A 65000-nucleotide genomic window follows, 5' to 3' on the forward strand; every position below is an offset into this window, starting at 1 on the left:
GAGCGTAGAGGTGGTGAGGGAGGGAAGGAGACGGGTGCAGGAGTTGTGGGCAAGGCGAAGGCAGCAGGGCCTGCTCCTGCGCGGCCGCCTCCCAAAGCTGCTGCAGCACAACCTGCTGACTCCGCTAAGCCTGCAGCACCAACAGCAGCGCCTGCAGGAGCAGGTGCAGCAGCAGGTGCAGCAGCAAGTGCAAAATCAAATACAGTTGGCGCGGAGGTTGTGCGTAGAGTTTTGTCTAAGCGGGTGGCTGATGATGTTGAAAGTGCAGTTTGGAATGGAGGCGAAGTAAGGTTTGCAAAGCGTGTGGGTAAGTCGGAGAGTGCTGCGCTTCCGTCCGCTGTATCTGCTGCTAGTCGTAGACTGTGCTGTTTGGGGGGAGGTTTGATACGCCCAGCAGCAATATGCGAAAGACAATTACTGTTTTGCATTTGCGCACCGTCTAGCTATTCGTGTTTGATGATGCTTGGTTTTTTGTCCATCCATTAGGTTTTTTGCATAGGGAGATGAGTAGTCGGCCCTCTAATTCTTCAATATCACTCCATTCACTTGCCTGTGCTGCTTGCTGGTATTTTGTATTCAGCGATTACTGAAGATGGTCGTCGAGGGAATGTGTCTAGGGGTGTCAGCTCTAGGGATATCGTCTACCCGGGAAAGCGTGCATCGCGAGTCCAACACAGTGAAGCCCAGTATCTTGATTTTCAGGATGAAGGACCCAATATGCAGCAAACGGTGGAATCATCCAAGCAGAGAGCAGAGACCCTCAGGAGGCTCCCCACCCACACTGCAGGCGGCAAGACACTCATGCTCAAGGCAATCCCCAAGCGAAGCCCCTCCTCGCAAAATTTTGTCCAGCGCGTAGGCACACCAGGTGTTTCTTGCTCTATTGGGGAAGAGGCTCGGGACAGAAAAGTTCTGCAGCATGCTGTAGAGCTGGGCAAGCAACACCGACAACCAAAACTTGGGTATCCGCTTTTTCATTCTGAGCCACCCAAACTGCTCTCCGGTGAAGCGCCCACAACGCCCCAGTCGCAAGGAGAAGTATCGAGGCCTCCTGACTACCTGCCTGGTACAACAAGCCTTGGGTCTGGGGGTTTCGAATCTGGAAGGGCGCAACCTAGAAGCGACTCTAGCGTCGCAGTTCAGAAGACAGCCCCGCGCGTTGGAGAAACTACTCTCCCAAGCACCTATTTTTCTACCATGCAAATACCGTCACGCACTTCATCAGTCCTAGGATCTAATCGTGAAGGCGTGCCAAAGCAGCCCTTATCAAGGAAATTATCCTATGTTTCTACATTACAAACTCCGGTTAAAGCAAGAACACAGCGTCAAGCTCCAATGCATAGCCCGCCAATGCCTACGGCGAAGGATATCAAGGTAAGCGTTGCTGATTCCCGCCCATTGCAAAGCAGTGTATTATGGGGAGGACTTTTCGTCCTTAGTAAGGGTCTACTCTGTGTATTAGTGCATTTTGACCTGCGTGCTGCACGCCGCAGGAAGCAATTCGGCTTCAAGCCGTGTGGCGGGGCCACGAAGTGAGGACGTGGGTTCAGGCGGCGTCTGTTGTGCGCTCTATGAAGTGGGATTTCACTTCTGGAACTACCAAAAGTACTGTCACGACCCACGTAAAGGCTGCTGTCCCAGGTCGCCTCAATGCCAAAAAGGCTGGACCACCAACCAACTCTCTAGCAGCAGCTCAAGTACCCACAAAAGCTTTTCGTTGCCATATACGAACGCCTGCAGGTGCCGCAGAGGCCTATTTATTAGGTACGAAGGCAGACGCCTAGTTTGACACTCTTAGCCATTGCTACTCCACCTGGAGTGTGGTTAAGTAGTGCGTACTTTGTGTTTGTTCTGAATGTGAGTGCACAGGGAAGTCGGAAAGTGAACCAATCGGCGTTCATGATACCAAAACTTCCACTGAAGAACCAGCGCCCACTTTGCCATCGGTGAACAGCGGGCGCATCAAGGAGCAACCATCAGCGCAGGGGCAGCCAAGTGACACGTGTGCTTCCAATGAAAGCCATCAAAGAGCTGTTGCCGGGAGTAAGCAGTCCGTCCCCGTTGCTCTGCCTCATGAAGGATTCGGGAGAAAGCAGTTTAGTGGGCAGGAGATAACTGAATCTCCGCAGTGTGGCTTACCACCATCTACAACAAGCAACGCGTGTGGCGCTTCCATCGGTCCACATACAGCTGACGTGGGTGAGAGCCCCTTTTCTGTGAAGACATTTCCGTCCATCGCACGAGGTGCAGATTTAGTAGATGCGAGGCCGCAAAGTCCAATTATCCAGAGATCTCAGGGAGCTCCTGAGGCTGAGCAACATGCGTTGCCCCGTGGTACGCGAGAGCTGGATTTATCTTCGCCTGCTCGCCAAAGTGATCATGTACAAGGCGCAGGCAACGAGAATAGCAAACTTTGTTCAACCGCAATAGCCCAAGCTGAAAACAAGGAAGTACTTGAACATAGAGGCCCAATGTCTGTTCCAGAGCGAACTGGCCTGGTCGGAAAGCCTTCCAAACTCAAGGACAATCTCGAGGGAAAAAGCAACGAGGGCGACTCACGACGGACTCCAAAGTGTTCACAAGGTGCAACAGGAGAGAAACCACTCAATATGGAAGATACTCTAACATATAATGCCTTGCATGAACTAGCAACTGCTGATGGTGTAAAGCCTTCACATGCACTAACCAAGAAAACCCCAGAGATGGAGAAAGGTAGCCCAGCTGACTCTTGCGTTCATCAGTCTCAAGAGTTGGAAGGATCTTCATATAGGAGAACCCAAAGGCATATTACTTACTCTGTAGCTCCCTTTGTACCCCTCGTAGGGCGACCGACGAAGGCAGCTCAACACGGCCCGATTCGAGATTCCGTCCATGCGGAGCCGGCGGTAGAAAGTAATGAGCAGAACACCAGTTTGGATTCTGAAGGGGCCGTCTCCAATTTGGGTAGGCGCGTCTCCTTGGCGTTGCGCAACGCTTATTCCATTTTTGGCAAGGTGGCGCCAAGGGGGAGACAGCAGCCTGTTCAAGGGCAAGGGGAAAACGGGGTGTCACATGCTGCTGTGGGATGGTTGAGGGGGCGCAGCTCTGATGAGGCAGCAGAATTACAAGCCGAAACCCCAGTGGAAAAGGAAAAGGTCATCATAAAGAGCATACATGGTCTGTCTGTGGATGAAAGCGGCAGTCCAAGCATATCTTGGCCACAACTTAGTCTATCATCCACCCCACCAGTGGTTCAGAGAACCCCTCCGGTGTGTCCAGTTGAAGACATTGAGTCAGATCGCCAGATCTTGGAAGCTGAGACGAAGCGTTGGGGGAGGCGTTTGACAGCTGTAAATAATCATGAACCGCGCGCACTTGGTACAGGGCCAACGCTTAATCCCTTTCGTCAGATGCACCGAACGGAAGAATTCGTGGAAACACAACTGCAGCCGATGCCGAGGAAGAAGTAATTCTTGACGCGCCGCTGTGAGCGAAGGCAGAGAAGGGGGTCATGTGTTAAGGACATTCTCTGCCTCTTCGTGCGATTTGTTTTGATTGTTGTTTGGTTCACTTTGGCGCACGTGGTGGCTAGTCCAAGAGCACTGGCAGCCCAGCAATCGGTGGCCTTTTGCCTTAGCTTGATGTCGTGGAGTCCGCCATCGTTAATTTTAGCTTCGGGTATGAATTTTGGAAACATGTAGCGCTCCCACAGCAGATTCTTTCCTTTGGTATGCAATTGTCTCTAGCCGTAGCTCGGTTCCGTGTGATGCAGTGCATAATACCGTGAAACGGTGTTGCTCACTGACTATGTGGCCCCTTGGGCGCACGTAAGCCCGATTGTGTACACAATTCCACTATTTCTGCTAACTTCATTCTTCTAGGCTTTGGCAAGATAGCTGCACAGGGCTTACGCGAGTCTGAAAAACCAGCATAGCGTACGCTGCACTGCTTGTCATGTGTATTATGGACCAGCCCAACTGCACATGCCACTCCAGAATCCCAACACAAGGGCGGCCGCAACACCTGCAAACGCATAAATTAAGAATTCCACGACACAAAATATGCCGCTTCACCGTGGCTCTGCGTGTATGGACACTGCAAGTAGGTAGGGGGCATACCCCCCATGGCCTCCGAAGAAGTGAATTTGTGTTAGCGTCTACATAACGCACTGATTTAGAATTTGGTCGAGTGTCTGGATACCTACTATGATGTTCGGCTTCCCCAAGGTACATGGTGCCACTCAGGTTGGCTATCTGCTTGACTATCTGGCCTGAGCCTGTGAAGTTGCGAGCATCGCCGGACCTTCTGCCAGTTGAACGGTACGAAGAAACAAGCCTTCGTAAAACCAAGCAGGGAGAAAGGCAACTGGAATGTCCTCCCAATAATAACTATCGGCATTGCCTTGGGACGAAACCTCCCAAGGGCAGCTTGTTTACAAGCTTCGAACGGGAATGAGACCTCTGAGGAACTGGTGTTCGGCAGGAGACGGGTTTTCCGCAGGGATGTGCATTCCCTGGGATCCGCCGCTTCTCCCGGTATCTCTATTCTTCTCAGTGGTTCCATTCACACAGTCTCATCCTCTGTACTTGCACGCTAAAAAAACGCGCCCATTTCGCTCTGCTGCATCTCTACATATCTGCCGCATCACAGCGGCCCCCCGTGAGCTTCACGTGAGATTCAAGATGAATGAGAAGTACCAGAAACTGCAATAGATAAACTACATCCGTTGCTCACGCTGGATGTTTGTTTGTCATCCGTTGTGGCACTGTATGCCAACCGTTTACTATTCGAGCTGCATCCGCAAGGGAAGTAGTCAGACCCTAGCAGTAAACACCGGTGTTGTATCCCCCCAATACAGCACCCCCAGCAGAATGACCCCGCTTAAAGTCTAACCAGAGTCCCAGGCTAATCAGTGAACGGTTGAGGAACGAGCCATCCAGAAAGATATCGTTCAGGGGCGACCAAGCAAGTCCTGCCTCCTCTCCCTCTCAAGCGGCAAATCTAGCCTCTCAATAATCCTAATATCCTGTAGAATCATTCCCTAGATAATGCTAATACTGGAATCTGGCAAAAAGCGGCGCCAAGCAGCCATGGCAAATCTCCACAGCAGCCGCCAGCACGCCACTGAAGCATAAAGAAAAATTGTAGTTAGCTTATTCTAAGCGGCACAGTGCAAAATATCCGGTAGCGTCTAAATTACATGGGAATCACACCACTCTCACCATAGAGCACACTTACCCATACTCTCTACAGAGCGATGCTACCGATGCTGTCAACGAGATGGGAATGCAATGGACTACCGTGCGACTCGCTGCGTACAATAACCGTTATGACGGCTTCATAATGATACTGTTTAAAACTAGAAAGCTAGGGAATAGACGATTAATTCAGATTTGGCGCTGCTTTCCGCGCAGAATAATAGCGCTTGTGTGGGACGTCCGTTCCCTGAAATCACTGGATGAGAGCGGTTGACCTGGCTGCTGCCCTTGGCTTGTTTCTTGGGCTGCGAAAGATGTTATTGTATATTTTTTGCTGCTTTTTATCTTCTGCATAACGTGGAGCTTTTTTTGAGTCTGCAGAGACGATTGATCTAGAGCTACTGGCGTTTCGCCGCATTCCAGTGGCGAGTACGCCTTGCGGTGTCACTGGCTGCTTGCCACTTCGACCCTCCCTTCGGGGCCGTAGCGTTATTCGAGGATTTATGTATTACCCGTTGGTTTTGACACAAATTCACAGTTCGGTCGTGGAAGCGCACCTGCAGGCGCAGCATCGTCCCTCCCCATCAGCTGGACGTTGCAGGAGGGAGCAACGGGAGTTCTTTTGCTTTTTTTAAGGCGCTGGGTACAGCCCACGGATTTGGTATGACTTCCAGGCCTGCAAGGATGGCGGCTGCGAAGTTATTACGACGCGCGGCAGCTGCAGCCGCCGCTGTGGTGTTGCTGGGAACATTCCAGGGCCCATCGGACCCCAGCAACCTAGTTGGCTTCTCTGGGATGAATTTCAGCTACATTTTGGCAGTTGAAGCGGGGAACTCCAGAGGCTCCGACGGTCAAAAGGAGCGGAGTGGTTTGGGAAAGGGGAATGGTAAGGGATCGAAAGGTGGTAATGAGCCTGAACGGCGGAACTCGGACCCCATGCTGCAAATGAATGGAGACGACGACCACGCAGAAAAGGAGGGATCCAGTGCTAAGAAGCGTCCAGCAAAACGTGGTGGTGTGAAAGGGCAGAGCAACCTGAGGGGCTCTGCGTCCAACGCAAGCGGTGACAAATCTCTAACATCCGAAAATCCAGTCTTAGAGAGCATCTTCAGCGCCTTCACCGAGTTCGGAAAGGTACGCTGCATGGAAGAGGTGTATCCGTTAATAGCAGCGCATTCTCTAAAGGCCCTCTTCGTAGAAACCAAACGACGAAGTGCTAAGGCCATAGAGCTTTTTTTCCCACGAAGGAGTTGACTTATTGCTGTGCTGTGCAGCACTAAGCAGTTGTGATAATAGTGCCTCGCATTTGAAGCAGCCTTTTTGTGAGATGTATTACCATGTGCCTATTACTTTATGCTAATGTGAAGTACCCGAACGCCATTGCTTGTGCATTTGCAGGATCCAGATCATCCTCTTGCTGATCAGGTAAAGGAGGTGAGGGCTCTTAATGAACTAATCGACCGAATCTTTGTTCCCCGCCTGCAGACTCCGTAAGTCAACCTATTCATAATTTTTGGTAGGACAGTGTCTAGATGGATATATGCATTTCCACTCTCCTGCTGCCTTCGTATATTATTGTCCTTTCGGCTGCTCAAAGCTGTTAATTCGACAGGGATCTAGGTTACGTTTGGAATGCGTTCGCGCAAAATAGGGCGAAAAATATTCTGTGTGCTATCTCTTGGCTGAGTACAGGCCGAAGTATACTGGAGCTTTGGAGTGTGTGAATATGTCGATTTATCGCGACGTGCTGAGCGGGCCAAAGAAGGTGAAGGACAATCCTACCCTGCTGCAGCTGGCATACAGTGTTATTCGCCGTTCTCCTATGGGGCTGGAGGTTCCGGCCCTGTTCGTGGAGCTGCGCGTTGAGACAGATAAGCGGGTGTGGGAAGAAAGACGAAGGAAGGAAATACGTCTTTACGAACTGAGAGGAGAACCTATACCTGAAAGACTGCAACTTTCTGCGGATGAGGTGGTGGCGCTCGATGCTGAGGAGCCTCAAGATCGAGAAGAGGACCTGTCAGAAACCGAGTTGGCCGCACGCACCATCATGATAGATGGATGGATGAAGGAGCAGATGCGGTTGCGTTTGTATTACCAGAAACGCGTTGGCACACTAGACGGGGATCCGCAGGATCTTGTAGAAGCCTTTGACGCCGGCCCCGAAATCACAGTGAGCGTAGAAGAAGTCGTCGGCCTGGGCTACGGAGCGGTTCTGGATCCTGAGCCTGATGACATTCAAAACTCACTGGTGCGACGTGCTAATGCCCGCGCCGCAGAATTCTAATTAGATGATGTTCATCTGTCGCACCGTACATAACCATAGGCAACTCCTGCGGCAGCCCCTAGCCGTTTTGGAGTGCAAAACTGGCGAATCGCGTCGACTTCCTGTTGCTTCCGTCATTGGCTGCAGCGCCAGGACGGAAATATAATCAAAATGAGGCAGTGCGGAGCGGTTCGTGGCAATCCATCAGTAATTAACGCCTGCAGCATTGCGCCGCAGGGGGAAGGCTGTAAAGGCTAATGAAGCTATGACGCGCAGGGGCGGTTGGCTTGCCCAGGGCAGCCCATTCCGTAGACTCGCCCACTGCGAGTGAGCGATGCACTTGCGGGCTGGTGTTAGGAGGCTACATCTGGTTTGGTCGAGCGAGGAGAGCAGTGCAGCCCAGAGCTGCTAGGGAATTTGTTGGATGTGGCATTTCATGGAGTTTGAGCAGCGCCGACATCGCCCAGCGTCTTTGAATGGGCTGAGTTGATGGTGACTGCTTAATAACAACGAAGCACCGTTTCCCCCTGCCTATCAGTTCTCCCCGACAAATAATTGAGGATTGTTCAGCTGCTCTGTTAAGATTTGCGTTAGCTTCCCAGTACCTGCGGTTCTGTGATAGCGTGAGAAAGGGGGCTAACATGCTCAGCTTCACCAGCCCTTAACTAAAGGGCAAATCTAGCTTCATAAGGAGCGGCACGGGCAGCCCTATAAGAAGCAGCATGAGCAGCTTCCCTCCACGGGCATCGCCTTGCGGATTCTGTGCCAATGTCACTTTTCCCGCAAGGAACTTTCACAATATTGAAGTTCTTGTTGCGTGACTAGCTGTAACACACGACCGTAAACATTCCGGCAACCCATCACAAGCACCCTACAACCAATGTAGCATGGCATCACCCCTGTCTGAACTGCTCATACCGACGACAGTCTACCTGTCAGGAGCTGGATCTCCAACACATTCCCGCATCTATTATTTCCTGTGCCATCCCACCTTCGTTGACCGATAGTTTCACGTGCCAACGGGCGAACAGATAACTTGCAGAACGTTGCATTTAACTCTAACGAAGGAAATCTAAAGTGTACAGGTCAATGTTGTCTTGGGCTTACGACCTCTTAGGGAACCGCTACGATGCACAACCAGCTGCTGAACGCTCAAAGGCTGCGGGTACACGTGCCAGCAGCACGAGCAGAATTATTGCCTCGAGCCTCCGTGAAAACGTAGAGACAATGCATGCTGTCTCCTAGACAAACAGTGTAACTCCAGCTGCTCAAGCAACCGCACACGTTCTAAGGCATCTACATATCGGCGTCTTTCTGAAACTGCGGCTGCAAATTATCCGCGGCACTACCCACATCTGCTGCAGTTAGTATTGCTGCTACTCAGCTCATTAACATTGGCCGCTCAACCAAGATCTTCCACTCTGCCGCTGGAAGTCGTCCCCTTAGCAAAGTGCTGTTGATTCCTCCGTCTTCTACCAGCAGCTGCTGCGGCCGCCGCAGTGCGGCACTGCTGCCTTCGCTGGGCTGTGTTAAGGAAGCCCCGGTTCTCTTTGCCTTCGGGTGCTGGACTGCGGGAAGCTGCAGAAGCTCTAGGTTGCACGTCTTCCCACTCGGGTTCTGCTTGTGCGTGTTGCTGTGTTTGTCTTCTTCGGCAAAAATAGCAACAGAGCGACGCACAGACGTGCCGAATGCCAAACCACGTCAGCGATAGGCGAAACCTCAGTCTATCCATGAACGAAGCCTCCCCGGCGTGCATCGTTTGATACTTGTTCAACAGAGCGGTGAGCCGCTTTAGCTCCTCCATGTTTACTGTCCCGGCCTTATCCTTGCCCCCCAACAAAGAAGCTACAGCCTCCGCCACAGCATCTTGACTGTAGTCGTTCGGGTTATTTTTACCATCCATACCGGCGGCTCGCATAGCTGCTTGCACCGCGGCAATATCTTGCACCATAGTCTGATTGTACTGCGGACAATCCATACTGGGCTGCTGCTTCGAACCCACGCCACTAAACCAGTCCTTGAGAGTTGCCTTCACAGAACCTAGTAAACCACTGCTATTCCCCGTACCGGCCTCCGCAGCAGCAGCTTCAGCTGCCTCCGACCGCGGGTCATGTTCCAAATTGCGGAACATCCCCTGGAGCAACTTCTTTTCCTTTACTGCGTGGGCAGCCTTCAAGTGCCGTAGCTGGGCCTGCAGCGACAAGGCCAAAGGACTCCCCGGAGATACGCTCAAATACCTATCTACAGTGGCCAATGCGCCGTCGAAGTCCCCCAATTCCTGCTGCGCCTGCGCAACCGAACAAAACAACATGCACAGCACACTGCTTTTACTGTATGCATACTGCTCCGCCTTCCTCATTCATGCACGCGGCTCGCGTCTCCCCCCCCCTTGCCAATTACCCACCACCTCCCCAGCTGACTGTATTATAGCAACCAGCCAGCACAGCAACAACAAAACGAACCGCCAACTATGACCGCTAGCTGCTCTGCAGGTATATTTGGATGCACCCCTAGTACCTGAGCTTTTCTATAGAGCGCCTTCAAAGCTTTCGGGTCACGCTGAAGCGCTTTGTCGCAGTACAGGATGCATGCGGCCCAGCGGCTCTCCTTGAGGGTGGAGAGCGACAAGTTCAACAAATACGACTGATGCATCTGAAGGCATACGAGCAGGCACAGCAGAAATAAGCAGTCACAACAGCCGTACTCTGCTTACTGTAAAGAGGTGCGAACACTTAGCTTAAAGAAACCGGCCGTCATGACAAGCGCAGCTGTGGAACCTAAATTTTGAACCAGCTGCGTCGCAATGTTATAAGCATTCGCTAGGCTTAAGACGTACAGCGAGAAACTCCTTCCTCTTGTCTTCATCGAATTCGTCTTCCCTCGCTAAGATATATTCAAGCGTACGGAGTCCACGGCTCCAAGCATCAGTTGCACCTCTCCAATCGCCGGCCCGAAAAGCTCGCAGCCCTTCCTCCCGTACGCTGTCGGCTGAGGTGGGGACTTCATCGCTAGACAGTGCAGCGTCGGCGGTGTTCTTACGAAGATCACGTGCCTCATGCGCCAGCGAAGAAGATGAGCACTCCATCTTGCTGCTGGCGCTGCCGGTGATCTTGTTCTCGCACGTATATGGAGGAGGCTCCATGGGTGTAGAAGAAGCGCGATATTAGGTGAAAAGGAGAAACTTGTACCCTTCAGAGAAAATGAACTGAGATGGTCTACTGAGTATGCTTTCGCGACGGTGACTCAGTAGTGACTGCGCGTCTTTGAAGCAGAGAGCAGCGCCACTCCTAGGAGCATGCACGCCGCACCAGCAAAAAATCGGCAGCTCAGGTGCTCTCCGAGAAGCAGACAAGACAAAACAACAGAGAAAAGGAAGTTGGATGCAAAGACTGCGACGCTGCTGCTGCCAGCCGACGGTGCAACTAATAGGGACTTGACATGGAAATTGAGCATGAAGCCATTACATGCGAGCATGCAGCCGAAAAGGCAGGCGCGCAAAAGAAGGACGGCGCTAAAGAAGCAGGCAACTACGCTTAAGAATACTTCCCCCCCTAACTCGTCAACACCAATGAACTTGCAACGAGGGCCAGAAGTAGCGAGCAGCACTGCCGCTCTGCCAATTTGAACTACCAAGGCTCCAAAGCCATCAGGTTTCAGATTAAACTGCGTGAAGCCAGAGTCTGCATCGCCTTGCACCAGAAGCACGTCTCCGTCGACGGGGAGACTGGGACAGAGCCAACGCAACAAGGAAGCCGAGAACTGCTGAAGCGGATCGCTGGGACTGAAGCTGCAAGCCAGTTTTCCTAAGACAGACGCTGCAGCAGCGAGAAATCCTGTGAAAGTCACAAGTTGAAGGAAACGCAGTGGACGGAAAGCTGAGTTTGAGGCGGCAGGGTTGGCAACCGCAGCAGCACTGGCAGCGTTACAAGGAGATGAACCGGACTGTCGACGGTCAGAAGAGGTAGTACGTGAGCGTGAGACGACAGATTGCGCGGGTTTAGAAGAAGCGAAAGCCGCAGCCTGGCCTTCAGTTGCCCAAAGACTGTGGTCGGCAATGTTTGGCGCTACCATCGCTCCGCCGTGGGTGACGAAGAGGCCATGCTGCTACTTTACAAACAGTCAACAGAAAAAAGCGGTTAATACTGAAGGAAAGTAAAAATTTCTAAACCTCCCCATACATCACCTGAGATGGCGATGGGGTGCTGCAGACAGCCGCTGAGACAGTAAGTGTCGGCTGGGGCTTGGGCAAAAGCCTGTGGAGTTTGCATGCTTCGCGTGGAAATAAACACCTTCCAGTAAGAAAGAGTTTTCTAATTTTCACTCGCTCAGTTGTACACAGAATAAGTTAGACGGAACCCGCGCGGCTGGCATTATCCAGGAGCAGCGAGTTGCTGCTCGTTGCGGGAGATTGCTTCGCAGCTACTGAAGGCGTGGTGGTTTGTGTATATACGGCGTTTTTTTTTGAACTTGCAAGTGTTACATGCGGTTTCCCGTATGTATCTATTTTTTTGAAGGCGTCAAGCGTCCATCTGCAGTGTGTTTACTCAGGTTCTGCCTGCAAAGGATGACGGACTGCTCTTCGCCTAGGTGTGATGTGGCATCGCCTGTAGCATTGTCTTGTAGTTGGTGGTAGTGCTTTTGGTTGAGTCGATGCCGGATACTGAGGATCAAATGAGTGTTCAACTAGTGCCTGCAGGATTAGTGCATGGCGCAAAGTGTCTAGCATGGTCTTGAAGTAGGAACATGACTCTCCAGGCGTGCAGGATGGCCGACACGTTCCGAGTAAATGTTTAATACCGTCTGGTGCATGCAACAGTGAGAGAGTCGTTGTGATTGAACGGGGGTCTTCCTAGCGGCATGAGTTGCAGCGAGGTGAGGTTAAACCAATACAATACTTGAAGACTTGTTTAGTCATCAATCGACAGCTTGCACGCAAGTAGCAATGGACGTGCCAACGTGATAAAGCGCAGGCTAAATCGGCCCTTCCTCTCGCCTGAGCTAGGCATTTCATGTGTCTGGCTGTGCCGCAAGGGATGAGTGCACAAGGGAAGGGAAAGGAGCTGGCAAGCGATGCCACTGACCTCGCCGCTGAAAGGAAGAAGGGAAATGAATACGTGGGAAAGTGCGACTGGCATGCTCAAATACTGCCTCGATTCGCAGCTTCTGGCGCCTACGCCCGTCCCATTGCTGCAAGCTCGGTCGCTGAAGTAAGCAGCCGTCGTACGAAGACAGGCGTGATGTGCTGTTCCCCAGAATCTGACCCTGCTTTGTAATGCGCCCATCCCAGCCGAATCAGAAGTGTAGTTTGAGTCGCCGCCGGCGTTCAATATCGATAAAGGGTGCCACAGGGATCTGGCTACTCCCAAACGAGGGGTCCAGCAACAAAATAGAAAGAACATTGTGGACGGCGGCGGCGCCGTGACGGCCATGGGTGCAAGCAATAGCTCAGATCACGAAGAGAAAGTAATTGGGGCTGGTAAAGTATTAAAAGGATATTTTAAATGATTTAAAATGGGCTGGAGAGTGCGTACATGCAAGGGCATGGTCACTAATGTGCACGCGACTGAGTAACTGCAGCCAAATGGGTTTATGCAATTTAAGCTGCGCTGCGCGTGACCACGCTTGTATAAGCACAGACTCTACTCGGGGACGATCTGCAGAAGTGCCTGTTTCCTCCTTTCGACCTATCCACTGGGCCGCATGTTGCGTAGGGCAAGGGTTCGCTGGCCTCTATTGCATCGCTATTCGAAGGCTTTTGTTTTTAGTTCTTATATTTCCTCTACTTTGTGAGTGCCAGATTCCCTTTGTGCCGGCTGTTCCCCTTTTAGGGACGGATCTCGCATTAACACCCCCCAAATCTATAGGCTCTATAACTACGTCGTTTCCAGACATTTTTTCTTTATCTTGAATTATGGTGGTAGCCGTAGGTTTTTTCTCTTGTTGACTCATAAGGACTCCACCAACTGCTAGACTTCAAGCCAGTCATCTCTTGGTTCTTTCTCCATGGACCAGGCAGTTACCGACTGCCTCTTTTCTGGGGACAGCTTCGGTGTAAGTTATTAATGATATGGAAGTTCCGAGCCGACTGTTGGTATTCTGTTCACCAGGGACTAATACTTGCCGACGTGGTGCAGCGCTATTTCAAAAGGTCCCCTGTTTACGTCTTTTTTATTCGGCCGTAGTTGTTCCATCGCCAATTCAAAAAGCGTGCGCAACTTGGAAGAGTTCTGGATCCGTTGCTCTGGAAAAGTGGCACCCTTTCAGCCAAGCATCCCTTTCTGAAATAGAAATACCAATACCACCTGTTGGTCTTCAGGCGCACGTCCGAGAAAAAATGGAATTTGAGCCCTCATCGTGGCATCTGTACGGTTAGCAGTGGTATGCTTTCTTGTATAGACACTTTCCACTATATAGGCTGCCGATACTGCGCTCGTTGCAATAAGGCCAGGCAACTAGTTGATGGCTGCTTTACTGTCAGAGGCTAAATCCGGATCAATCTCCAAGACTCCAGATATGGGCGGAAATTTTGGAAATCATCCTAGGGGGGAATATCTAGAGACCTTCCCCCCACTCCCCCCCTGCAAAACGTCTTCGTTACTAATCATTACTACACACTAGGCAGAAGAGGTGTGCCAGTAGAGTACTCTCCTCGCACCTGTCCAACTATGCGACGCTGCCAGGTGAGAGGAGGGTCCTCCATCCTACCAAGGAAACGTCATGAGAGTCAACAGGGTCAACATACTTCAGATAAGTCTTCCATGAGAGTAGACTACCTCTACTCCCGCCTCCAGGCGTCCTTGTTACCGCGGTTTAAGTGCTTCGGGCTGTTGCGGTGAAGTGGCGGCCTGGCATAAGATGCAGGTCCCTTGCTGGGCAAGGTAACTCCACACTGTAGTGCACACAACCCCTCCTTGTTGCATGGCATAATATTGTAGAATGCTACTAAACAATCACGCCTGTCCGTCAAGAGCCAACCTGCGCTGTCCACGTACCAACATGACGCCAGAGCATGTTACAATCGATGGTTCAAACGCAACTGCTTCGTCAGGAACTCAAGAGGGGAGTGGTAAGTAGTACAAAAAAACGTTATGATTACGGAATGAAATGGGAACTTTTATTCATAAACTATTTTGACACGAGATGCCCAGCCTAGTCTTGAAGACAGTGATCGCACCTTGTCGTGCTTGTGTGGCTACGTGAGTAGCTTGACGGGGGGCTATAGAGACCTTTAATGATCTCTTTCCTGAGCCATTACAAACAGGAGGTGGAGATGTATGTTTTCAACTAAAAAAGGAAATAAATTACTGCCGATAGGCAAAGGGCAAACAAGCTGGCATCTGTTGCAGCCCTCAGCTTGAGGGAGCCGGCTGCTGCTAGTGGCTGCCCGTGAAGTGCAAGTGTCGGTTGTGTGTGTTTGCGTGCACTCCAAGATGTATACTTCTTTTTTCCCTTTTTCCTGGAGCTGGTCGAATCAAAACACCGTGTGATTGCATAATTACTTCCACAGGTCCCGCTGGCCTGTTGGGATGACGAGCAGGGCCGTAGCGCGGTTTGCTCGCTTTGCGAACTTGCATTTTTTTGGAATTCTGGGGCTGTTCGTTGTGGAAAGCATCTGTTTTTCCTCAGCATTTCTTGTTTCCAACTCTTTGCCGAGTCCAGACAGGGCGTTGCGACAGAATTTGGCCGCTTTGAGCGCAGCTCGCTTTTCCACCAGGGTCGCGGCACCTCACGCTAGAGCAGCTTCTTCTGTGGCTTCTTCGGCGCGCAAGTCGCTGCTTGTGTGTCTCCTGGCCTCTACATTTCAGAAACGAGATACAACAGGAGTCCTCCAAGTCGCTGGAAGCAGCGAGGTAGCTGTAGGACGTTACGTTGCGACGTGTGCGGGAGCAGCGGCTTCCCCGTCTTGCGAGAAGATGCCAGTAGTGCTTTCACCCGGTGATGGAAATGGGGGAGAGGGCCTCCACTGGAAGCCCAGCAATGCAAACGGCACTCTGATCTTCATGCATGGCTTGGGGGACACTGCAGGCGGCTGGACGGAGTTGCTTCAGCTGTTTGAAGCTGCACAAATACACGAGAACACGCGGCTCATCCTGCCCACAGCGACGACGCGACCAGTGACGCTCAATATGGGGGTCCGTATGACGGCATGGAGCGACATACGGGGTCTCTCTGCAGACGCCAAAGAAGACAAAGAGGGCCTGATGGCCAGCAAGGCGCGAATCGACAAAATAATTGAGGCGGAGATCAAAGCAGGCATTGATCCTTCGCGTATTCTCGTTGGGGGGTTCAGTCAGGGCGGAGCTTTGGCCTACTTAGTAGGCCTAACGTCTCCGCACAAGTTAGGGGGCATAGTAGCGCTTTCTTCCTGGTGTCCTCTGGGAAAAGAGATTGAAGTATCCCCCCATTACGTGCAGGCCGTGCCGCGTATTCTGCACTGTCACGGAGCGTTGGACGAAATGGTGCGTCCGGTGTACGGACAGACCAGTGTGGAAAGCGTGCGAAACAGACTTATTGATTTGGGAGCTCGGCCGGAGAAGTGCCAAGAGGACATCACTTTTAAAATGTACCAAGGCCTGGGCCACTCCGCCAACCAGCAAGAACTCAACGATCTAAAGGCCTTCCTTTCGCGTGTCTTCGGCTCACAGTAAAGCGCATGAGGTTTTGTACTTTAGGCTTTGGGTCGCAATGTGCCTACAACGGAAAATGTGCTGTATTCAGTTGTATTCGTATACGATGTACTGCCATATGTACGATTCGATATAGCAAAAGCGCATTTGATATATTTCTCGAAGGGCCTGAAGATTGCGTCAGCTTGGAGTTGTGGCTTTTGCCGTTGGCCACCGTGTGGCCTCTTTGCTTAATCAAAGGCGCAATTAGAAGTGACAAGAATATCCTGTCTTGAGCTGTACCAAGGCCGCAGGTCCTTATCCGTATTGTTGTACTGCACAGTGATCATGGTTTTCAATGTGGTGTTGCGTGCCGGAGACCGGAACTTGGAAGCTCTTGGGGTTGAACGAAAAGGTACAGTTTTTCCCGAGGCTCTCGTTTCAGGCCTTCTGCTGTACAGACAGACAATGGGAAACAGCAGATGAACTGTGTACGCAGCAGGGCGCGTGAGAATTTTCATGGCCTGCTTGTCGTCGTTGACGCTTCAACAACGGAACTTCGGACAGATGTTTGGCTTTCTGTTAATTGTTGTACGGCTTCACTGCGGCACTTGCAGGATGAGGCTTTAATAGGGGGATTGTGCAGCAGAATACTGCCGACCCTCTCAACCTATTACTTCGGGGTCTTAGCATAGGACGGGGGCGGCAGATAGATAGCAGTGCACGGAGTAATTAGTGGGTTTATATATACAAAAGTATATATATATATATATATACTGCACCAATAGCAGAAATGCGCAGAAGCGTTAACGTTTCAGTGTATCGTGGGCCTCCTTGGTGTTCCTCCAGGAAAAGTCGAAATGCAGAAAGGTGTGGGAGACGGCGATTCATATTGGGATGATCTTTGTATGCATTGTCTTATCATACACCCTTTAACTAGTAGTAGTATTAATTATTACTTGAGTTAGTGTCCTTTTTTCCATTTGTAGGTAAGAGGGATTAGCTTGCTGCCTTGTGGGGCTGGGCCTGCCTTGTAAATGAACGCCGCCGACAGTCTTGCGGCATCAGACGCAGGGAATAAATACAACTTCTCGCGTTCTTTTAGCTTTAATGTAAGCAAAAGGATTTTAAATTGAAGTTGTAGTCGGCTCGTTCGAGAGAATAAGCATATTTCAACTCCCGTACTTTGTCTCGATGCTGGGTTTCGCCGGCGGCTGCAGTTAACGGAAAAAGCGGAATGATACAAAGACCAACAATAAACGCTTCCCACATCATTGCCGAAAATTTCAGTAGCACAACTGAAGAGCAGGCGCATACAGTCCGTTCTCGAACTGCGGAAGGCCGCCTAACAACCGAACCCAAACACTATGGTATCTGTGCGCTGCAGTTGCAGCAGCAGCAACTGTGATTCTTCAAGGTACTTGGTGCTCCCTCCTCCTGCTCCTGATGAAAACGACACTCACGAGGCGTTCCGTGCATCCCTTTTTCTGTCTCTAGGCATTGATATATGCACTGTCGACCCTCCTGCTTCAACTAGCACCCAGGGGAAAGGTGCTGCTTCTCTTTCTAATGGCAGCATCAGTGCCAATGCAAAGAAAAACCCTCTCAGGCTTCTAAGAATCTGCAGCTGCCTCTGCGCTGATTGTGTGCGGGTTAACTGCGGCATTTGGCTTGACGCCCTGCGCGTCCAGCACGCCTCTGACAGTGAGTTGTATTTCTTTGAGGCGCACTTGCAACGCCTCCCGAAGGCGGAAGGGAAGAGCACCAATGATGCTGCAGCAGCAGCAGCCACACCAAACAGTGATGCAGCAGCTGCAGCGAGCGACGCTCCAACAGCAGCAGAGACCCGAAAGAGGAAAAAAGATGGGCACTGTTTTCGCCTGGCGAGAGGCAGAACCCAAGGCAGCAGAGGAGAGGCCTGGGGTCTTCTTGCTGGTTGCTCAGGGCCATTCAGCTTCCGCCACTGCTTGACGATTATGCAGCGGCCTCCTGAGCTGTTCCTGCAAAACGCGCAGCAGCAGTGGGAGGCGGAGCAGGCGTCAGCAGCGGGAGCCGCCGCTGCTGCTGCTGCTGCTTATGCGTCTCAGGCGCACCATTTATTCGCTCTGTTTTGCGCCCCTGCAAATGAAGTGAGACAGTACACCCTCGACGAGAAAGATACGGCTGTTCTACGCGCTGCAGCCACCGAGCTGCAGGCATACGTACACCCCAAGGTGCAGGTGGCGTCATTCAAGCAAGAGGGGCGGGGGATCGTTGCTGCAGACGAGCTCAAGCGGGGAGAAGTGCTGCTGCGTGTCCCTGCCGCCGCCCTCATCAATCCGTATACCGCTCTGACACACCCCACATTCTCTCCTCTCGCCCAGCTGCTGCTGGGGTTGCCGCCCGAGATTTTGCTGCAGCAGGAAGCAGCAGCGCAGCAGAGGCCCCAAGAGCAGCAGCAGATACCCGAGCAGCCTACAGAACTGCAGCCTCTTGTTGACTGCGACGTCGTCTTGTGTCTCTTTCTTTTGTTCCTCGCCTTCACTGGTGGGGAAGAGGGGGGTAGAGCCCTGCTGCGCTTCCTGCCTGCTGCTGGAGAAGCGGATGCAGCAGCCACAGCAGAGGCTGTGTGCGGTTCTTCCGCTGGTGGCTCAGCAGCAGCAGCAGCAGCAGAAGCAGCTCGAAAGGAGGAGTTGTTGCTGATGGACTCTGAAGGGGTTGTCGAGTTCCTCGGAGACGCTGCCATGGAAAGCGCCGTGAGCCGCTCTCTGGCCAAGTGCAAAATGATGCACCAGGAGCTGCTGCCGCTGCTGCAGCAGTCCTTTCCTCCTCCAGCAGGGATGCAGCATGGTGGCGGGGTGCTCTCCGCCTGCAGAGCAGCAGCAGCAGCAGCAGCGGCAACCACAGCAACAGATGCGCCTTTCCACGTTGGTTTGCCCACGGGTGCGGTGGCAGCAGCAGCAGCAGCCAAAGCGAGTCCTTCTTTAGGGGCCCTTTCTCTTTCTTCTTGCAGTGGAGCAGCTCAACTCTCGGCTTTCTTAGCTCAGCTGAACTCTACCGACTTTCTGTGGGCGCATCTCATTCTCGAGTCCCGTTCCTTTTCGCTTCCTTTGCGGCCCCTTCCACCTCTTCAGGAGTTCCAGCCTGGGGCGAGGCCCCTTAAAAAGCCCCTTGGCGATGCCAACAAGGAGGGGCCGGGGGCTCCTGTCGATGGACCCCCGGCGGGAGACCCAGCGGAGGACAGGGAGGGAGAGGATGCGCAAGAAGACGCAGATGAAGAGGAGGAAGAAGAGCATCGGGTGCCGTTTCTGTTGGAACTTCTTGAGACGGCTGGTGCAGCACAGGAGTCTCGGTGCGTGTTGCTGCCTGTGGGGGTTCAGAAGGCGGCGCCCAGCGCGTCAACCCCTACGTATTTTGTGCGGCTTCCTCCTTCTTGTGCATCTTTCGTTCCCCTTGGAGACTTGCTGAACCACCATTTCCACGGACAGGTCTTGTCTCCTGTGCTCGAGGAAGAGTGTGGAAGCCTCTGCCTCTGCCTCCGTTTGGCCTGCGATGTGCCTAAAGGGGCCCAGGTGTACGCACATTACGGGCCTCTTCAGTCCTGGCAATTTTTAGCCTACTTCGGATTCTGCCCCAGTTCATTCCCACGCCTGCAGCCCCCTCGGAGGGAAACAGCAACAGATAAGACCGACTCAAACGCAGAATGGCAATTCAACGGAGAAGACAAAGGTAAGCCTAGCATTTCTCAGCTGCTACTGCTGTTCCAGTCGCTGCGCTGGCTACACCTTCAGCAGCAGCGGGTTGTCCTGCAGTTGCTGCTGCTGCTGCTACTGCTGCTTCAACCAAGACGGCCCGAACGCCATCGAATTTGTCACAGTCATATGACTTTCCAGCTACTGTCCTTAGTTGCTTGCTTTGCCTTCCGTTGTCTGTCTCTGATTACGACCGTTTTGATTTCCCAGTCTATAGATTTCAATTTCCTAGTTGTCTCTATTGATTGCGGTTGCTATCTTTGTTTGAATTGTTAGATAGGGTCTCCTGCTTGCGGCTTCAGGGAACCCAGTGGACTTCCTGACCTTGCAGGTGGAGGTCCCTGAAGATGACGGCGAATATGAACTGAAGAAGAGCCTCATGGATCTGCAGGATTTGCCACTCTGTGGCTTGTTTAGCACTGGGGTGCAAAGCCTGTCCTGGAGATTCTTGGCTTCGCTCTTCGTTTCTTCTCACGCCTCTCTAGATCACTTTTTGTGTGCAGGGGGGGCTGGAGCAGGTGGAGCAGCGGCAGCTGCTTCTGCCGCCGCTGCTGCAGCTGGCGAGAAGCCATGGGGGCCCACGTTCACATTCACTGCCATTCGCAATGATCCAGAGGCAGCTGACCGTATTCGTGAGATTATATCCGACGCGCTGCAATCCGTAGCCAAGGCAGCTGAGGACCGTAAGCGCTGTAGCTCATTGCTGCACTCGGCAGCAGCTGCTGCAGCAACAGTTGCTGCTGGGGCAGCTGGAAACGTTTGTTCGAAGGGGGCACAGTGTAAATGCTCGATTGTATTTATGCTCTACCCAGGCATATACCACCAGTTTCGTATGTAGATCCTCGCAAGCAAGATACAACTGCGAGTTGGGACAGAAATATAGAAACAAAATCTGCAGTAATTTATGGGGCTTTTGTTGTTGCCATTCTTGCAGGAACTGCACAATTGGACAAATGGAGAGACGACACAAAGGCCGCGCCGCGTTGGACGCGGGTTTGGGGCGAAAAACTGCGGATATATTTGGACAACCAGAAGGCCCTCGCGAACACGCAGATGGCAAGACTAGCGGACTATTTGACTTTCATTCCTTCGTCTTCCTCTGTGCTGTAGTCCTTGGGATCAGCTGCTGGCGAACCAGGCAACCCTGCTTGTGCCTCCGACTGTTCCTGATGCTGCTGCAGAGGTCGGGTGTATGCGCAACGCTGAGCAGCAGCGTAGACGCATGGCACACTGGTTTAATGCAGCCACAGTGAACTGGCTCCTTTCAATAACTAGGAAGGGCTTTGTTTGTCGTTGCTCTGGCTTTCTCGCCCTAAACTTCATACGAACATATTAAGAAATGGAATCTGTAGCAACTAGTGGGTGAGTGTGCGAACACCTGCTAGCAATGAAACGCATACCGCTTGCCCTCGCATACAAAGTAGATAGGGAACATATACAGCTCGTCTTCAACAAAGCAGCTGACACCACGTGGCGCGGTAAATTGCACGCAAGAAGAACGCCCAATTTAATTTGACGCCAAGTGAGCACTGGAAATATCTGTGTTCCCTGTTAACGGCCCTAAGTACTTTCAGCTGAAGATAGTAGGAGTACGATTCGTTAGTGCTTTAATACCCACGGGGGGAAACAGGACCGGTACCCAGAGTTCAAGGCTCCTGCTTGTCGCTTGTAGTTAGAGCTTCACTTTTGCCTACGCGCAAAAAGAATGGATAAGTTTAAGGTGAATCTGCTAGGCACCTGTCGCGAAAGAAGAACGGCCAGCAGGTGTCAGTCTGCTCCACGATGTGGAGGAAAGGCCTTGCCGCCATTGAAGTACAGCTTTCTTGATTCGTTGTCGGAATGTACAAATACAGGCTTACGAGCATCGCTAATGCTCATGAAATGTCCACACACATCGCAGTGAAGGTAACTGTTCACTGCCCTCGAATTATTGCGTTTATATTTGTGCGGTCTGTAGTTCATCTTTGGGGGGGTTCGCGCAGAACGGGACTGCGTAAGGTAGTGTAGCGCGGGTTTAAATCCATCTCCGTCCCCTTCCTGCTCTTCATTCTGCAAATTTAGTTTCGGTAATGCCGGTGTTGCTTTTGGAAGGATACAGCTGCTCTCTAAACATCCGAAGTTCGCACGGATGGCCGAGTGGTCTAAGGCGCCAGACTCAAGTTCTGGTGGGCGAACGCCCGCGTGGGTTCAAATCCCACTCCGTGCAATCTTTCTTCTTTGTTCTGCCCATTTATTTATATTGTGCTTACTTCTTTCTCTGGTCTACCGAAAGACGATATAGTGGGACTACGTAAAGCACGCAAACTATCCTTTATGCATATAAGCATACGCACATGCCTGCGCAGATTCTACGTGTGTAGATGTCTCCCTAAATAAAGCTACATGTGAGCATATCCCCCTGACGTTACCCAAAAGTAATCAGCATATGCCAGTTTTTGCGAATATGGCGCGGATATTCGACGGGCAGGCCAGTTGCCGGCTGTACTGAGGTGTACGCATAAAGTGTTTCCAACTGCCTCTCAGTGGACCGCGGTTTGTAACGTGCAACTGCGAGGCGTATGCAAAAGCCTTTCAGCGCCGTTATGAGGAATGTGAATATGCGTTGCAGTGTCGTTTAACATCCTGACTGACTGTAAGTGGAGACCACCTAAAGCCCTGCGATCAAGGACGGCTGTCCTTTTGAACAAAGAAGTTGGGGGAAAGCCAGTAAGTCACATATGCATACATATTTATATGCACATGGATGCACATACGTGCGTTTCATATATACGTACATGCCTACGATAACAAACATCACAGCCATCGTGCTCGCCAAAGTGGGGGTTTACAAACACCTAAGCTTCCGGCACATTTCAACCTGTGCCTTTCCCGCAGCCAGTCAAAACCGCAGCCCTTTTCTTCGTTAAGAACTACATCCCATCTCAGCCGTTTACTTCTTGTGGGCCTCGGAAAGAAGATTGTCCAGGCCAAACGGATCTGACACGTCCTGCAGCACAGCAGAAGATAACTAGGCACCGAATAAAGAACAACCAGCAGACACCACGCAACCAACAAAGAACGATGAACAAATGGCAATCAAATAACGGTTCTAATGAAAAGGTAACGAGCATGCAAGCTACGGGATGCATGCTAATAAACAGCGAACGACATCCCTCTGCTGGTGCTGCCGATCGGGATCGGGATTGGCATCTGCGCCAGGGATGCATTCTTTATTAACTTGCTTGTCAAACCAATGCATGGCAAATGAGGAAATACCCACAATGCACATAACCAACAAGCATATAACAGACAAGCAAAACAACATAAGAATCAATGGCAAGCTAAGAAGAGGACCTAACAGGTCAAGATAGGCAAAACCGCGCATGAACGCTGTACTTCCACCATCGCTGCACTCTAGCTGGAACTACATTCTTCTCCACTTTATGCCTTGCCCTTTGTGCCTTTGCTTTTTGTCCTTACCTTTTCGAATTCCACCGGGCCCGTCCTCGTGTACCTTGTTTTATCAGCACCAGCAAACGAAGCCAATTCCGAGTTTTCCCTGTGGTCAACCAAAAATAAACAATATGCATGCATATTCCCACCATGCAAGCAGCGGGTATTTATGTTTGTTGTACGTGCGGTACACCGATATCTAGAGAGAACGGGCTCGCACGAGACATGCAATGCATAAATGGGAACACATTTGTATACACGTGACTAAGATACAAAACAGGGTTGAAAAGATTTTCGCAACAGACGTTTTACGCACTTAATAACCTGTCTACACGCTTATATACAAACATCAATTCAACTATTAATCTCAAAGCATCGAAGCAAAACAGAAATTCAAGTATCCTCATTTGCTTAACAGAGCCACTTTCGAAAGTTTCATTGTGGTAGACCGCATCCTCATCACGATGAATACGAGTAAAGTATACATCTCGGCAAATGCATTTCATGTAATGGCAGTGCAGAAAAAAACCATCAAGAGGAGTTACGAAACAAACACCGTATTTCTTGATAACACCACTGTGATCAAACCCATCTTTATGCTGAAATGAAGAAAATATACAAGTCTCAACAGCTGCTCCTATTTTTCTTACCCGACAGAACTCGAAAACCTGTCGCGGCTGAATTGATAAATCCCTGCACCTCCTCGTTGGGCAAACAGGGGGCGATCATACAAGTTGTATGTGTCGTCTTCTCCTCCTTTGTATCCCTAGGGAAAGAACAACGTAACACGCAAGAAGACAGTGATTAGAGGCCGGACAAGTAGAACACAGCGGCTCAGAAACAATGCAGGGGAAGAACACGAGAATTCAGTAATATAACAATCACAATGCAGCCACTAAAACGTAGAAGGCGACAACGACGAACGCCTGCAAACGCTTGATTTTTTGCGATGCAGCGCCCCAAGGAACCGCAGCAACAGGCAGCACCAGCACGCTACACAGCTAGATAGGAAGAACACCACATTTAAGAGGAGGGAAAAATAAGAATGAATCCAAGTCCAACACTGGAAAGCAGCGACTCGAAAAAAAGTGCAACGACAGAAGACTGAGACTGATGCAGAAGAGGGGAAGCGCCGTTGGTGAATACGGAAAAACAAAAACGGGGCGCAGCAGCAGGCAGCGCATGGCTCGGGCCAGGGCAGCAAAGGCGCAACATTGTAATAAACTTGAACATATGCAAAAGAAGCAGTAAACTGCCCTCAGGCAATATAAATGACAAACCGAGTCAGTTCCCCCTGCTTGGTTGAAGAGACGCGCATCAAACATGGAGTCGGTGCGTTGTTTCTTCGCGTCCACCGGCAGCCCCAAGGCCACCAACTCGCTGATGTCTCTTTGAGAATCATCTCGGCGTTTTCCTCTGCTTCTCTGAACAGCAACATAACACAGTCACATAGTAAACATGACACCAACCACACAAATACACGTCAGTAAACGCACGGGAAACGACATTAAAGACGAAAAACTGGAAACAGGGTGAGGCACCGCCATGCGTTTCTACCATTACACGACACACGCATCATCCAACGTTATACAAAAGCAGAATACAGCAGGTATGGAGGGACTAAACCCTAAGGACAGAGAAACGCGAGAAATGGTTCATCTCCGTAGCTGTAAAAAAACAAGCCCGAAGGGGAAAAAAAGAGAAACAGAAGAGAATCTATTCACGCTTGTACCTCCAGGCGAACTGCGCGTTCAATGTCTTTCTCTCTTTCCCTCGCCACTTGTTCTCGTTGCTGCCGTTCTGCCTCCTCTTCCGCATCCGCCCCAGCAGCGCGCCTCGACTGCTGCAGCAACTGGGCTCTGTAGACATCGCCACACAAACAAAGCCCAGGCATCTAACAATCTATTTTAAACACTATTCCCCTGACTCCTCTCTTAGCTCTGCACGCGAGCAGCAAACAGCTTAAACGACCTCTACACAGCAAGGAGGGATAGGAAGAACTCGCAAAATCAACTAGACGCGAGAAAAATAGCCACCAAATCCCTCAGTTGTACACCTGACGATTTAATTCTGAGAGGCATGAAAGCACCTAAGTACAACGCAGACGCGACACTAGAACGAAATGACCAAGCCGTTAGAGCTCAAATTTTCTGACCTTTCTGCTCTCGCCTGAGCGGCGAGTTGTCTGAGTTGCTGTTCTCTGAGTTCTTCTTCGCGGATTTTCTTTTGTTTTTTAACTTCGTTGCGGAGTCTAATCTCTTCTCTAGCCTGCCGTTCCGCTATGTAAAGTGCTTCGGAAAGGGATGCAAATTTGTCGTTCACTGACACCTGAGGCAAGCCGCAGCATAAGGATAGCCCTTCGGATTTTCCTCTAGACGCGAAAGAATTCAATATAGGAAAAACAGAGCGATGGTGCACCTGCGGAAATTGACTGCCTCGTGGCAGCCCCACTTCTGCAGACCGCCAAAAAACCATACAAACACAATGCGCAGACAAGAAAGGCAAGCGAAAAGGAAAGAGAACAAAAGCAAAAACACTTCAAGACGAACATGTGGAGAACGCAGTCCCAACAACTTTCCTGACTCTTTGATGATTCCACGAAAAGCATGCATGAGGGCAAAATAATGTGAGGGAAGGAACACCCAGCACATAAACTTGCGTAAAATACCATAAACACACAGGATTTCACAAGCGAGCAGCTGCTGACGTCCCCTGGCAGAAGGTACCGCCGAACTAAGAAACAGACGGAGATACGAGCACAAGCAAGGACTCAAAGAGGAAATTTGAATAAATAAAGTGCCCAATTACAACTATGTGAAGAAAAATAGACCGAAATAGACCGTGATAACAACTCACATCTTGCAAGTTTCTGCCGTCTGCAGCAACACGCTTATCAAGAGGTATTGTATACCCCTTTTGGTTTTTCCAGTTGCTGACGCAAGGGGGAATCTTCCAGTCCTGCTGGTCCTGCAGCGTAAGTTTCCCTGAGGAATGGCAACCCAAATAAAATGCGTGTAAGTAAAAATGTGTAAAAGCACACAAAACAACAAGACAGGTGCAACAAGTAGTAAAGACCAAGACAAACACGACAGGGGCAGCACAGGGAAAACAAAAGAAATGCAATCGAAACACACACGAAGCGTAGGTAAATTACAGACAACATGCTGTTTCTGTCTGTCTTCTTAATCAACCAAGGAAACAGCAGAAGCACCAGCACAAGCAGCAGTGGCATCAGCATCAGCAGCAAAAGCAGGTGCAGCAGGCTGGGCAACACAAGGAAGGGAGGGTCATATGCAGTCAATCTGAATTGCATTACTTGTAGGAGAATGCAAAACAGGAGGAGGAGGAGAGAAACGAGCTGCTGGCACCCTTTTGTGTTTAAAGCGAGGGGGCTCCAAAGGATCAACGGGTAAGTCCTCAAGTCGTAGCAGCCGCTGCGCGCAGCCACTGTTATGCCCTTCTACCTGGCAAAGACAAACGCAAACAACGCAAACTGCGCTTCTTGGATGCACAAGCACGTGAACAAGAAACAGAAGATGGGCGAAGAAATAAGCACGATGAGCAACATGTTCGCAACAGATATGTGAAATGATAGAGAAAACAAACACACAAGCCATCAAGCAAGCAAAGAACCGAACAAACAGATGTAAACAAAGAAAAAAATAGCTCCTTTTTCAGAACTTATGAGGAATGATGGGGCCAAAGAAAGTGGCAAAAGACAAAACCGACATTCCCTAAAGCTGCGAAAAAAATATCCTTACCAATCCGAATAAGGAACAACCCCCGACAAACACAATATATACATTATAAATATAATACTTATAAAAAGCTAGTGGAACGCTCAAACGGCAAGGACACAACTATCTTCACGCGTAGACATGTAGGGAATACTATGGCATAAGAAATAATACAGACTATATACAATGTATGCATACCATTTTAGCTGGGGTATATCTGACGAATTCTGCTTCTCTATGTTGGGGCTGTGCTCTTCCAGCGTTGCTTTTCTTTTCGAGTTCTTTTTCGATGGCTTGTTTGGTTTTCAGCAATTCTTTTTCCTCTTCTTCTTTGCCGGGTATTTCCCGTGCTGCTGCTGCTGCAGCTCCCTGCAGCTGCAATCCATTGGCGCTTTCTGGGCCTGTATAGACGACTGCTTTATTTGAACCATGTCTAACGACCAAATCGTAAGCAAGGCGGCCGTCTGCTCCCACTTGCAGTGGAAGCGTCGAGCTGGAGAGGCCTCCCTGCTCGCAGAACAACGTAATAAAGCAATTGAAAACAAAACATGAAAACATATTGAATGCAAAAAATTGTATGCATATTCGAAAGCTGGAACCTGAACTATACATTGAAAAGCAGAGGAATACGCGCAGAAAACAAGGGGATAGATATAATGGCGAAATCTTTTTGCTGCTTCTGCTGTATTATTCATAAAAGCCAATTCAAAGTACGAAATACATTCAGTATTTCACAACAAAAAAACTTTTTGCTGGCCAGCCTTAACTTTCCAGGGAAAAAACCAGTTTATTTGCCTCTCTCTGCATTTTATTGTTTCTTCCTTCCCTTTCTGTTTGTATTGCATTAATACCTCTCTGAAGCAAATCTTCATCATGTATGAAAACATTTTTTTCGAGTTCCAGCATATGTGTATTTTTGCAGCAGTGCATATAATAGGCTCTTGGAAACCCATTTTAATCTAAAATATTCAAAAGTTTATATATTTCATTCAGAGAATTTCCTTACATCCATATTTTTGCCCATGCCCAGCGGAAACTGAGCGACGAATATTTCGGGGTAGGAGCCACCGCCTCCGAAGTCTTCTTCGCATTTTGGCACAAAACCTTGGCGATGAAGATAAGGGGGTATAGAAATGCTGCTTTTATTGTTGCTGGTAGATTTCAAAGGACGAATGGGCGCAGTAGACAAAGAATAAGAACCGAGAGAAGCATCTGAGACGCACAGACGAGAGGCGCGGGGGGCCGGCAACCTCCTGCGGAAAGCAGAAGAAAGCAGAAGCAACAAACAAACGAAAATATTAAATCCTTTTGATAATGCATTAGTAAACGAAAACCAATAAAACCCCTGCATGCTGCTATAATCATGCCAGGCACATATTTCCACATGCTCACAAAGCAGCAGCTAGTTTGTATTCAAGGCGTTGTTCATAGCTCAGCATATATGCTCTTTATATAATATATTATATATATATATATATATATACAGCTGATGTGCCTACGGCAGTGCAGCCTTCTCAAAGCTCCTGACAGTTTGAAAAGGTGGCAAAATTTTAATCATTATATGAAATATATTTGTATGCAAGTCTGTATGAAGGAGCATATATGAGATGTATTTCTATTAAAAGAGTTCCGTAAAGAAACAGCAGCAGGGCTCAAGCAGCATGGGAGGGGAGCTTACGTGAGGAAATCAGCCATCTTCGTATTTGTCTGTTGTTAGCCCTTCATTAACGACCTGTTTTGATTTTGTTGTTGTTTTTCTTCCTGTAATTCTGCGTTTACTTCGCGAAGAACAGCCAACTGAACCTTTGAGGCGCCCTACACTTAAACCCTAAACTGCAAACTATCAGGCCCGCTGGAGCAAACCCTCAGCAACGAAAGAGGCGGCACAGCCGCTGCGATTGCGTTTTTCCTCCTTTTACCCCCTATGAGGTCAGTTGTTTCGCTTTAACCACAGAACAAAACACAACAAGTATGTTCTCTGAGCTTGCAGCTACACCTAAGAGCGGGGCCCCGTATGTAGCATGCTATGCATGCTCAGCAGGACAAGAAGAGCAGTCAGACGGCCACTGGTATACAGCAGAGGAATGAAAACGAAAAGAAAAAGGAAGAAATGAGAACCGAGAGGAGAATGAGGAGTAAAACAAGGAAAGCAGCCCGCTGCTGCCTACACCACACAGCGCTGCCCCTCCCCTACTACGCCTGTTTAAGGGAAATGCGACAACAAATAAACAAAATGGATCAACAAATCGAATTCATGAACTTAGCAGAAGATATAAATTATTGAATGGGGAAATTAAAACAAACTTCTCCCTCCCCCTAAGCCGGCGTACGAATGATACAGCCCCAACGCTCGTTGGGCCTGCTGTTAGCGCTGTGCGTTGCATCCGAGAAAAATATTTATTTATTTTGATTAAAATTAAAAATAAAAACCAATTAACTGCATGTAATAATGTATTAATTTCAGGAATAGAGGGAAATCAATAACATGCCCTCAAGGCTGCATACGCTTGCGACTGCCGCTGCGCGGCGTGCAGCATGCAGCAGTCGGTCTTCGTCTTTTTTTCTTTGATGTCTTCACTTTTATCAATAAAAATAATACCAGAGTTATAATAGTAGTATTTCGTAGTTTTTGTTTTTAAAACACAAAGGGCCCCAGCTGATTCTTCGCCGTTGAGGGAGAGGGGCAATGCCTCTAAGTAAATATATTATACGTGCATACTGTAAAGAGAGAGATCTTATTAGCAGAGGGCCCGTGTAAGCTGTCGTAGAATTAAAAGACTCAAGATAAGAGTTGTTTAAAAGCATATGAATCCCCGTTCTGTCGTCATGTGTACGTACTTAAAACGAAAGAAAAAGAATACTGAAACGATGAAATTTATATTTATATCGATAGAGGAGCGCTCTATATTTAAAAATATATAGTAGATTTACTAACTTCAAACGGAAAGCGGTGTATATGCCCCTCTTCCCTTTCCTCAAAACAGCACATCTCTTCCTGTAACGAAATACTCTCAGTATGAAAACTAAGAGGGTTTTTTGTCTCTATAAATCTCAAGGCTTTCATATCCTGAACGCCAACTTCATACGCGTCTGTATACATACCAGAAGCGGCGCCTCCTTAGAGGTTCTTAGCAACTTAATTACCACTACTTGGGCCCGACAAAGGAAACAGCAGCAAAACATCTTCTACTGATAAGCCTCCTCACATGATGGGGCAGCAAAGTGTTGGAACTTGTATGAAAAATAATGCCGCTGCTGATCGAGCTTAAACTCGTGTGGTTATACCTTTGCTTTAAACAAATTATATTGTAGAAAACGTCTAAAAAGGTGCTATTTATTTCTTTAGAGACCGCTGGTTTCTTGTTAATTGCCCCCTTAGCACGTCGCTGTGCAGTGCCTCCCTTTGCCACATCGCAAACTCCTTCGGGCTCATGAGCAGCGTCTATCTCTCAGCTGCAAAATAAATTTACCCAGAGTCTTAAGGGCATGATCTTAACACCTTATTAATGAAGAAAAATAATTCATACACTTAAAGGGGGTTGGCTGGGATTGCTTTCATAGACGACCCCCTATTCCTCTTCACAGCTATAATCTGCATAAAATATATTATCTGAAAGCCTTTACTAGCTGCAAATAAGTCAAAATAATTCAATTAAAGTCTCTAAGAAGGCTTACGCTAGTTCTGTTGTGCCCACAACATTAGATGATTAGATTAGATAGACATTAGATTACATTAGATTATATACTAATAGGCAAATAAATTAAAATATCTATAGTATTCACCATATAAACCTGGCGTAACTACAAAGAAAACCATAATGACAAAGTATAAATCTAGAAGGGCTTTACTCTACATTAAAAACTTAAAAAAGCTGTTATCTTTTCTACGCAAAGCCACATGCATGCACAACCAAACCCTCCTCTCTGCAGGCACTACCCTAACATTGTAGATAATATTAAAGCCCTTTCTTGCTCTTAGGCAGCTATATGCATGCAGATAGAAATGTGTCTGTACAAACTTTTTGAATAAATATGCTCTAGGTAACGAATTACCTACTACAGCAATACACCAAGCCAAGCAGGTGCAGCTGTGCTTGCACTGATATATTCAAACCATTCATCTCTTAAAGTGCTATACTCATATTTATTATTATTATTATTATTACATTTATTATTTCCTTCATTGCATTATTTTAATTGATTTAGAGTAATTAAGAGGCGACTGCAGCTCTTGAGCTGCAGCCATAAGCCCAAAGTTATTCATAGAGATGTACTCTACGAGTTATATATATATATATATATATATATATATATTGCATACATATTATGTACATTATATACTATAGATATACATATAGGTATAGATGTATAGATATAGACTGCTGTTGTGTGAGTATCTTCTGGATGTACGAAGAATTTTTTTAATAAAAAGTTGAGCGATAAACCAAATGCTGCAGCATTTAGCTCAAAACTTTCTTTCACTTTTATTCCTATGAAGGGTAATTTAAAATGAGAGAGTCTGAGGTCTGAGCTAACGAGTATCAAGAGCGGCGAAAACCCTAAACCCTAAACCCTAAACCCTAAGAAAATATCTCTACCAGCAGCTAATTGGTTTCTCCGCACTTGTTCTAAACAAATACTGCAAATAAAGTCTTCTTCATTAAGATAAAACTTTTCCTCCTAAGTGCATCAACACTGCAGAGATTTATTGTACTTCTTCGCGCATGCAGCAGGCTGATTACTACGCCCAAGACCGTATTCACTCGTTTTCTTCAGAGAGACAAATATATATATATATATATATATATATACATTAAAATATATATTGTATATATTTTTTTTAGTATAGAATGTATAATATATATATTATATATTCTACAATACATAATATATATTCCACATTATATATTGTATATTATAGAATATATAATATATTATACATTCTATATTCTATTTTATAGAATATGTAAGATATTCTATATTCTATATTCTATATTATTTATAATTTTTTTATACATTATATATTGTATAAATTATATATTATATATTATATAATATATATATTATATATTATATATTACATAGTACATATTACGTATTATATATTATATATTAATATATGCGTACACTTGCTTACAGAGGTATAAAGAAGGCGCATAGGCCGCCAACTTCGCTCATAGTTCCTCATTCTTACTAGAGTCTGAGCTTGAAGAGATTTCCTTTAGGTGTTAATACAATTTTGTGAATTATATTCTGAGAAACAAGAAAGAAAAATTAGCAGCAAAATTAATTGACTCGCTAAGGGCCCCTCACAGCACAGTCTCGGCATTAAGAGAGAGATCATATAGCTAGGGAGCTAAATTGTTTGTTTATATTTAATTTAATAATGCTAATTATAATAGTAAAAAGACAATATATAAGGAGCAAACAAGCAGTGCAGCTTGGAAGGATTGCGGCTCTGTCGGCCGCCGTTGCTGTTGCTGTTGCTGCTGCTGTTGCTGCTGCTGCTGCTGCTTGGAGCAGTAGCAGCAAAGTGCATGCGCGTGACTCTCCTTGTTCACTTAATTGAGCTTTTCACCTTCATCTCCGAGTCAAAATAGGCCTTCTCTGCCTCTAGTATTAACCAACAACAGCAGCAGCAGCAGCAGCAGCAGCAGCGGCTGGAGCAGCAGCCGCCGCTGCCGCTGCTGCTACTATTGCTGCTGTCCTATTAGCCTCTCATTAGCACTAGCAGTTGGATGTCTCCTCCTTTTTTGAGGCTTGACGAGAGCTAAACATCTTCCAGCCGTAGGCTTGATAAGGAAAGAGAGCGGCGCATGCGCAGCAGCAGCTGCAGCAGCAGCAGCAGCAGCGGAGCCTTGCTGCTGCCCCGGCCCCCTTATGGGCCCCGACAGCTTCATGGGTGAGAAGCAGTCAAAGAGAAGACGCCTAAGAGGGATGGGGCCACCAGGGCTGTAAGCAACCCCCAGCTCGCAACCACCGGCCGCAGCGGCAGCAGCAGCAGCAGCAGCAGCAGCAGGAGCGTGTTGCAGATGGGTGAGGTTGCGGACGTGGCGGACTTGAGGTGCGGCAGCACCGTCACCTTCCCTGCTGCTTCTCCTTCTGCTGTTGCTGCCTCGCCAGCAGCAGCGAGAACAAGCGCAGCAGCAGCAGCAGTACCCGGACCAGCAGCAGCAGCAGCAGCAGGTTGCGCAGCAGATGGAGGGGAGGAGACGTGGCACTTTGTGGTGCAGTCTTCTCACAGCACCTTCATTCTTTCTGTCTGCCCTAGGGGCCCCTCCCCGCTCTTTATTCAGGTGTATAGGCAGCTGGGGGCCCTAAGGGAGGCTGTAGCTGCTGCTGCAGTGCCGTTGTCTTTCCCTGTAGCAGCAGCAGCAGCAAAACGGACGCCACCTCTGACGGAAGAAGAAGGAGCAGCAGTTACACTGCCTTCAGCAGCAGGAGAATTGCAATATGCTTCAGCAGCATCGTCTGCAGCCTCAGCAGCAACAGCTGCAGCAGCCGCAGCAGCGGCAGCAGGGAAGGGTAAAGAGGAATTCTGCTGTCTGGAGAGCATAAGAGGCCTTACCAGGGCCCCCCACGTCTTCTCCTGGGCAGGCGATGCTGCTGCGTGGCTGGAGACTACTCCTGCTGCTGCTGGTGCTGCTGCTGCTGAGGCTCAGCACGCGCTCACTCCCCCTTGCCGCAGGCCTGCTGCTGCTGCTGCTGCGCTGCTGCTGCTCGGGCAAAGCTCCTCGCCCTTGGCGAGCCATACACAGTTGCTGCTCGTCACGTTGCAGCAGCAGCAACACCAGCAGCAGCAGCAGGAGCAACGGCAGCAACAGCAGCAAGCGGCGCAACTGGCGCTGCTGCCTGTACATGTACTGGGAGCGGAAAGAAGCAGCACCAGCACTGAAGCTACCACAGCCGATCAGTACCTGAGCAGCAGCAGCAGCAACAGCAGCAGCAGCAGCATATCAGTTGTAGATGCGAAGGAGTTTGTAGGGTGGTCTGCCGTGGCCTGCGGCGGCCACGGAAGCAGTTGGGCGGGGCAGCACGCAGCAGCAGCAGCAGCAGCAGCAGCCGCAGCAGCAGCAGCAGTAGCGGGAGCTGATTCAGGAGCCGCAGCAACAGCAGCAGCAGCAGCAGCAGCAGCAGAGGCTTTGCTTGGTGGGTGTCCTTGGGTATTTGTTTTTGGGGGGCAGTGCCGCGACGCCTTCGGCCGATGGAGCTTCAACCCTGATGCCTTTTTGCTGCTGCCTGTACACCGCAGTGTGCTGCGCCCAGCAGCAGCAGCAGCAGCAGCAGCAGCACAAGAACAAGCAGAAGCCCCAACACACAACTCCCCTGCTTCTGCAGCGCCCCTGCACTCTGATGCTCCTGCTGATGCTGCGGAAGATGTAGCCTTGCCAGCCTCTGCCGCAGCAGCAGCAGCAGCAGGAGCAGCAGCAGGCAACACAGCAGCAGCAACTCAGGGGTGGACGTGGGTTGGGTTGGGGCGAGACGTAGGAGGCACGCTGCTGCAGCGCTCTGGTGGTGCTGCTGCTGCTGTCAGCATTGGCAGCAAAGCGGAGCTGCTGCTGCTGAACGGGGGCAGCATCGTTGCACAGCAGCAGCAGCAGCAGCAACAACAGCAGCAACAGCAACATCAGCAGCAGCGCGGCAGCTCCAAGTTTAATCAGAATATGCAGTGCGTGCTCACCGATACAACTGTGGCGTTGTTGCTGTCGCTGCGAAGCGCAGCAGCAGCAGCAGCACCGGCAGCAGCAGGAGCAGCAGCAGGAGCAGCAGTAGATGTTCTGCCTCTCCTTGAGACTCAGGAGTTAAAGCTGGTTATGTCGGGGCCACTGCCTGCGGCTCGAATGGGGTGAGGAGAGCCTACTTTACGCTGCTGCTGCTGCTGCTTCGCTTACTGCTGCTGTTACTGCTGCTGCTGCTGCTGCTGCTGCTAGCAGGAGCAATCGCAGCTACTTTCGAAAGGGGTAGCAGCTGTTGCTGCTGCCACTTTGAGTTGCTGCTGCAATCTGCTGCTCATCCGGTGCTTTGGGTGTACCGGCGTTGCGCTGTGCGTTCAACCTCCCGTCTCTGCTGCTTCTGCTGCTGCTGCTGCTGCTGCTGCTGCGCAGGCACTCGATGACGGCCTTGCGGCGATGCGGCGGAGGCTGCAGCTTTTTTATTTTCGGTGGAGTTGGCGCTGAAGGGAGGCCCCTCACAGACGTATGGGAACTCCGGCTGTCTATACACCCGGACAGCAGCAGCAGCAGCAGCAGCAGCAGCGGACTGCTGGTGTGTAGAGGACAGTGGCAGCAGCTAAACGTAGACGGCGGAGGTGTTGCAAGGCCGCTCACGGAAACAGCTTCGCTGCAGCAGGACAGGAAGCAACGGCAGCAGCAGCAGCAGCAGAAGACGCTGCAGCTGCAGCTGACTCCAAAGGCCAGCAGAAGAAGTAATACGAGTGCCACTGACAGTAGCAGCTGCAGCAGCAGCAGCAGCAGCACATATGCTTTGCAGCCTCTTATGTTTCCTTCTCTAGCGGCATTCGAAGCCCACAGCTGTTCGTGTGCTGCGCCGTCGGCGCTCCCGTTGCAGCAGCAGCAGCAGCAGCAGCAGCAGGTACAGGTACAGCCTTTTCCCAATGGCGCAGCAACGGATAACAGCTGCTGCAGCTGCTGCAGCTGCTGCGGCTGCTGCAGCTGCTGTGCAGCAACCAGCGGCATTTCGTCAATGTGCTGCTGCTCTCAGCAGGCGGAGGCCCACCGCAGCAGCAGCAGCTGCAGCAGCTGCAACAGCAGCAGCAGCAGCAGCAGCAGTGCTGATGTGAGTCTGCGCATGCCGAGCCACCATTGGATGCTGTTTATTTGCGGAGGCTTCAGGGTTCCTGCTGCTGCTGCTGGTGTTGCTGCTGTTGCTGCTGCCAGCCAACGCCGTCCTTCCCCGCGAGCTGCGCATACGGCAGCAGCAGCAGCTGCAGCAGCTGACAGCAGCGCAGCAGCAGCAGCTAAAAGCCCGCATAGGGAAGGCAGCGTCGCCAGGAAGGGCTCCGTGCTGCGGCGGTGTAGATCTGTGGGGCGCAGGACCTTCATCTGTCTCTGTTTCAATCAGCAGCAGCAGGAGCAGCAGCAGGTAGGCTGGCTGCAGCAGCAGCTCCTGCAGCATGAGCTGCAGCCGCTGCTGCTACAACCGAGGCAGCTTCTGCAGCAGAAAAAGAAAGTGCCGCTGTATGGGGACTCCGCCAAATGCCTCAAGCAGCACAGCAATGCCGATGCTGCTGCTGCTGTTGCTGCCGCTGACAGGGAAGCAGCAGCAGCTGCAGCAGCACCAGGACCAGCACTAGAAGCAGAAGCAGCTACAGAAGCACCTGTCTGTAGTGGGAACCATCTTGCGAGTGGCCCTACAGCACGCCTAAGCAGCAGCAGCAGCAGCAGCAGCAGCAGCAGTGACGGCGGTGCCCGTTTGGAGGGCCAGGCAGCAAACGTTGGTGCTGTAAGCAACAACAGCAGCAGCGGCGGCAGCAACAGCAGCGGCAACGACAACAACAGCAACAGCGACAGCAACAGCAGCAGCGCTGATAGACGCAGCAGCAATGATAGCAACAGAGACAGCCGCAGCAGCAGCAAGGACAGCCACTACAGCAACAGAGACAGCAGCGGCAGCAGCAAGGACAGCCGCAGCAGCAGCGAGGATAGCCGCAGCAGCAGCGAAGAGAGCCGCAGCAGCAGGAACGAGAACAGCAGCAACAGCACCGACAGCAGCAACAACAACGGGCCCAGCAAGAGTAACGGCAGCAGCAACCACAGCAGCAACCCTAGAGACTGCAGCAGCCGCAGCAGCAGCAGCAGCAGCAGCAAACAGACTACCACCGCGCCCTTTGACCTCTGGTCTATCGGCAGTGGCAGAGGAGATGGGGAGACTGAAGACGGCGAGTTGCTTCCCTGTGCTGCAGAAGACCCTCCTGCTGCTGCTGCTGCTGCTGCTGCAGCAAGAGCAGCAAACTCAGAAACGGCTAACCACGTAGCAGCTTCAATGACGGCTGTTCCTGGTGCTGCACCGGCCAGGCAGCAGGGAGAGACGCATGGAGGCGCCGCTGCTGCTGCTGCTGCCTTGCCACGGCAGCAGCAACAGCAGCAACAGCAGCAGCAACAGCAGCAGCAGGGAGGGGGGGGAGGACGCATGGCGTCTGTATTGGAGCGGCTGCGGAAGAAGCTGCGCGACAAACCGTCAGGAGCAGCAGCAGAAACAGCAGCAGCAGCAGAAGCAACAACAAGAGCGGCAGTAGCAGCAGGCGGTGCAATATGGGGTTCTATGGCGACTTCAGGCGGCGCAGCAACAGCAGCAACAGCAGCAACAGCAGCACCAGCAGCACAGGGTAGGCCTGGAGGCAGTGCTGCAGATGCTAGCTCGCCAGATACACCAGCAGGACAAGAAGCAGAAGCAGCAGCAGCAGATGCAGACGCTCTGGGAGCCGGCAATGGGGGATCTTCTTTGCTGCAGCTGCTGCACAGCAACCCTTCTTGGCCTCATGCTGCTGCATGTGCTGCAGCAGCAGGGGCAGCAGCAGCAGAAGCCGGAGTGCCAGAAGCAGCAACGCCTACAGCAACAACAACAGCAACAACAGCAGCAACAGCACATGCAGGGGGTAAGATGGCCACACCAGAAGCTGAGAAGCCTGGAGAGCCGCCGGGTTTGCTGCAGAAGCCCCCCAGCAGCAGCAGCAGCAGCGGGAGATTGAGTTTCAGGCTTCAGAAGAGTCCTGCTGCAGCGCAACACATTCGCCGCTGCAAGGCGCTGCTGCTGGAGGAGTTAGAAGAGGGCCAGGAGTTGGTGCTGCCACCTGAGTGGCAGCGGCAACTGCAGCAGCAGCTGCAGCAGCTGCAGCAGCAACAGCAGCAGCAGCAGCTAATGCGCCCCCCACCGCCCCAGTGGGCACCAGCTCCAAAAGCTCCCCAGCAGCACACGTGGCAGCAGCAGCAGCAGCAGCAGCACCAGAAGCAGCAGCAGCAGCAGTCGCATCACCGGCACCCGCAGCAACTGCAGCAGCCGCAGCAACTGCAGCAGCAGCAGCAGCAGCCGCAGCAGCAGCTGCATCACCGCCAGCCGCAGCATGTGCAGCAACAGCAGCAGCTGCATCACCGGCAGCCGCAACAAGCGCAGCAGCAACAACACCAGCAGCAGCTGCATCACCGTAAACCGCACCAGCTGCAGCAGCATATGCAGTCAATACAGCAGCATCCACAGCAACCGCAGATGCAGCAGCAACAGCAGCAGCAGCAGCAACAGCTGCAGCCTTGGCAGCAGCAACAAGACCCTCAAGCTGGCCGCTTCTTTCTTGAGATCCCTCCGCCTCCGGGCCTGCAGCAACTGCAGCAGCTGCTACCAGCTTCGCATCCCGCCGCCGCTGCAGCAGCAGCAGCCGCAGCAGCAGCAGCAGCAGAAGCCGCAGATAGCCACCGTCTGCCCACTGGCCCCTCAGCTCCTGCTGCAGTGCATGCAGCGGTTGCTGCTGCTGCTGCTGCAGCCGCTGCTGCTGCTTCTATGCCAGCTGCTCCACCCGCCTCGAACTGGTTTAGCTGCCCTATGCAGCAGCAGCAGCAGCAGCTGCTTTTTCCTACTCCTCAGCAGCAGCAGCAGCAACAACAACAAGTTCTTCTGACGCCTCAGCAACAGCAACAACAGCAGCAGCACTTGCCCCAACAGCAAGGCCAGCAGCAACGGAACCAACAGCAGAGGCGGCTACCTATGCCTCAACAGCAGCAGCAGCAGCAGCAACAACAACAAATGCACCAGCAGGTACAGCCCCAGCACCAGAAAGCCTATCAGCAACAAATGCAGCAGCAGCAAATACAGCAGCAGCAGCAGATCCATCCGCATCAGCAACAAGTGCAGCCGCAACAGCAACGCCAGCAGCAGCAACAGCAGCAGCCACGTGAGGAGACAGCGGGGAGTTCCCAGTCATTGAGGCCTCCCTGGAGGCGAATGCAGTTGGCTCAGCACCCCACTGAGTTGCTGCAGCAGCAGCAGAAAGCTGTTGCTGCTGCTTCGGGAGGAGCACCAGCAATTGCTGCTGCTGCTGCTGGTGCTGCTAGCGGACAGCAACACAGCAGCTCCTTGCTGCTTCCAGTACCGCCGCCCCCTCCTGCGTTGGCGGCAGCCTTGCTGCACCACCGCCAGCTCTCTAGCAGCAGCTGCGAGGCAGAGCAGCAGCAGCAGCAGCAGCAGCAGCAGAAGCAGAGGCAGAAGGTGCCTGTGAACATAAGACTACTGCTGCAGAAGGGCCATGCGCTGCTGCTGCAGCTGGCAGCAGAGGCTCGCCTAGATGGTGACGCCTTTCTTAAAGAGTTCTGCTGCTTCTGGGGCAGCCGCACAAGCAGCAGCAGCAGCAGCAGTAGCAGCAGCAGCAGACAAGGTAGGAGCACGAGCCGCAAAGACAGCAGCGCGAATACTGCTGCTGCAGCGCTTCAGTTGGGGCTGCCGGGTAGCAGCAACTCAGGCGTATTGGATGAATGCAGCAGCTGCAGCAGCAGGAGCAGCAGACACAGCAGCAGCAGCGGCAGCAGCGGCAGCACCGGAAGCAGCAGCGGCAGCAGCAGCAAGCGCGCCAGCGGGAGGAGCAAGAAACAGAGACGCAGGAGCAGCAGCGGCAGCCTCAGCAGCAAAAGCATGCACAGCAGCCGCAGCAGCATCAGCAGAAGACGCAACAGCAGCAGCACCAAATGCGCCGGAGCTCGCCTCTCACGACACAAACAGAGCAGCAGGAAGCATCTGTCTTCTAGGAGAAGCAGAAAGAGCAGCAGCAGCAGCAGCAGCAGCAACAGCAGCAGCAGCAGTCCCGCGAGGCGTGCAGCAGCTGATAGAAGGGGCCGCAGCGCGTCCGTCTCTCGCAGGAAGCATCAGAACCGCAGCAGCAGCAACAGCAGCAACAGCAGCAGCAGCAGGAGGAGGAAAAGCAGCAGCAGCAGCAGCAAACGGCACAGACGACACCGGAAGAGTAAAAGCAATCGAAGCCGCTGCAGCTCGCAGGTTCATTCCAGGGGGCGGCGGCAGCAGCAGCAGCAGCAGCAGCAGCAGCACAAGCACCAATTTCAGACGCGGAAGGAGCAAGAGGACTTGTTGGCCTTCCCGCAGCTGCAGCAGCAGCAACAGCAGCAAGAGCAGCAAGAGCAGCAGCAGCAGCTTCTGCTGCACCCTCTGCTGCCTCAGCCTTTTGCAGAAGCTACAAGGCACTTGGCTACCCCAGAAGCGTCAGCGCAGCTTGCTGCTGCTTTCCCTCCACCTGCTGCTGCTGCTGCTGCTGCTGCTGCTGCTGCAGCAGCAGCATCTGAAGGGAGGGGAATGAGGGGCTCTGTCTCTCTCTCTGATATCCCGTTGAACGGACTCCAAGAAGAAAGAAAGCATCACTTGAAGCAGGAGGAGCAGCAGCAACTGGTGTCTCCCAGCAGCAGCAGCAGCAGCAGAAGTAGCAGCGGCAGCAGGAGCAGCAGCAGCAGCAGCAGCAAGAGGATAAAGAGCCTCAAAAGAGGAAGAAGAAATAAGGGGGCTTCAAGGCGACAAACATCGCTAAAAAAACAAAATAAAAGAAGAAGACTCGATGGGCAAAAATCAAATGCAAAGCGCATGCACCGCTCGCGGAGGATCCGCAGCAGCAGCAGCAGCAGCAGCAGCAGCATCAGAAGCAGCAGCAGCAGAAGCAAGGGCGGCAGAAGCGGCAAGCGACCCAGAAGCAGAGGCAGCAAGCGACACATAAGTAGCAGCAGCAAGCGGATAGGCCGCACCAGCAGCAAGCGGCCAAGCAGCAGCATCAGCAAGCGGCCAAGCAGCAGCATCAGCAAGCGGCCAAGCAGCAGCAGCAGCAGCAGCAAGCAGCTTAGCAGCAGCAGCAGCAGCAGCAAGCTTCTCAGCAGCAGAAGGATTCCGCATCCGCAACTGAGCCCCCAGGTGCTGCACCGCCGAAACCGGCGCAGCAGCAGCAGGCACAGCAGTAGCAGCAGAAGCAGCAGCAGAAGCAGCAGCAGCATAAGCCGCAGCAGAAGAGGCAGCGGCAACGGAACCAGCAGCCGCGCGCTGCAGCAGTACAATAACATCGCAGACCCGGTTATAAAACGCAGCAGCCGCAGCGGCTCCCGCAGCAGCCTAGCGAGCAGCAGCAACAGCAGCAACAGCAGCAACAGCAGCAGCAACGGGGTATATCCACACAGCGAAATTGGCGGAGGTGAGCAGCTGCAGCAGCACAGGCTGCGGCAGCTGCTGCAGCTTCGCCGGCAGCAGCAAGAACATCAGAGACAGCAGGAGCAGCAGAGACAGCAATGGCAGCAGCTGCAGCAGCAACAGCAGCAGCAGCATCAGCAGCAAATGGCCGCAGGGCAGCAGCTCGAGGGCCCACCGCTTCTGATGCATGCAGCAGAGACGCACTTTCCCCTGCCGCAGCAGCAGCAGCTGCTGCGGCTGGCGGAGAATTACCCGCACCATTACACGTATGAGCAGCAGGAGCAGCAGCAGCAACATCAGCAGGAACAGGAGCAGCTCCAGCAGCAGCAGCAGCAGCAGCAAGAGCTGCTCAAGCAGCAGCTGCAGGTGCAGCAGCTCGCTGAACGCATGGGGCGTCTTAGGAGGGAGAAGATCCGGCAGAGGTGGCAGCAGCGCCTCACAAAGGCATTTGAAGGCTCTGCTGCTGCTTCTGCTGCAGCTGCTTCTGCTGCTGCTGCTCCTGACATGCTGGACAGTCCGCCGCTGCCCCCAGAAAGCAGCTCCGAGGCTTCGGTGAAATCTGAATTGAATTCACGCGTCCCTTCTGCTGCTGCTGCTGCTGCTGGTTCTGCTGCTGGTGCTGCTGCAGCTGTTGCAGCCCAAGGGTCGCACCTGTACCCCTCGGCAGCACCTGCTGCTGTTGCTGCAGCTCCTGCTGTTGGTGCTGCTGCTGCTGCTGATGCAGCGACAGAAGTGGATGAAATGCTGGCATACTTCGATGCGCTGCAGCAAGCAGGCGTGGTTCCTGCTGCTGACGAGCCGATACTAGACCTGCAGCAGCAGGAGCAGCAGGAGCAGCAGCAGGATCCATGCATGCTTGCTGCTGTTGCTGCTGCAGCAGACTCCTTACAGGAAAGCAACTCTTCTTTTCTGTTGCACCAAACGGAGACACCCCACGAGCAACTGCAGCACGAAGAGCAGCAGCAGCAGCAGCAGCAGCAAAGTGATGCCGGGCTTCCATCAGCAGTAACAGCACCGGGAGCAGCAGAACCTGCCGCAGCAGAAGTTGCAGCAGCAGCAGCAACAGCTGCTGCTGCTGCTGCTATGCCTGTCAGGGGGGCAGACGCCTCATCTCTCGCCAGCGACAGCCCGACAACGGCAGACAGCCAATGCGAAACAACAGCAGCAACAGCAACAGCAACAGCAACAGCAGCAGCAACAGCAGCAACGGCAGCAACAGCAGCAACGGCAGCAGCAGACCTCAGCCAGTCGGATACACTGCTTTCCCTTACAGCTGCACGCAACACACCTGATGCTGCTGTTGCTGCTGCTGCTGCCTCTGCTGCTGGCAACGAGACTACGGATGGCGCAGGGCATAGTATCCTTCCGCAAGAATGCTCCTCTAGCAGCAGCAGCAACAGCAGCAGCAACAGCAGCAGCAACAGCGAGAGCAGCAGCAGCAACAGCGAGAGCAGCAGCAGCAGCAGCAACAGCAGCAGCAACAGCAATGGCTTGCTGCTGCAGTCAGCGCTGCTAGCGGCACCACCTACGAAGCCAACGGGTTTCCTTCGTATGCTGCGGGGCCTCAAGGAGAGAGCTGGCCGCTGCTGAGGGATGCAGTTCGCTGCTGCTTGCATGCAGTTTGCTGCTGCTTGCATGCAGTTTGCTGCTGTTTGCATGCATTTTGCTGCTGCTTGCATGCGGTTTGCTGCTGCTTGGATGCAAACATAAAATGCAGGCAAGCAGCAGCAAACTGCATGCAAGCAGCAGCATACTGAGCAGCAGCAGCAGCTGCTGCTGCACCAGAAGCAGCATCAGCAGCAGCAGCTGCTGCTGCTGCTGCTGTTGCTGCTGAGGGGCTGGGAGGCATTGGGGGATTTTTTTTCTGCGTGTGAAGTCATAGAAACGTAAAATAAAAATATAAATTAAAACCCTTTGTTTTATTATTATTTATGTATATATACTATTATATATATATATATATATATACATATACATATATATATTTGTTTATTTATTTATTTACTCATTTTATTTATTATTTTGTTTAATATATGCCAGCATTCCTAACCAGCGAAACTACTATATATATAAATATGTCTGTTTATATATATATATATATCTGTGTATACAGATATATATATATATATATACATATATATATATATATATCTGTATATATATATATCTGTATATATGTATATATATAAGCAAAATCTATTACTTGTATAACGCCTCTATTACATTATTATTATTATTAAATATTAATAACGAAAGTAATATATAAACAAACAAAATATATTACTTGTATAATATCGAGGCTATTGTTATTACATTAATAATATCGTTATTATTACTACTATAATTATTATTTAATATTTTTATTATTATATTGTTATTAGTAAATAATAATATTATTATTATGTAATATTATGTTTAAGTTTAATTGTTGTTATTACTAATTATCATCGTTAAAGATATTTAATATTATTTCTGCTGCCGTTAGTACTATTAATATTATGGTTGTTAGTATAATATAATATTATTATTATTATTATTATATAATATTATTTATTTATTTATTTACTTATTTATTTAATATTATTTTTAAGAGACAACAAAACGAATACAGCCGAAACCCACAGCAAAGGAAGGGCTGCTGTTGAGAGAAGTGCGGCATTTTAAGTAATAAATAAATAAAAATAAATAAAATAAATAACAAACAAATAAATTAAATAAATAACAGCAATATTAAACGGCAGCAGCAGCAGCAGCAGGAGCAGTATCGCGTACTACCTACCGTCCAGGGAGAACAGCAGCAGCAGCAGCAGCAGCAGCAGGAGCTGCTGCTTGCTGCGGGGCCGCTCACTGCTGTTAAGACAGCGGTTTCTCTGTCTAAGGCTGAGTTTAAGAAAACAAAAGAAGAGAATATTATTGTTAAATTAAATTTTGTTTTAATTTGTTTCCTGTCTTGTTCTTTTGTTTTGTCTAGCTCTACTATGCGTCCCTCTCCCCTCTCGATGCCCTGCAGCAGCAGCAGCAGCAGCAGCAGCGGCAGCAGCAGCAAGAAATGCGCATAGCGTAATTATGCTAGTAGAATTGTTAAGGGTTTTATTTTGTTTCTCCGCTGCACTTTGCTGGAAGTTTTTATTTAATTTGTTTATATTACAGTTGCTGCTAACATTAAAATAGGAAAGAACAATCACAGGCTACAGACGTTCGACGAGGCGAGTCCTCGCTGCTGCTGCTGCTGCTGCTGCTGCTGCTGCTGCAGCTGCAGCATGAGGGGGACTGTAGAGAGTTTGATTGGACGAGGTTTGTTTGTTTTTTCCTTTTTTCTTTGTTTGTTTTTGTTTAAAGAGATTCTTTTCTGGTTTTGAACAGCATAATTGTCTTGTCTTTTCTGCTGTTTGCTGCAGCGCTAAGATCGACATTGCTGCGGTGTACAGGCACCTCAGGTGTATATACAGTTGGGTTTTTCTCCTCCTTTTTACCTCTTATTTATATCTTTTTGCTGTTTTTTTGTTGCCTTTGACGGCTGCAAAGACGCTAAAACTCTTCTTTGTCTTCATTTTCTTTTTTTACTCTCCTTTTGGACATGCTGCTCTTACCCTGAACAGCGTGCGCCTCCCAGCAGCAGCAGCAGCAGCAGCAACAGCAGCAGCAGCAGCAGCAGCAGTAGCGGGAGACAGCTGCGTGCGTCTCTTGAGGTTGCAATCTCTTGGCTTTATTTTTGTTTTTTTAATTCTTTTTGCATGCAAATGATGTCGAAGGGGACGGGGGGGTCGAGGCCCTCCAGCAGCAGCAGCAGCAGCAGCAGGAGTAGCAGCAGCAGCAGCAGCTACAGGCCTTCTTCGTCTATGGGGTTTATCGATGTCGCATTCGCCGGCTCTGCTGCTCCATCTGCAGCAGCAGCCGCAGCAGCAGCAGCCTCAGCAGCAGGAGCTGCGGGAGGCAGCAGCAGCGACGCAGACAGCCTCGAGCTGCAGCAGCTGCAGCAAGAAACAGCAGCAGATATCCCCTCTCTCTCTTTGCAGCACTTTACTCACGCTTCTCTGCACAGCGAAGACGAACAGCCAAGCAGCAGCAGAAGCAGCTGCAGGGAGAGCAGCAGGCGCAGGAGCGCCAGCACCGACTGCAGCAGCAACAGCAGCAGCAGCAGCAGCAAGAAGGCAGGATTGAGATTTGCTGTAGACGGACTGATCTCAAAGCGCAGCGGGAAGTGTACAGACGGCTGTGGTGATGAAGCTGGCTGCAGCAGCAGCTGCTGCTTCTTCTCTCCTGCTGCTAGACCCACTTCTTGCTGCTCTCTGCTGCTGTCTCTCTTTCGACTGCGCAGCAGCAGCAGCAGCAGCGGAATGAGAAGGCCTTCTCCCTGGCTGCTGGTGTGGGGTCGCGGTTTGCTGCTGCTGCTGGCAGCTGTAGCAGTTGCTGCTCTCTCCCAGCTCGCCTTAGGCCCCCTATACAGACGGCAGCAGGAGCAGCAGCAGGAGCAGCAGCAGCAGCAGCAGCAGCAGGTGCTGCTGGTAAACGGAACTCAGTGGACGCCTTATCAGCTGGGGAGCGACGTGATGCTGCTGCTGCTGGTGCTGCTGAGCTGCTGGAGGTGGAAGCAGCTGCAGCAGGAGCTGCGTGCTGCAGTGTTGCTGCGCTTTGCTTCTTGTTTGTTGTTTGGTTTGGTGCTGCGCTTGCTGCTGTCTCTCTCCTTGAGCGAGGTGTACATGCACCGGGGCGCAGCCGTGCTGCTGCAGCACCCCAGCACAAGCAGCAGCAGCGTTGAGAGTTTGCTGCTGGCTTTGAGGTTTGTGTTTGGCTGCTGCCTACCCTCAAACGTAGATGCTGCTCCTTCCTTCAGCTGTATGTTAGTTGTTCAGTTGTTTATTTTCGGGTGTACGTACAGCTCTTGCTGGGGGCCTCCGCTGCAGCTGCTGCAGCTGCTGCAGCTGCTGCTGATTACTGCTGCGTCTGCTGCCAGCTGCTTCTGCAGCGTGTGGGGAGGGATCCGCTCCTCATTTGAGTGGCTGCTGGCCTTTGCTGTTGCTGCTTGCTGCTGCTGCTGCTATCATTTGCTGCTATATGCAGCAACAAACTCTCTGTTCACCAGGCTGAGAGCGCAGCTGCAGACGAAGGAGTATGCACAGCAACAGCAGCTGTTGCAGCAGCTGCAGCAGCAGCAGCAGGACCATCACGTGGTCGTGCTGCAGCACATTCCACAGCAGCAGCACAAGAAAAAGAAGAAGCATACATCAGCAGCAAAAGAAGCAGCAGCCATGACACCAACAGCAACAACAGCAACGACAGCAGCAGCAGCTTCTTCTGCTGCTGCTGCTGCTGCTGCTGGTTTCTGGTTTAGTTTGTTGCGGGGTCTCTACAGGCTTGTGCTGCACTTGGAGGCAGCAAAGGAGAGGGTTTTATATTGTTTGCTGCCGCCTCAAGCCAGCATGCTGCAGCGCAGCTGCAGCGCGACGCCGCTGCGGCAGCAGCAGCAGCAGCTGCAGCACAAGCTGCACCGTCTTCAATCCGATGAGGGTCTTCCAGTTGCTAAGCGCCTCCCCTTCGCCTCTGCAGCAGCAGCAGCAGCAGCAGCAGGAGAGGAGGAGCAGCAGATGCTAGAGGACCAGCAGCTGCTGCAAGCAATATCTCGGTGCTGTTTTGTACAGGGTGCAGCAGCAGCAGCAGCAGGTGTGAGGTTTCAAAGGGGCTTGGGGTGTATGTACACCTGCAGCGACGAAGAAGAAGCTGCAGCGGCGCCGAACGCAGCAGCAACAGCGCTGTAGACCCCAGTTGCTGCAGCAGCAGCAGCAGCAGCATCAGCAGCAGCATCAGCAGCAGCAGGCGATGACGTACAGATGCAGACAGCTGCTGCAGTATGTACAGAATTTATGTTTTAGGTTTGCAGCAGCAGGAGCTGCTGCGCCTGCTGCTTCCGAAGTCCAGCAGCAGCAGCAGCAGCAGCAGGAAGTAAAGAAAAATGTAAAGCAAATTAAGGGGGGATAGTGCGCGACAGCAGGTCCTGCTGCTGCTGCTGCTGCTGCTGCTGAGTGGAGAGACTGTACAGAGACAGAGAGAGGGGGCGGCGGACGCATGAAGGCGCCGCAGCAACAGCAGCAGCAGCAGCAGCAGCAGCGATTATTGCTGCAGCAGGCAGCCCCCCTCCGTTGACGAAGCTGCTGCTGTGAGCAGTGCTACAGCAGCAGCAGGAAGAAGTTTGTATATACTTTTTGTTAGAGTGCATGCGTTTACTTTTAAGAAAGAAAAAAAAAGAGTTGCGGTTTACTTGGTTTGGGTTTTTATCGTCTATGCGCCAGCAGAAGGCAGAGACAAACAAATAACAAAAATGTAGACAAACAAACACCTGCATGTACACCCCAGATACCTGCATGTACACCTCAACAAGGTGTATGTACACCTTATTCAGGTGTATATACACCCCAATTCAGGTGTATGTTCAGCCCATTGAGGTGTATGTACAGCGCAACCACCTGCATGTACACCCCAAAAAGGTGTATGTAGACCCCTTCCAGGTGTATGTAGATTACATTCAGGTGTATGTACACCCCATTTAGGTGTATGTACACCTCAGGAAGGTGTACATACACCCGAACTGAGGTGTATGTACACCGCATTGAGGTGTATATAAGGCCGAGCTGAGTGCACATGCATGCATAACTGCAAGTTAACTCAGCGAAGATTAGCAGATTCATATATTGACTTCACTTAGGTGTATATACACCGAAATGAAGTGTACATACACCTGAATGACGTGTATATACACCTCATTCAGCTGTACATACACCTAAATGAGGTGTACATACACCTGAACAAGGTGTACATACACCTGAATTGGGGTGTAGTGTTGCAGTGTATGCGCAGCTGGCTGTGATGTTTGCTTTGCGGTGTATTGCCGGCTATGAACTTCAGTTAAATTAAATTTTATGTAAATCTTTTGTTTTTATTTACGCGGACGTAAAACACAGCAGCTCCTCTCGCTAGGAAGACAGACTAACAGCAAATAAAACTGCAGCAGCAGTAGCAGCAGCAACAGCAGCAGCTACAGCAGCATCAGAGCAGATGCAGCAAAACGCTGCAGCAGGTAGAGATGCTACGATTGTTCAGCGGTGGCAGTATGCTGCTGCTGCTGTTGCTGCTGCTGCACAAGAGCGCTGCGAAGAACGGGTGCTGCTGCTGCTGCTGCTGCTGCCGGAGCAGCAGCAGCACCAGCAAGAACAGCTTGCAGCCCTCATCCGCTGACTGCTTCTCTCAACCCTTCTGCTGCAGCAATGCGAGACAATCTGCAGCAGCAGCAACAACAGCAGCAAGAACAGCAGCAGCAACAGTAGCAGCAGCAGGATCAGTAAAGTAGCAGCAGCAACAGCAGCAACAACAGCAATAGCAGCAGCAATGTCATCAGTAGCTGCATCACGACAGCAACAAGTACACAAGCAGCAACAGCAGCAGAGCAGCAGCAGCAGCAGTAGCAATCGAGACCCACCGGCAATTTGCTGCGCCGTAGCAGCAGAGTTCGCCTGCTGCAGCAGCAGCAGCAACAGCCGCTGACACGCTGCAGCAGCTGCTCCGCTGCTGCAGCCATCTTGCGAAATCGCTGCTGCAGATGCATCTGCTGCTGCTGCATCTGCTGCTGCTGCTGCTCCAGGTTGGAGGGAGCCGCAGCAGCTGTTCTTGTCTTTGCTGCTGCTCAGGAAGGCAAGCCTGAGCAGACAGGCTACCTTCTGTCGCTCTGCTGAGCTCAGCTGTATCTGCTGCTGGTGCTGCTGGTGCTGCTGCTGCTGGTCAGAGGTGATGGCTATGGAGTGCAGTAGCAGCAGCAGCTGCTCATTGCCTCGTTGTCGTTGCTGCAGCAGCGCAGCAGCAACGCCTGAAGCAAACTGCTGCTGAGGGTTCCGCTGCAATGCTGCAGCAAACAATAAACACAAACCACAGAGTATAGATATGCAACAGCAGCAACAGCAGGAGCAACAATAGCAGCAACAGCAGCAGCAGCAATACAATACACTCGCTAGCAATACAAAGAGCACCAGCAGCAGGGGGCAGACAAACACAGCAAAGAATACTAGCACAAGAAGAGCAGCAGCACGAGCAGCAGCAGCAACAGCAGACGCAGCAATAAGACGAAGAACAGAAGCAGCCGCAAGAGCAGCAGGAGCACCAAGAGCAGCAGCAGCAGCAGCAGCAGCAGCAGCAGCAGCAGCTTCCCCTGTGCCCCACCGTTGGTGAGAGCTGCTGCAGTTGTTTTGGGGTGTAGCAGCAGCATCTGAGGCAGCGCCAACAGGACGACTTGCTGCAGCTTTGCAGCAGCTGCTGCTGCTTCTTGCTGCTGCTGTTGCTGTTGCAGCAGCTGTTGCTGCAGCAGCAGCTGCTGCTGTTGCGGCTGGGCCAGAGGCCTGCTGCAGCAGCAAGACAGCGCCACAGCAGCAGCAAAGAGAGGAGCAGCAGCAGCAAACATATGCCTGCTGCAGATATAATGTCTTATAAACTGGCAGAGCTCATCAGCAAACGGCAGCAGAATTGCTGCTGCTGCTGCTGCTGCTAGCTGCGCATACACCTCAATAGTATCACACACTGCCTGTACTGCTGCTCTCTCCCCGTCTAGCAGCTGCAGGCCTACAGAGGCATTGCCCTCGTGGTGCTGCAGCAGCAGGTCTGCAGCAGCTGCAGCAGCAGCAGCAGCAGCAGGGCTGCGCTGCTGCAGCAGCCTGCATGCTGGCAGTGCTATCTTCATGTTTGTTGCTGCTGCCTTCTGCGTAAAATCAAGGAGGGCCTCCAACAGAAGACGACATCGGTTTTCTAGTGTATCTGCTGCTGCTGCTGCACCTGCTGCTGCTGCTGCTGCTGCTGTTGCTGCTGCTGCTGCGTTGCTGCTGCTGCCTCTGGGATAGACGGGGAACTGCAGCACAGCAGAAGACATAGAGGTAATCATGCTGAGCCACATCGGCACAGAAACAGAATCGTCGCTGCTGCTGCTGCTGCTGCTGCTCTCCTCAAGCGAAAGCCGTCTTAGCAGCGCAGCGCTGTATTCAAGTGGCAGCTGCAGCAGCTCGTTAGCAAAGAGACCGACAGTCTGCTGCTGCTGCTGCTGTGGCTGCTGCTGCTGCTGCTGCTGCGCATGAGCCAGGATCACAGCCTCGTGTGCTGCTGCAGCAAAGCAGCGGAAGAGCTGCTGCTGCTGCTTCGTAGGGGAAATCTGTAATGTTGTCCCTACACAGAGCTGCAGCAATTCATCAGCGCCAGTTGGCGCCTTTGCTGCTGCTGCTGCTGTTGCTGCTGTTGCTGCTGTAGAAGAGCGTCCGCAGCGCTGCAGCTTGCTGTTGACAGCAGCAGCAAAAAGCATTGCACAGACATGTGCTGCTGCAGTTCGTATACGCTGCTGCTGCTTCTGCTGCTGCTGTTGCTGCTGCTGCTGCTGCAGGCCACCGGAGGCAATTGCAGACAGCAGGCAGCAGCAGCAAACAGCAACAGACGACAGCGCAGCATGGCTGCTGCAGCACCACAGCAGCAGCCGCTGCAGCAGCTGTCTCTCTCCTTCTACAACTGCAGCAGCAACAGGGTCTCGCCTCGACGCTTCAGAAAATGTGCTGCTGTTGCTGCTGCTGCTGCTGTCCCGCGCAGCAGCAGCAGCAGCAAACCACATTGCAACAGGCCCCAACTGCAGCTCGGTGAACTTGCCTCTCCAAAAGGCTTGCATATGATGCTGCTGCTGCCGCTGTTGCTGCTGTTGCTGCTGTTGCTGCTGCTGCGGCCCCATGACTGGCGCAGCAGCAGCGGCAGCAGCAGCAGCAGCAGCAAAACAGTTGCCTCGCACGCAGATGGAGAGGGGGAAATCAAGGGCTGCGTCTTCGATGGCCCGCAGGGCGTTTTGCTGCAGCAGCAGCTGCTGCTGCCGGAGCAGCAGCGCTCGTTGCTGCAGCAGTTGCTGCTGCATGTGCATGCTGTGCTGCTGTACCCTTTGCTGCAGCGGAGCTGCTGTTCCTGCTGCTGCGGGCAAGGGGGCGTCGGTGTTGTTTTCTGCTGCTGCAATCATTATATTCAAATAGAACGAGATTGCTGCTGCTCTGCTACTCTCCGCAGCAGCAGCAGCAGCAGCAGGATCACCTGAAGCAGCAGCAGCATCAGCAGCAGCAGCATCAGCAGCAACAAGCAGAGCCTTGCGGAGCCGAAGAAGGCCTCCGGTGGGCGCAGCAGCAGCTGCTGCTGCTATGAATGCAGCTAACGTGCTAGCTGTCCCTTCCACTTCTGCTGCAGCAGCAGCATCTAGCAGCAGGAACAACCGGTGGGGAGACGAAGGGCTTACAACATACACAGCCTGCTGCTGCTGCTGCTGTTGCTGTTGCTGCTGCTGCTGCTGAGTTGCAAGCACAAGGCGCAGCAGCCTCGCAACGATGTCATAAAGATAACCGCCAGGCTGCTGCTGTTGCTGTTGCTGCTGCTGCTGCTGCTGTTGCTGTTGTTGTTGCTGCTGCTGCTCGGCAGCGCAGGAGAAGAGAAAGACGGGGTCAGCGGCTCTCGCACTGAGGAGGCGGTGCAGCAGCTGAGCAGCAAAGCGCGCTTGGGTGCATGCATGTAGCAGCAAGGGCGCCTGCTGCTGCTGCTGCTGCTGCTGCCCGTGTGGAGAGGCGCTGCAGCAGATGCAGCACAAAGTTGCTGCTGCGTCAGCGCACTGCAGCAGCAACAACCGACAGAGGTCCTGCTGCAGGTTGCTGCTGCAGTAGACGGCCCTTGCTGCACCAACACAAGGCCCCGCTGCTTGCTGCTGCTGATGCTGCTGCTGCTGCCCAGGAGCAGCAGCAGCACAGAAACCTACAGATTCCCTTTCCACCGTTGCTGCTGCCTCTGCTATACTCCACAACCCTATGCACTGCCGGGGCCGCAGCAGCAGCAGCGGCAGCTGCTGCTGCTGCTGCTGCTGCTGCCGCTGTAGCGGCATGCTGCTTGGTGTGGTGGTAGCAGCAGCAGCTGCAGCAGCAGCAGGAACAGAAAGAAGGGCGCTTATGCACAGCCTCCCTGCTGCAGCAAGAGCAGCTGTTGCTTCCTGCTGCAGCTGCAGCAGCAGCTGCGTGGTGAATGCACGAGGTGCAGCAGCAGCAGCGGCAGCTGCTGCTGCAAACAGCAGCGGCAACGGGCCCTGATGCTGCAGCGGGTGCTGCAGCAGCTGCAGCAGCAGCTGCTGCTGCTGCTGCTGCCCCTGTAGGGAAGCTGCTGCTGCTGGTATCGTTTGCTGCCACACGCTGCAGGCCTTAGCGAGCTCCCGCGAGCTCGTAGCAGCAGCAGTAGCAGCAGCAACAGCAGCAGGAGTGCTGGGTATTGCTGCAGCAACAAAGGCATCCACTGCAGCTATCAGCCCTTCAGGTGTAGCGGTATCAGCAGCAGCAGCAGCAGCAGCGAGAGGAGGGCCCCCGAGCCAACAGCTCAGTGAGACGCGCAGCAGCAGCACCGCCTGTTCTGCTGCTGCTGCTGCTGCTGCAGCTGCAGCAGAAGCAGTTGCGGCTGCCAGCGGTGTTCCTTGCATGCCTTCTGCTGCTGCTGCTGCAGTAACAGCAGCAGCCGCAATACAGGAGCTGCTGCAGCAAACGTAAGCTGCTGCTGCCCTCAGAAAATGATGCTCCAGCGGCAGCAGCAGATCTGCTGCTTCTACAAACCACAACACAACACCGGGTTTCCTGATGCTGCTGCTGCTGCTGCTGCTGTTGCTGCAGGCAAGGATGCAAGCGCGGCTTTGAGGTTGCAGCAGCAGCTCTGCTGCAGCAGGGCAGCGGAATTCTGCTGCACATGACAGCCCCGCTGCTGCTGCCGCTGCAGCAGGCGCTGCTTCTTGTGGGGTGCCTGCATGCAGCAGCAGCAGCTGCAAGCAAAACCCTACAAGCGCGTAAACGTCAGCAAGCAGCAGCAGCAGCAACGGAAAGGCGAGCAGCTGCAGCAGCAGCTGCAGCAATTCGCAGCTCAAGCGGCGCTGCAGCAAACCCAAGTCCACCACCAGGCGCAAAGAGCTGCTACGGCAGCAGTTGCTGCTGCTCCTGCTGCAGCTGCTGCAGCTGCTGCAGCAGCGATCAGCCAGCAAATTGGCTCGGCAAGTAGGTGCTGCTGTTGCTGCTGCAGCAGCAGCGCGAGCAGCAGCAACTGGCGGCAAAGAAAAGGCAGCAAGCAGATGCTTCCGAAGAGCCGTCCTGAACGAGCAGCAAGCTGCTGCTGCTGCTGCTACTGCATCTGGAGCAGCAGCAGCAGCAGTTGCTGCTGCTGCAGCGCCTGTTGCATCTGCATCTTCAGTGAGGGTTGCGCTGCATCCGACACAGCAGCAAAATGATGCGTTTGCTGCAGCAAGCCTATTGAGGTGTACATACACCTCAGGAGAAACCCTGCTGCTGCTCCGTACCTGCCTCAGCTGCGCTGCTGCTTGCTGCAGTGCTGCTGCTGCAAACCCCCCTCTTGCTGCTAGCAGCAAAATTTTGTTCACCTCATTTGTAGCAGCAGCAGCAGCATCCGCCCCTCCCGCAGCAACAGCAGGTGCAGCAGCAGCAAGTACATCAGCTGCAGCAGCAGGTGCAGCAGCAGGTGCAGCAGCAAGTGCAGCAGCAGCAGCAATTGAGCCGCCTGCTGGAGTTTGCTGCGAATTTTCTTCTGCTGCTGCCATGTGTTATCCTCTCTTGTTATAACTGCGTATTTATTTATTTATTTATTTATTTATTTGCTCTGCTGCATTCGCGCGTTGCTCCAGTTGCTGGTCGCAGCAGATGTAAATGTTGCTGCTGCTGGTGGTGGTGTTACTGTTGCTCCTGCTGCTGTTGCTGCTGCTGTTGTTGTTGCAGCTGTTGCTGCTGCTGCTGTTACTGCTGTTGTTGCTGCTGCTGATGCTGCTGCTGTTGCTACTGCTGCTGTTGCCGTTGTTGCTCCAGGAGAGGGCTCATTCACCGCTGCTGCTGTTGCTGTTGAGTTGGCATGTGGTGTGGCCTCTGCTGCTGCAGCTGCTGCTGCTGCAGCAACTGCTGCTGCAACAACTGCTGCTGCAGCTGCTGCTGCTGCAGCAACTGCTGCTGCAACAACTGCTGCTGCAGCGACTGCTGCTGCTGCAATTGCTGCTGCTGCAGCTGCAGCTGCTGCGGCGGTGTGTAGATATCTGCTAAGAGGCGTTATTTGTTTTGTTGTTTTTGTTTAAAATAAAAAAATAATTTAATATTATTTTAAGAAAGAAGCAATAAAATAAGCAGCAGCAGCAGCAACAACAGCAGCAAGAGCAACCAGGGCTTGTCTTGCAGCAACAGTCGGCCCCACACCCGCAGAAGATCTAGGGTTTAGGCTTTAGGGTTTAGGGATTAGAGTTTAGGGTTTAGAGTTTAGGGTTTGAAGGGCAGCATTTATTCTTATTATATTATTTTTTGCTGCTGTTAGCCTTCACCTCCGCAGTTTATTTGCTGCTGTGTTAATAGGGGTGGGGTTGTTGGGTTGCTGCTGCCTTCTGCTGCTGCTCTTAGGGTTTAGGGTTTAGGCTTGAGGGTTTAGGGTTTAGGGTCTTAAGCGATTTACGAATACCCTCTAAAGACAGCAGCGAGAGCCGCTAGCTAACTAGCTAGCCAGCAGACACCCCTCCACGAGCTAGCTCGTTAGCTAGCTAGCTGCCTAGCTAGATAACCAGCTAGCTGCATAACTAGCATTCCTTTAGCAGGTTAGCTGGCTGGCTGCAGCCATTCTGCTAGCTAGCTAACTACCGGAATGGCTAGCTAGCTAGCTAGCTAGCTAGCTAGCAGAATATCTAGCTAGTTAGCTAGCTACCGGAATGTCTCCAGCTAGCCAGATGGCTAGCTAAAGGAATGCTGCATTCTGATAGCTAGCTAGCTAGCTAGCTAGCCATTCTGCTGGGTAGCTCTTTAGCAGCGTGTCTGCGGTCAGCCAGCTAGTCTGCTTCTAGGGCGTTGTATATTGAGGTGTACAGCTAGCTAGCTAGCTGGCTAGCTAGCCAACACAATGGCTAGCTAGCTAGCTAGCTAGATAGGTATCTAGCTAGCTGAGAACAGCAGCCAGCGAGCGCAACCGTTGGCTAACTGGGGGAGTAGCAGGCAGGCACCTGCTGCTGCTGCTGCTTCTGCTGGTGCTGCTGCTGCTGCTGTTGCTTCTTTGTCTGGGTAGATAAAATGTCGTTATATATTTTTCTTCGTTGTTATTTTAATGAAGACAAACAAACAATTTGTAAAAAGGAGTTGAGCTGCTGTCTGCTGCATGCACGGATGTTTGCTGCTGTTCTTAAGCAGCAACAGAAAAAGCTTTATAAAACAAACAAATAAAATAAAAAGCAGTTGTTGCTGCTGCAGTTGTTGCTGCTGCAGTTGCCTGTGTTGCAGTTGTTGCTGCTGCAGTTGCCTGTGCTGCAATTGCTTCTGCTGCAGTTGTTGCTGCTGCAGTTGCTTCTGCTGCAGTTGCTTCTGCTGCAGTTGCTTCTGCGGCAATTGTTACTGCTGCAGTTGCTGCAGCTGCAGCTTTTGCTGCTGCAGTTGCTGTTGCTGCAGTTGCTGTTGCTGCAGTTGCTGTTGCTGCAGTTGCTGTTGCTGCAGTTGTTGCTGCTGCAGCAGCTGCTGCAGACAAAATTAATAATCGCAGCATCCCCTTCTCTTTTGCTGCTGCATGCAGCACAAACAAACCCCTCATTCTTTACTCCTTATTTTTATCTTCGAAGTTTATACTATTGTTATATTATATAATAATATATAATAAAATAATATTATATTATATTATATTATATTATTATATTATGTGTAAATATTTATATCATATTATAATATTATATTATTATATTATTATGTTTATATTACCACCTGTTTCTACTTGTGTAAATAATAAAAAGACTAATAAATTAATTATTTTTGTTTATTTATATTATTTATTTATTATTTTTTTAAAAGAAGGTCCCACCGGGATTCGAACCCGGGTTAGTGGATTCAAAGTCCACGGTGCTAACCACTACACTATGGAACCGACGGCCAAAAGGGTGGCATTGGGGTTTAGGGTTTAGGGTTTAGGGTTTAGGGTTTGGGGTTTAGGGTTTGGGGTTTAGTATTAAGACAGACTTTTAGCAACACATCTGGGAATGTTCTGCTTAAGACAAACCCACAGGAGCCAGCAACAGCAGCAACAGCAGCAACAGCAACAGCAGCAACAGCAGCAGCAACAGCAGCAGCAACAGCAGAAGGAAGAGCTGCAGCAGAATCTCTATAAAGGATCTTAGTTTTGCTGCAGCAATACATTTTATTGAATTAACCCTTTCTTTTTATGCTTTGTTTCATTTAAGATAGTGCTGCTCTCCCTACAAACAGCAAAAGCTTTCGAAGCCCTCAAGGCCTCACAGCAGCAGCAGCACCAGCTGCTGCAGCAGCAGCAGCAACACAGCCATGAAGGAAGTGCTGCGGCCTCAGACGACCTTCCCTACCAGTGAATTCGTACGCTACCAACTCCTTCGGCTGTAGCCCGTTTGCCTGCAGCAGCAGCAGCAGCAGCAGCAGCTGGAGCAGCAGCAGCAGCAGCAGCAGCAGGATGGCATCAAATGAACTAGCTGAGGATCCTCTGAGTGTCTCAGCCCCTGGGGCCCCACACGATATCCCCCGAGAGGCCCCACACCCATCTTCTGCTCTCTGTGAAGCAGGCGCCTCTGCACAGCAGCAGCAGCAGCAGCAGCAGCAACAACAGTCGCAGCAGCAGGACGGTGGAGCAGCAGCAGCTTTATCTGCATTTGAAAGGTCGCATGCGAAATCTTCCTCCTCCATAACGTCAGGCGCAGCAGCAGCAGCAGTACCGGCAGCAGCAGCAGCAGCAGTACCAGCAGCAGCATCAGCAGTTCCAGCGGTAACCCCAGCAGCAGCAGCAGCAGCAGCAGCACTAGCACCAGCAGCAGCAGCAGCAGCAGCACGACCACCTCCCGCAGCAGCAGCACTACCAGTACCACCACTCCCCTCCTCCTCCTCCTCCGCCGCCTCCGCCTCCGCCTCCGCAGCAGCAGCAGCAGCAGCAGGAGCAGCAGCAGGAGCAGCAGCAGGAGGTGCTTATGCAGGTTTTTATGAGAATGATATGCTGAACCGCCTGCGTTTAGAAGCAGAGTGCGAGTTTGTGCAGGCGCTGGCTAACCCCGACTATTTATTATTTTTGTCTAGGCAGGGCTTCTTTCTTGATGATAGATTTGCTGCTTATCTTCAGTATCTGCTGTACTGGCAGCAGCAGCCGTATATACAACTTATCAAGTTCCCTGTTGCACTCAAAGTGCTGCAGCTGCTGCAGCACAAAGCTAATAGAAAAGCTCTTGCTGCTGAAGGCGCCCTACAGCTCCTGCAGCAAACCCTACATCTGCACTGGCTTACACACGATATAGACGTCTATAGAGACGAAGAATAAACTGCAGCAGCAGCAGCAGCAGAAGCAGAAGCAGAAGCAGCAGACGCCTTTCTGCTGTTGCTGCCGCTGCTGCTACACACTCAAATCCGGCTGACTCTGCACTTCCACCATCAGAGGAAGCAGCAGCAGCAGCAGCAACAGCAGGAATAGGAGCAGCAGCAGCAACAGCAGCAGCAGCTGCTGCAGTAGCAGTAGCAGCAGCAACAGCAGCTGCTGCAGTAGCAGTAGCAGCAGCAGCAGCAAGTGCTGATGCTGCTGCCTGGGCGACTTCACCGGTGGGCGTGCAGGCTGCAAGCGCAGCTTCAGTATTGTGCACTCAGCAAATTTGCTGCTGCTTCGCATCCTGCTGCAGCACAGCACCCTGCTGCTGCTGCTGCTGCTGTTGCTGTTGCTGCATCAGCGGCGCCTTTTCGCTCCGCTGCCGCTGCTGTGCTGCAGCAGAACTCGCGGGGCTTTGCAGCAGCAACAGCAACAGCAGCAGCAATACCGCAGCAGCAGCAGCAGCAGGAACAGCAGGATGGAGAATGCCCGGCGCAGCAGCAGGCCTTGCAGCAGCAGCTGCTGCAGCAGCTCGACGCGTTGCTGCTGGCTGCTGTGCACCAACACCAACTGCAGCAGCAGCAACAGCAGCAGCAGCAGCAACAGCAGCAACAGCAGCAGCAACAGCAGCAGCAACAGCAGCAGCTGCTGCAGCAGACGGGTAGGCTTGTGGCGCCTATAGCGCTGTCTCTGTCTCAGACGGGTTTGCTGCTGAAGGCGCTCCTGTCTCTGCCTCTTCTTGCTGCTACTGCTTCCTTCAGGGAATTGCTGCTGCAGCATCCGCTGCTGGAGTTGGCTGTGAGGCTGATCTCCAAACACTGCTCGTCTCTCACAGCAGCAGCAACAAAAGACGCCTTGCTGCTGCTCCTCGTGCTGCCTCCCATGCAGTACCAGCAGCAGCAGCAGCAGCAGCAGCAGCAGCGGCAGCCGTGGGTTCGGCAGCAGCGGCTGCTCATAGCTCGTTTGGTGCGGCGGCTGCTGCTGGTAGGGGGAGAGCTGCAGCAGCAGCAGCAGCAACATCTGCTGCTGCTGCCGTTCCTGCTGCTGGCGAAGGACCCCTACTTTGCGCAGCAGGAAGGCTTGTGGCAGCAGCTGCTGCAGCAGCAGCTAGCTGCAGCAGGCAATGGCCCTTTGCTGCTGCAGCCGCAGCAGCAGCAAGAAGCAGCAGTGGAGATGACGCTGCAATGCCTGGCGACTGCAGCACAAACTGCTGCCAAAGCCAGCAGCAGCAGCAGCAGCAGCAGCAGCAGGCACGATCTTTCTTTTGTATATCATGCGGTGTATTGCCACCTGGGGGAGGATTGGCTTCTAGCAGCAAGCCCAGCTGCTGTTGCTGCTGCGCTGCTGCAGCTGTGCCGCATGCAGGTATTGTCTCCTTCTTTATTTGGTGCTGCTGTTGAGAGCCTTCTCTCCAGTGCGCTGCTGCAGCGGGAGCAGCAACTGCTGCAACTGCTGCGGCTGCTGGCGATATGTAAAAACTACTTCAGCAGCAGAACTAGCCCTGCAGCAGCAGCAGCAGCAGCTGCTGCTGCTGCTGCTGCAGCAAGAGGAGGCCTTGAACCCAACTACGCCCGCAGTGTCTCGCTGCCTCCCCCTAAGGATTTGCTGCTGCTGCAGCAGCAGCAACTGCTGCAGCAGCAACAGCTGCTGATGCAGCAGCATCCGCTGTACACGGAGCGCTGCCGGCTGTTGCTGCGGCTGCTGCGGCTGAGGGTGTCTATGAGAGCGGAGGCAGCAGCAGCAGCAGCAGCAACAACAATTGAAGAGGGGTTTGCTCTTACTGAGTTGCTGCCAGCATCTAATGCGTACAAAGCTGCGCTGCTGCGGCGCTGCTGCAACGGGTTGCTGCAGGAACTTCAGCAGCCGCAGCAGTTTGCTGCTGCGCTGCTGCTGCTGAGTCGCTTGGGGGTAGGGCATGGGTCTTCTGTTCGGTTTGCTGCTGCTGCTGCTGCTGCTCGCCTGTTGCCGGGCCTGCAGCCGCAGCAGTTTGCTGCACTGCTGTTGCAGCTGCCCTTTCCAAATACATTTGCTGCTCTTATTGCTGCAAACAAGGCAGCAAAGTCTGCTGCTACTGCTGCTGCAGTGCAGCTCGCATCCGCGGTCGTGCAGCAGCAACTGCTCCTGCAGCAGCAGCAGCAGCAGCAGCAGCAGCAAGAACTGCTTCTGGGCGATTCCACCACCAATTTACCTGCCTTGTCGAGCCCAGCAGCAGCAGCAACAGCAGCAACAACAACACGCAGCTGCAGCGGGCCTGCAGGAATAAGAACAGCAGAAGCAGCAGCAGCAACAGCAGCAGGAGCAGCAGCACCAGCAGCAGGCAGTGAAGCGCTTGCTGCTACTGATGTAATTGTCTCTCTGCTGCATAAGATGCGTGTGATTGGCTTCTGTCGCTTTGCAGCTGAAGCTGTTGCTGCTTGCTGCGCTGCAGTTGCTGCTGCTGCACCCTCTTCCTTTCCAGCCCCAGCAGCAGCAGCAGGAACAGGAGCAGCAGCAAGAAGAGGAGGGCTTGCTGCTCTCTCCCTGCCGCAGCTAACTGCAGCAGCAGAATGTTTTGCTGCTACTAACAGCACTGTTCCTTACCCGCTTCTTGCTGCTGTGCTGCAGCGGCTGCGGGCCTCAGGGGGTGCAGCAGCAGCAGCAACAGTTGCTGCTCTCGCCAGGATTGTTGCAGCAGAGCTTTCTCATTACACCAGAGGCCTACCCCCTGCTGCTACTCCTGCAGCTGCTGCTGCTGCAGCTGCAGCAGCAGCAGCTGCTGCTGCTTCCAAGTCGGCCCTGCTTGAGGCAGCAAACTGCCCTGCAGCAGCAGCAGAAGAAGCAGCAAATGCAGCAGCAGCAGCAACACCAACGACAGCAGCAACAGAGGTAGGCATGCCAGCAGCAACGCGCAGCTCCTGTCAGCAGCAGCCTGTTACAGTGGTAGCAGCAGCAGCAGCAGAAGCAGCAGCAGCAGCTGCTGCTGGTGGAGCCAATGCGGATGCAGCCGCAGCAGCGGCAGCTGCTGCTGCTTCCGGTGCAGCAACGGCGCAGCAATTGCTGCGGCTGCTGCTGCAGCTAGCTGAGAAGGCGGAGCTAACAGCAGCAGAAGCCGTTGATGTTGTTTGGGCTGCTGCTGCAGCAGGAGAAGTAGCAGCAGCAGCAGCTCTCCTTCCTAGAACTACGCAGCTATGGTGAGCTACACAACAGCAGCAACAGCAGCAGCAGCATCAGAGAATGCCTGTCTCGCTGCACCTACAACAGCCACAGTTGCTGCAGCTAGTTGCGATCGTAGCAATGGTACTGGATGCAGCAGCAGAGCAACAGCAGCAGCAGCAGCGCGAAGAGCTGCAGCCAATGATTTCTTCTTGCTGCCGTGCCAGCTGAAGGATCCCGAACTGCAGCAGGGCAGCAGCACATCCACCTTCTTCTTCTTCAGCAACAACAACAGCAGCAGCAGCAGCAGCAGCAGCAGCAGCAAGTGCGTGTTGTGTGTGTGCAGCATAGCGGACTGGGATTCTCTTAAGGGAGACACTGCTGCTGCTACGCGTTTCTATGAGGCTCTGTGTCTTGCTGCAGCACACAGACAGACAGCAGCAGCAGCAGCAGAAGCCTTCAAATGCCTTGCTGCTGCGAGCAGCATCCCAGAACTGCAGCAACAGCAGCAGCAGCTTACGCCGCTGCAGCAGTTTGAGCGGCAGCTGGTCCTTCAAGAAGAGGCTGAGCAGCAACAGCACGAGCAGCAGCAGCAACAGCAGCACCAGGAGCAGCAAAAACAGCAGCAGCAGCAGCAGCAGCTTGATGAGGAGCTCTCACCTGTAGAAGCAGCAATCGATTACCTTGGAATAGGCCTCAATAGTGCTTTAGGGCAGCAGCTTGCTGCTGCTGCTGCTGCTGCTGCTGCTGCTGATGCTGCTGCACCTGCTGTTCATGCTGCAGCTTCTTCGGCTGCTGCTGCTACTGCTGACACGGCATGGGACCTACGCAAAACACCACCCGCAGAAAAAGCAGCAGCAGCAACAGCAGCAGCAGCAGCAGCAGCAGATGTTGCTGCATGCAGGCATAGCCCAAACGACAAGATACAAATACCTCTTCCTCGGCCCCCGCCCTTAGCAGCAGCAGCAGCAGCTGCTGCTGCTGCTGCAGCGGAGGCAGCAACAACAAAAACAACAACAGCAGCTGCACCAGCAACAGCTGCAGCAGAAGCAGCAGCAACAGCAACAGCAGCAGAAGCAGCAGCAGATCCTTTAGAGTTTATGCTGTTTCGTCAGCCTCTGCGTGGAGGTGCGGAGACACTGCAACGAGCAGCAGACTCAGCAATCCTCTCCGAGCTGCAAATGAGTAAGCAGCAGCAGCAGCAACAGCAGCAGCAGCAGCAGCAGCAGCAGCAGCAGCAATAGCAGCAGCAGCTGCTGCTGCACCTGGTAGTGTTTAAGATAGAGCTGTTTGTTTTTTTGTTTGTTTGTCTGCTGCTGGCGTCTTTGTTTGTACATCCCTCAATTTGCTTCTTATTTATTTATTTATTTGTTTGTTTGATTGTTTTATATATTTGTTTATTTATATACTTTATATATTTATATATCTACTTCTTTATTTGTTTGTTTATTTACAGGTTTATTTATTTAATTAGCTACTCTATTTATACATACATTTATATATTTATTTATCTGTATATTTATGCATGTACATATTTATATATTTATATATTATATATATTTATTTATAAATTATTTATTTATTTATTTATTTATTTATTTTGCTGTCTTTTATTTTTTTGTATTTTGGTGTAGCTTTGCTTCTTCACTTCAGCACCCGTGCTGCTGCTGTTTGCTGCTGCTGCTGCTGTTTGCTGCTGCTGTTTGCTGCTGCTGCTGCTGCTGTTTGCTGCTGCTGTTTGCTGCTGCTGCTGCTGCTGTTTGCTGCTGCTTTTGTTTGCTGCTTCCGCTGCAGTCTTTTCTAGCTCCCGGAGGACTCCGCGCAGACATGTGCGTCGCAAGCAAATTAGGGTTTAGGGTTTAGGGTTTAGGGTTTGCTGCTAAGGGTTAGGGTTTAGGGTTTAGGGTTTATGATTAAGGGGTCTAGGGTTTAGGGCATCTTGCTAAGTCCTGGGGATCAGAGTGAAGTGTTCAGGGCTGGGGCTTGAAGGTTAGGGTTTAGGGTTTAGGGTTTAGGGTTTAGGGTTTAGGGTTTGTTTGTGTTGGACAGCTGGAGGTTTGTATTTCCTTTGGGAGGCTGCTGCATCTTCTTCCTGTCTCCTCCTTCTTCCGCGCTGCAGCAGCAGCAGAAGCAGCAGCAGGCCCAGCAGCAGCAGCAGCAGCAGCAGCAGGGCGGCCTCGTCCTTGGGTAGTGCCGAGCACACCCGCTGCACCTTATAGCAGCAACAGCAGCAGCAGCAGCAGCAACAGCAGCAGCAGCAGGATGCTGGATTGCTTGGAGACAGGGGGATTCGCTTTGCTGCCAGCAGCAGGAGGTGAAGCTACACCCGACTGGGGCAGCGAGCAGTGGGGTGTTGGTTTGCTGCTGCTGCGAGAAGACAAAGACATCTGCTTCTCACCTTTGCTGCTGCTGCAGCGCCGCATTCATGAGCTTGCTGCTGTAGAAGCTGCTGCTGCTGCTGCCGGTTCTGCTGCTCTCCCGCGCAGAGTCTCCCGCCAGCAGCAGCAGCAGCTGCAGCTACTGCAGCAACTGCGCCTGCTGCAGCACAGGCTGCAGCAGCAGCAGCAGCAGCAGCAGCAGCAGCAGCACTTCAGGCTCAAGCCTCAGGCGGCGCTGCGGCAGCGAATGCTCTCGGATTTGTTGGGGTGGAAAATCATTTGTTTAAATGCAGACAAAGTAAACCCTAAACCCTAAACCCTAAACCCTGCTAAACCCTAAACCCTTCTAAACCCTAAACCCCTTCAAACCCTAAAACCCTAAACCCTTCTGTGCTCAACGGTGTACTTCTGCAACAGCGTCCTGCGGGGAATTTATTGAGGGTTTGGGGTTGTTGCATTTGCATTGGTTGTTTAGGGTTTAGGGTTTAGGGTTTAGGGTTTGTGTTGGTGTTTAGGCTGCCGCTCTCCTGCAGCCTGAGGCGGAGCCGCTGCTGCTGCAGCGTCTTGCTGCTGTAGCAAGAGAAGCCCCGATGCCCCCTATTCTAGCAGCAGCAGCAGCAGCAGGAACAGCAGCAGGAACAACAACAACAGCAGCAGCAGCAGCAGCAGCAGCAGCTACATGGGCAGCTGCAGCAAACCCTGAAGCTGTTCGGGAGGCAGCAGCAGCGCAGCTGCAGCGCGAGCTGTATTTTGTGTTGTCTTAGAAAAACAAAAAATATGTCAAATATAAATAAATAATATAAATAAATAATATAAATAAATATTATATATAATTAACGTAAATAAATGTTATTAGTAAATAAGTCTTATAAACAACCCTAAACCCTAAACATATAATAAATAAACAAATATAATAAATAAATAAACAAATATAATAAATAAACAAATATAATAAATAAACAAATATGATAAGCAAGGAAATATTAACGCAACAGACAAATACAATAAACAATCAAATATAAAAAACAAAGAAAAACAAACAGACAGACAAACAAACAAATACACTGAGAGGAGAACAAACAGAGAAGGAGACAAACAAAAAAAGAAAGAAGCCAAAGGGACGACAACAGACGAACAGAAGGGGGAGTCAAAACTAAACCCTAAACCCTAAACCCTATACCCTAAAACCCTAAACCCTAAAGACAGGGGGCCTCGTAGAGGAGTATGAAGTTCTGGGGGTTTGATTGAGCAGCAATAAAAACAAGAAAGAGAAATACAGCTAAAATTTGGTGATGTGTGTTTTTTAATTTGCCGAGTCCTTGCATGTCTTATAGTAGTGGTCTCAAACCCTAAACCCTAAACCCTAATGTAGGGTTTAGGGTTTAGGGGTTGAGGAGGGGGTTTGTACACCATTATATCTTTCCCTAATAAAGATTTAAATGTTCTTTTCTTGTTTAATTAAATATTAAACATATAGAGAGCTGCTTTTACACCTCCGAGCTGCAGATACACCTCAACATCGCTCGCTGGGAGGAGCCCCGGCAGTTTCTGCCTATTTTTTCCTGTTTTTTTTCATTAAAGTAATTAATTAATTTTAATTTAATTTAGTTTTTGTATTTATACAGAGAAATGTATATTATTTAATACGAATGCCCAGCTAGAGGCAGCTCAAAGCCCTGAGTTGCGGGTGCCGAGGTCTTCACAGGGGGGGCTTGGAAACCGAGTTGAAGAGAGTGTATAAACAGTTAAATATATTACTGTTTAAACTATTTAAAAGATAAAAAACGTTTATTTTATTATTATTATTAAAGCTGCAGACAGAAAGAATAAGAATTAGCTGCAGTCTCAGGGCCTACCTGCTGCAGCAGAGCTGCTCGCTTCTTCGAGAGTAGATGCGGATATTTGTTTGTTTTTTCTTGCGTGGGGTGTATATAAAACGGTATAATAAATAAAAATAATAAT

General features: G+C 51.6%; 11 protein-coding genes across 11 annotated transcripts; 7 read left to right on the plus strand and 4 right to left on the minus strand.

Moving 5' to 3' along the window:
- On the plus strand, positions 1-3449 carry EAH_00017340 (hypothetical protein, conserved; the record flags this gene model as incomplete). The annotated part of the gene is made up of 4 exons (XM_013393855.1): positions 1-307; positions 581-1374; positions 1494-1764; positions 1870-3449. Coding segments are annotated over 4 exons (2952 nt in total), but the record flags the coding sequence as incomplete, so codon positions are not given.
- A 2412-nt stretch (positions 3450-5861) lies between these two features.
- EAH_00017350 (hypothetical protein, conserved) lies at positions 5862-7461 on the plus strand (the record flags this gene model as incomplete). Its single annotated transcript, XM_013393856.1, has 3 exons — positions 5862-6311; positions 6576-6667; positions 6870-7461. 3 exons carry the CDS (start codon positions 5862-5864, stop codon positions 7459-7461), a joined length of 1134 nt encoding a protein of 377 aa, XP_013249310.1.
- Positions 7462-8842: 1381 nt separating this feature from the next.
- EAH_00017360 (Tetratricopeptide repeat containing domain protein, related) lies at positions 8843-10582 on the minus strand (the record flags this gene model as incomplete). Its single annotated transcript, XM_013393857.1, has 3 exons — positions 8843-9727; positions 9958-10092; positions 10277-10582. 3 exons carry the CDS (start codon positions 10580-10582, stop codon positions 8843-8845), a joined length of 1326 nt encoding a protein of 441 aa, XP_013249311.1.
- Positions 10583-10655: 73 nt separating this feature from the next.
- On the minus strand, positions 10656-11708 carry EAH_00017370 (hypothetical protein; the record flags this gene model as incomplete). Its single annotated transcript, XM_013393858.1, has 3 exons — positions 10656-10727; positions 11071-11273; positions 11624-11708. The coding sequence occupies 3 exons, from the start codon at positions 11706-11708 to the stop codon at positions 10656-10658; spliced, it is 360 nt and encodes a 119-aa protein (XP_013249312.1).
- A 3258-nt stretch (positions 11709-14966) lies between these two features.
- Positions 14967-16088, plus strand: EAH_00017380 (hypothetical protein; the record flags this gene model as incomplete). Its single annotated transcript, XM_013393859.1, has 1 exon — positions 14967-16088. The coding sequence occupies one exon, from the start codon at positions 14967-14969 to the stop codon at positions 16086-16088; it is 1122 nt and encodes a 373-aa protein (XP_013249313.1).
- Positions 16089-18022: 1934 nt separating this feature from the next.
- Positions 18023-20887, plus strand: EAH_00017390 (phospholipase/carboxylesterase, putative; the record flags this gene model as incomplete). Its single annotated transcript, XM_013393860.1, has 3 exons — positions 18023-19754; positions 20080-20460; positions 20712-20887. The coding sequence occupies 3 exons, from the start codon at positions 18023-18025 to the stop codon at positions 20885-20887; spliced, it is 2289 nt and encodes a 762-aa protein (XP_013249314.1).
- A 1819-nt stretch (positions 20888-22706) lies between these two features.
- Positions 22707-28641, minus strand: EAH_00017400 (hypothetical protein, conserved; the record flags this gene model as incomplete). The annotated part of the gene is made up of 11 exons (XM_013393861.1): positions 22707-22763; positions 23237-23315; positions 23860-23975; positions 24490-24633; positions 24942-25068; positions 25365-25537; positions 26066-26193; positions 26526-26673; positions 27145-27453; positions 27953-28199; positions 28625-28641. The coding sequence occupies 11 exons, from the start codon at positions 28639-28641 to the stop codon at positions 22707-22709; spliced, it is 1545 nt and encodes a 514-aa protein (XP_013249315.1).
- Positions 28642-32978: 4337 nt separating this feature from the next.
- Positions 32979-42717, plus strand: EAH_00017410 (hypothetical protein, conserved; the record flags this gene model as incomplete). Its single annotated transcript, XM_013393862.1, has 2 exons — positions 32979-34792; positions 35052-42717. 2 exons carry the CDS (start codon positions 32979-32981, stop codon positions 42715-42717), a joined length of 9480 nt encoding a protein of 3159 aa, XP_013249316.1.
- A 2150-nt stretch (positions 42718-44867) lies between these two features.
- EAH_00017420 (hypothetical protein) lies at positions 44868-46883 on the plus strand (the record flags this gene model as incomplete). Its single annotated transcript, XM_013393863.1, has 1 exon — positions 44868-46883. One exon carries the CDS (start codon positions 44868-44870, stop codon positions 46881-46883), a length of 2016 nt encoding a protein of 671 aa, XP_013249317.1.
- Positions 46884-48366: 1483 nt separating this feature from the next.
- EAH_00017430 (hypothetical protein, conserved) lies at positions 48367-53749 on the minus strand (the record flags this gene model as incomplete). Its single annotated transcript, XM_013393864.1, has 3 exons — positions 48367-48398; positions 48599-49018; positions 49333-53749. The coding sequence occupies 3 exons, from the start codon at positions 53747-53749 to the stop codon at positions 48367-48369; spliced, it is 4869 nt and encodes a 1622-aa protein (XP_013249318.1).
- Positions 53750-56194: 2445 nt separating this feature from the next.
- EAH_00017440 (SOH1 domain-containing protein, putative) lies at positions 56195-63802 on the plus strand (the record flags this gene model as incomplete). The annotated part of the gene is made up of 8 exons (XM_013393865.1): positions 56195-56307; positions 56502-57184; positions 57604-57764; positions 57928-60627; positions 60888-61845; positions 62455-62489; positions 62710-63336; positions 63554-63802. The coding sequence occupies 8 exons, from the start codon at positions 56195-56197 to the stop codon at positions 63800-63802; spliced, it is 5526 nt and encodes a 1841-aa protein (XP_013249319.1).
- Positions 63803-65000: the final 1198 nt, after the last annotated feature.

This window comes from Eimeria acervulina, genomic scaffold (assembly GCF_000499425.1).
Source record: "Eimeria acervulina Houghton genomic scaffold, Eah_scaff111, whole genome shotgun sequence".
NCBI lineage: Eukaryota > Apicomplexa > Conoidasida > Eucoccidiorida > Eimeriidae > Eimeria > Eimeria acervulina.